Below are 72,089 nucleotides of genomic sequence, written 5' to 3' on the forward strand. Positions count from 1 at the left end.
TCTTTTTTGGACTCCTCAATAACCAAAATGAGCAGATCAAAGGAATACTTATTTTAAATTGAGGTCCATTTTTTACATTTACTCTACATTGTAGCGTCCTATGGTTGGACAGTTCCTGATCCTGAACCCTCTAGGAATTTTTTTTATCTTTGAAATAGTTGGAAAGAATCAAGCCATGGTAAAGAAGTCCAGTTCTTTTTTCTTAAGCTGAAGGAGAACATTGTAGATGTCCTGCACAGATGTGATAGCAACCAGTTCCTGTAAGTCCTCTGTAAACAGAATGGCATCTGCTTCTGATTCAGAAAAGCTGAAAGAGGCCCCTCATTCCAGGGTAATACGTTGATGTAAACCTTCAGCATTTTAAGAAGTCATATTCACAAAAAATGCACACTCTCAGTATCTAGGTAGCTGCAACCACAACCAGAGTGCACACACTGATTACACACACCTAAAGCCACAGGTGTATTCAGTTCAAAACTGAAACAAATGTACTGACAATGAGACCAAACAAAGTTATTATTAATGACTAGGTGCCATGTAAGTTCTAGGGAATTGGTAATCAGATGCCTCTGAAAATGTCCAATCGCTTCTGGTAAAAACAGAAATTCATAATACCGACACTCACATGCTCACAAAGAAGTTACTAAGCCGAGTGCCCTCCAGTCAAAACTGCCCTCAGGCAGTATGTCCAATATCGATTCCAATGGCGGCACTCGGTGATAAATCAAAAATACGCTGTGCAGTTTTGCAATGTTTCAGAGCTTTATTGCCCTTTTGTCAAGCATAAAAGACAAAATGAGACTCACCAGAATTTAAAGGATTCAGGTCCCACCACCACACGGATGCCAGATTCCACATCCGGTTAACCCAATCCAGACTGCGGAAGGTGACATCATCCACATTAAAATATACACTGATACAAACTAAACATACATAATGTGTAATACACACAATATTACACACATGTAACAATGTATATGCCAAACATCAAGGCAAAAGGTATATATAGATACAAAACACCACTTTTGTTGTAGTTATTCAGATAACGAATAAACAACATATACAGTTGTGCTCATAAGTTTACATATCCTAGCAGAATTTGTGATTTTCTGGCCATTTGTCAGAGAATATGAATGATAACTCACAAACTTTTCTTTCACTCATGGTTAGTGGTTGGGTGAAGCCATTTATTGTCAAACAACTGTGTTTACTCTTTTTAAATCATAATGACAACAGAAACTACCCAAATGACCCTGATCAAAAGTTTACATACCCCAGTTCTTAATACCGTGTATTTGTGGTAGTTGTGGATGAGGCTCTTTATTTTCTCAGATGGTAAAGCTGCCCATTCTTCTTGGCAAAAAGCCTCCAGTTCCTGTAAATTCTTTGGCTGTCTTGCATGAACTGCATGTTTGAGATCTCCCCAGAGTGGCTCAATAATATTGAGGTCAGGAGACTGAGATGGCCACTCCAGAACCTTCACTTTATTCTGCTAAGTGGACACTGGCGCTACTGGTAGTGAAAGCGAGTCATCTGTAAATTTGCAGTGCAAAAGGGAAAGGCAAAAATGCAAAACCTCCAATTCAGAAATGGAATTAATTTTTAACCTTTCTGACTGTGACTTAACTATACTGGAGTTATCTGTACTGTCTAAAGCAGGCATTCCCAACCGCGGTCCTCAAGGCACACCAACAGTGCAGGTTTTAGTGATATCCAGGGTTCAGCACAGATGGTTAAATCAAAATAACTGAGGTACTAATTAAGTCACCTGTGTTCAAGCCTGGATATCACTAAAACCAGGACTGTTAGTGTGCCTTGAGGACCGTGGTTGGGAAACACTGGTCTAAAGGGTTGTCATTTGTCCCCACTGTACCGTTTGACTCCATGCAGTGGAAGATTGAACTATATAAACTTAATCAGAGCCTTACACTGAAAGAGTCTTTTGCACATCAAACCCCTAAACTTGTGAAGACAGACATACCGCAAAAATTGCAAGCTTTACAACAAAAATCAACTTTTGATCTCCCAAGCTCCAACCCTTCGATTAAAATGTTCATCAGATTATTAAACAATACCATCAGTAATAATCCTGTGAGGCAGAAACCATCATTATGTTGAGAAGCAAGCCTTAAAGAACTTGGATACTTTTGATGACATCATAATCTGTCAGGTGGATATAGGGGGCTCGATAGCTGTACTTAATCATACAGACTATCGGACTGAGATGGAGCATCAATTGAATGATTCTTCTGTATATCGGAAACTATTGAATGATCCAACTGTTGGTTATAAAAAATGAAATTGATTCTTTGTTATCTGAAGCTTGCACGCAAGGTTTGATATCTGAAGCTTTATGTAAAGCACTTATAGTGGATAACCCTATAAAACCTCTTATGTATTTATTACCCAAGATCCACAAGGATCAATGTAAACCCCCGGGCCGCCCAATTATAGCTGCCCATGGATCCTTATTTCAAACGATCTCCACCTTCTTAGATGCATATATGCAACCATGCGTCTAAGCCAAACCATCTTTTCTGAAGGATGCCAATCATTTATTACAGTCTTTGAGTAAATTATCTGCTTTACCAGAGGTATGCATACTCTGCTCGGTAGATGTATGTAATCTTTATACATGCATCCCATGCGAATTAAGTATGCATGCCACAAAGATCTTATTAACCAATAATTGTAATTATTGTGGGCCTGAATTTAATTTTTTCTTAAACTTATTACAACTTGTTTTGACTCACAATTATTTTATATTATGATGGTCATTTTTATTTACAAGTGTCTGGGGTTGCGATGGGCTCAAATGTGGCCCCATCCTTTGCAAATGCTTTCATGTTCAGTGTGGAACAAGACGTGTTCTTCTCATGTCCATCTATAGCTTCTAAGATTCTAGAGTTTTATTGTTTTATTGATGATTTGCTCATTATCTAGAATGGCACTAAAGCCTCTTGCAGTGAATTGATTGATTCCCACAATGCTACAGTTAGTCCGGTAAAATTCACTTACACTATGGATTTCAATGCAGTAAATTTCTTAGATGTGACTATCACTAACATTGGGGGGAAATTAACTTCTTTGTACACGAAATCTACGGATCGTAATAATTTTTTGTTAGCTTCCAGTGCCCATTCTAAACCCCGTAAAGATGCACTTCCCTATTCCCAATTTCTGAGGGCTCTCAGATTGAGTAGTGATAGGAATGAAGGTATTAAACAGATTGAGATCATGTATGCAAAGTTTGTGGTAAGCGGATATGCTACATCTGTGCTGGATAGATTAAAAATTAAAGCCCTAGCTATTCCCGTACACCAATTAAAAACTTATAGAACTAAAGCAAGGAACAAACAGAGACATATTTGGGTAATAAATTAAATCACATGAGTAGCCGTATTAATAGTGAAGTAAAAAAAACATTGGCCTATAATTAGTTCCGACAAGGATTTGGTTCCCTTTCACAATACAACTATGTCTTGTTACCAAAGAGGTAAGAACCTCAAAGATTATTTGGTAATGAACGATATTTCAGTAATGGGGAAACAAAAGACTACTACCTTTTTGAATAGAAAGAAGAATGGGTGCTTCAGGTGTCCTAACTGCACGACGTGCAGTTATTTACAAACAGGAGCGTTTTTTCATCATCCGTTTTCTGGAGCCAAATAGAATATACGGCACTATTTGACATGTGCGAGTACCTTTGTTGTGTACATCATTACATGTCTTTGTGCTAAAGTATATGTTGGAAAAAACGATTGCCCGGTTAGAACCCGCATGGCACAGCATCGCTATGTGATCAGGAATGTGCTGGCATCAGGCTCTAGTGAACAGCCAGTTGCCAGGCATTTCGTTTTGGCAAAACTTAACCTGTCATCACTCCGCCATCATATCATAGACCCTGTACCACCTCTAGTTCGTACGGGAGATTGGTCTAAATTACTTTTGCGGCTAGAATCCCGGTGGATTGAATGTTTGGACACTCCAGCCCCTCGTGGGTTAAATGAATCATTGGGGCTACATTGTATTTTTTGAGACAAATAGCAGTAATGGTTTGTTAGTTATCTCTGTAGCTGGGATTTTTTGTATTTTTTCTGTATCGTGAGTTCATTACTACACCAAATGTATGGTCTTGATTCAGACACTTTGTGTGATTTAGCTGGTATTAGAATATACAGGTATTTTTTTGTGTAATTTAGTCTCTCTGTTTAACATGGTCTTTTATGGCTGTATGTATATGCTGTTTATTCGTTATCTGAATAACTACAACAAAAGTGTTATTTTGTATCTATATATACCTTTTGCCTTGATGTTTGGCATATATATATATATATACATACATACATATACACATATACTGTATATACACACACACATATATATATATATATATATATATATATGTGTGTGTGTGTATGTATATATATATATATATATATATATATACATACACACACACACATATATATATATATATATATATATATGTGTGTGTGTGTATATATATATATATGTGTATGTATGTATGTATGTATGTATGTATGTATGTATGTATGTATATATATATATATATATATATATATATATATATGTATGTATGTATGTATGTATGTATGTATGTATATATATATATATATATATATATATACCGTTTTTGCCGGCGTATAAGACGACTGGGCGTATAAGACGACCCCCAACATTTCCACTCAAAATATAGAGTTTGTTATATACTCGCCGTATAAGACTACCCCCTTCCACACACCAAATAAAACGTAAAAGAACATCAGATTTGTGACATACTGTATATTATGACCTGATAAGAGATTTGGATAGGGAGTATTTATCAAGGTATGCATAAGAAGGGGGGAGGGGACGAGGAGAAAGTTGTAAAATGTATAAAAGTATACCCCTGTGTGCATTTAGTGTTACCGGTTTCACATGAGTGCCATTAGTATTAGTATTAGTGCCATTACAGTACCTGTCATTGTCACCATTGTACGGCCACAACGCGACTGCAGCGCCTCCGGCCAGTCCCTGCATCTCCCTGTAATTGGCACTAGTGACCCGCCGCGGCCGCACTGGATATCGCGCGATACTGGATGGTGAGTAGAATGAGGTGGGCGGGCATCGGGAGGCCACTATGGGCACCGGGCGAGTATCGGAAGGCCACTATGGCAGCTATGTCTATCCCAACTGAAATGCACCCGGCGTATAAGACGACCCCCCCACTTGGAGGCATGTTTTTCAGGGCAAAAAAGTAGTCTTATACGCCAGCAAATACTGTATATATATATATATATATATATATATATATCAAAAGAAATCAGGTGGCACTCACAGACTTGTAGCTTTGTGAAAAGAAACTTCACTCCGTGAAGATATTTAATGTGAAACAGGTAACGTTTCGGGGACGTATCCCCTTCCTCAGACAGTTCAACAATGCAAACAGTGTATAAATACCATAAAATGACCCCACTTACCCCCACCATCATGACTCCCAGCTGCGTGGACCACGGCGTGTCTCGGCGTCTCCCGGCCCGCACTTACGGCTTCGACGTCACCGCCCGACCGGAAGTGACTCGTTCAGGCTTCGCCGGTCACCATGACAACGCGCTGGGAGCACTGTGAATAAAAACAGAACACGGCACAAATACATTATTATTAAAAACTGACCATGTGTGAAAACTGACACACATCTCAAAAAGCGCTCACTTGGAGCTGGAGTGTGTCAATAAAAGAAAACGTGCATGTAATAATCAAACCTAAAACTTTAAGACATAAACATTAAAATTATTTAGAACCTAATTTACAACACGCAATCTGGCGCAGATGGACATGATATATTACCAACACACCAGTGCAACAAATTCTTAAACTTAGTCAAAATTCACTGGAGGTGGAAGGACATGGATGGCTCTACTTTTGGGAAAACAGTTATTGCTATAAATGAGCGGCTCTCATGTAGGCTCCCCCACTAAATGCAATGATGCTACTAGATCAATATGATTTGACTGCGCAAGGCATTCTCAAACTAGGAGCTAACTCATTGACAGGGACTTCCGTGGGAAAGATTTTTTTGTTGAAAAAATATTTTAAAAAAATCTTTTAAAAAAATGTATATTAATTCGTGAACACCTTTTATCTTTAATGACCTAGAGGAAGTTGATTAATCCTAAGGACTCATTTAACCCTCTAGGAGCTAGGCAATCCAGGCGAAAAATCCACATGGATTCTAGCTGTAACAATTTTTTCCCCCTGTCACCACCTCTTATGGACGCTGGGACGTGATCAATGGCCCTATATCTCAGGCTGGCCAACGTGTGATGCTGTGTGGCAAAATGCCTGGCCACTGGTTGGTCGCTGGTCCCTGCTAATAGGGCTGCCCGAATGGCTGACCTATGTTGGGTTAATCGGACCTTCAATTGGCATTCAGTTTTGCCCACATAATAGAGCCCACAAGGGCACACTATTATGTAGACAACAAATCAAGAAGTACAGGTGAGTGGCCACCTAATTTTCAGTCGTTGGCCCGTGTGTGGGTGAGGGAAGGTCTCGCCAACTAAAAAGAATGAACAAGTCGTGCACCCCAGACATTTGAAACAACCATTTTTCTTGCTTAAAAAATGCCTGGGTGCACTCTTGGCGTCAAAGCCCGTGATATCGGTCTTGACTACTAAGTCCTTCAAGTTCTAACCTCTAGCAAAGCTCGCCATGAGTCTGCTATTTTGGAAACATTTTAAGTCGGGGTCAGTGGTAACCATTTGCCACATATCCCTGACTTGCTTTACCAAAACAGGACTATTGGCATTGTACTCCGTCATCCATGGAATGGTCTCCCTGGGCAGTGTTTTATGGCGCTGCTTGGTGTGTTTCTGAAAATTGCACAGAGCTCTCTCTCGTGCTTTTTTGAGTTCTGGTAATGCATACCCTCTCTCACTGAATTTCAGTATCATCTCCTCAAGTTGAACCTCCCATGTAATTGGGTTGTTGTTATTCCTGCAAACCCTAAGCAATTGAGAATAGGGCAAACTACGGATCATCGCTTTAGGGTGGGAGCTCTCTGCCCGGACCACGGTATTCCGATCCGTGGGTTTTTTATAAAGGGCTGTCTCAACCCGCCCCTCTGTCAGCTGAAGCCGAACATCTAGATAGCAGATGTCAGTTTTACTCGATGCCCAGGTCAATTTAATGGGACTATTAGAGTTATTATGTTTCATAATGATCCCAATTAATTTTTGTATGTCATCATTCCACAGGATCAGGAGGTTGTCGATGTAGCGGAAATATAATAGAATTGTACTTGAGATGCTCACATCTACAAAGAACAAATCCCTCTCCACCTCCCACATGAAACAGTTGGCAAACGATGGGGCCACCGGGGACCCCATCGAGCAGCCCGTTAGTTGTTTGTAAAACTTCCCGTTGAACAAAAAGAAATTATGTGTCAATGTTAAGGTAAGCAACTCAATAAACAAATCAATATCAGGACCCATATAAAGGCCATTGCCCGTGATCAGCCGTCTGACCGCCTCCAACCCAACCTCATGGGGGATGCATGTGTAGAGGCTGGTCACGTCCAACGTCACCATGGTGGTTTCACTAGGGACTAGTCCCAACCCTGCTAATCTCTCTAGCAACATGTTGGTGTCTTTTAAATAAGAAAAAGTGGCTTGAATGCATGGCTGCAAAAACGTGTCAAGAAACACTGCCACTGGCTCGCACAGAGACCCCCGGGCGGAGATGATGGGTCTCCCCGGTGGTCTCTGTGCGTCCTTGTGGATCTTAGGAAGGGTGTAGAATAATGGAACCACTGGCCATTTTGTGGATAGCTTGTCACCAATTACCTGTGATATTAACCCCTCATCAACCGCTCTTTTCAATAGCGTAACAAGCACCTGCTTGAAGACCGGTGTGGGGTCATGGTCAAGCCGACAATATGTCTTACCATCACTAAGTAATCTATCACATTCTGCAACATATGAGGACGTGTCCTGAATAACAACTGAGCCGCCTTTATCGGCGGCCCTAATGATGATGTCAGTCCTCTGTTGTAGGTTTTTAAGTGCTTGTCGTTCATCACTAGACAAATTGTGCTTCACCACTGGTGCTCTAATTCCAGTAGCGCCATCCATTAATCTATGAAAGGTTTTCAGGGTGGCGTTGTTAGACTGTGGGTCGAATCTGGAACGATTCCCCAGTTTGGAGATGCGACTAGGTAGTGCTGGTTCAGTGTTCACCATGGGATGTTTAAAGAAATGTTCTTTAATTTTTAGTGAGCGTGCCAATTTGAACGATTCCACCTTCCATTTAAATGGATCCACAAAGTTGGTGGGAATAAAAGTAAGTCCCTTACTGAGCAGTCGTTGTTCAGAGTCCTGAAGGGTATATGAGGACAGATTGAAGATTAAGTGGCTCTGTTCTTGGGTGGCCTTCCCACTGTTCTGCCTCCTCGTTTGGCCTCCCCGTCTTGTTTTGGTCTTCCCCGGGTGGAGGCCACCGCCCGGGTGTTTGCCACTAAAAGGGTCACGGTGTGTCTAGCTTCAATACCCGTAGCTCCAATTTCATCATTATCGCTTGCAGAGGTGCTCGAGAAGCGGACCCGCTGTGTCTTCTCAGGTTACCGGCACCCCGGCCACGTCCACGGGCCTGATTACCCTGACCGAGCCAGGTGTAGACACGATGTTGAGCATAGTCTGTGACCACCTTCCTGTGTTTTTCTTTTTTGTATTTCACTAAGTTGTTTTTGTATTCATCTAGTTGGGTCTGTAATTTGGATACCCAGTCTGTGGACTTATCAGATGTCATGGTGGTCAGATGTTCTTTTTCAAATGCGCTGATCTTCTCTGTTGTTAATCTTAGCTCCCTCGTGGATTCCTCAATGACCAATAAGATGAGGTCCATGGAGCATTTATTGAGTATTGATATCCAGCGCTTGCAAAAGATCGTATTGTATTGGCCAATCGTTGGTATATTGTGGACCCTAAACCCCCGGGGTATTTGTTTTGCCCGGTAGTAATCAGATAAAGTGCGACTGTGGTAGAGAAAATCCATTTCTCTTTTTTTCAATTTAAACAATTCACGGTACACGTCAGCACAAGAATCCACATAATCTTCAGACAACGCCCTGTCTTTGTGTAAAATTTTCTCAGCATCTATGTCTGAGAAACGGAGAGTCTCATAGTTGTCACATTCTAGTAGGAATGATGTGAAGTCACCTTCACCTTCTGAAGTGGCCATCCTCTGCCTCCGTTAACGTCCAGATGCTGCACCAGACCAGATTTATGTTGTAGGTGTCAATAACGTGCATATCAAGTGCTCCAAGTGAACAGATAAAATCAGTTTAAAACACAGAGGGAAGAGGTCCTGTGGGAGGGTGCCATGGGCTGGGTCGACGAACTTATCCACCGCAGCAGAGCGTGAAACCAAATATTTCCCAAGATTGCCCCGTCACTCCTCCAAATCAGCTGGCTGTGGTGCCCTTCCTTGTGGACCAGCCGGCCCACCAACGTATAGCAAAAGAAATCAGGTGGCACTCACAGACTTGTAGCTTTGTGAAAACAAACTTCACTCCGTGAAGATATTTAATATGAAACAGGTAACGTTTCGGGGACGTATCCCCTTCCTCAGACAGTTCAACAATGCAAACAACAGTGTATAAATACCATAAAATGACCCCACTTACCCCCACCATCATGACTCCCAGCTGCGTGGACCACGGCGTGTCTCGGCGGCTCCCGGCTTCGACGTCACCGCCCGACCGGAAGTGACTCGTTCAGGCTTCGCCGGTTACCATGACAACGCGCTGGGAGCACTGTGAATAAAAACAGAACACGGCACAAATACATTATTATTAAAAACTGACCATGTGTGAAAACTGACACACATCTCAAAAAGCGCTCACTTGGAGCTGGAGTGTGTCAATAAAAGAAAACGTGCATGTAATAATCAAACATAAAACTTTAAGACATAAACATTAAAAATATTTAGAACCTAATTTACAACAGGCAATCTGGCGCGGATGGACATGATATATTACCAACACACCAGTGCAACAAATTCTTAAACTTAGTCAAAATTCACTGGAGGTGGAAGGACATGGATGGCTCTACTTTTGGGAAAACAGTATTTGCTATAAATGAGCGGCTCTCATGTAGGCTCCCCCACTAAATGCAATGATGCTACTATATCAATATGATTTGACTGCGCAAGGCATTCTCAAACTAGGAGCTAACTCACGTGGAGGCCACACACACTACTGAGCCTCATTTTGACTTGTTTTAAGGACATTACATCAAAGTTGGATAAGCCTTTAGTGTGTTTTTCCACTTTAATTTTGAGGGCGACTCCAAATCCATGGGTTAATAAATTTGATTTCCATTGATAATTTTTTGTGTGATTTTGTTGTCAGCACATTCAACTATGTAAAGAACAAAGTTTTTAGAAAGAATTTTTCATTCATTCAGATCTAGGATGTGTTATTTTAGTGTTCCCTATATTTTTTTTGAGCAGTGTGTATATATATATATATATATATATATATATATATATATATATATATATATATTTTTTTTTTATATATTTATATTTTTATATATATACATATATTTTTATATATATTTATTTATTAGTGATGTGCACCGGAAATTTTTCAGGTTTTGGATTCGGACGCGTTTTGGCAAAACCTCCATGAAAATTTTTTGTCGGATTCGGATGTGTTTTGGATTCGGGTGCTTTTAACAAAAAACCCTCAAAAACAGCTTAAATCATAGAATTTGGGGGTCATTTTGATCCCATAGTATTATTATCCTCAATAACCATAATTTCCACTCATTTTCAGTCTATTCTGAACACCTCACACCTCACAATATTATTTTTAGTCCTAAAATTTGCACCGAGGTCGCTGGATGACTAAGCTAAGCGACCCAAGTGGCCGACACAAACATCTGGCCCATCTAGGAGTGGCACTGCAGTGTCAGACAGGATGGCAGATTTAAAAAATAGTCCCCAAACAGCACATGATGCAAAGAAAAAAAAGAGGCGCAATGAGGTAGCTGTGTGACTAAGCTAAGCGAAACAATTGGCCGACACAAACACCTGGCCCATCTAGGAGTGGCACTGCAGTGTCAGGCAGGATGGCCATTCAAAAAATACTCCCCAAAAAGCAGATGGGGGGGTAATTCCAAGTTGATCGCAGCAGGATTTTTGATAGCAACTGGGCAAAACCATGTGCACTGCAGGGGAGGCAGATATAACATGTGCAGAGAGTGTTAGATTTGGGTGTGGTGCGTTCAATCTGCAATCTAATTTGCAGTGTAAAAATAAAGCAGCCAGTATTTACCCTGCACAGAAACAAAATAACCCACCCAAATCTAACTCTTTCTGCACATGTTATATCTGCCTCCCCTGCAGTGCACATGGTTTATCCCAGTTGCTATCCAAAAAAATCCTGCTGCGATCAACTTGGAATTACCCCCATGATGCAAAGAAAAATGAAAGAAAAAAAGGAGGTGCAGGCATCGCAACCGACACAATTGGACTCTCTTTGGGGATTTGTGATTTAGAAGAATGCACAGTTCTTTGCTGTGCTTTTGCCATCTTAACTCTTTAAGTTTTCTAGCAGGAGGATGAGTGCTTCCATCCTCATGTGAATCTGAACCACTAGCCTTGAACATAGGCCAGTCCCTCAGCCGTTCCTTGCCACTCCGTGTCGTAAATGGCACATTGGCAAGTTTACACTTCTCCTCAGACGATTTTGATTTAGATTTTTGGGTCATTTTACTGAGCTTTATTTTTTTTGGATTTTACATGCTCTCTACTATGACATTGGGCATCGGCCTTGGCAGACGACGTTGATAGCATTTCATCGTCTCGGCCATGACTAGTGGCAGCCGCTTCAGCACGAGGTGGAAGTGGATATGGATCTTATCCTATTTTACCCTCCAAATTTTTGTTCTCCATTTTTTCATGTGTGGAATTATATGCCAGTAATATATCAATAGCAATGGCCTACTACTATATATACTGCGCACAACTGAAATGCACCACAGGTATGGATGGATAGTATACTTGACGACACAGAGGTAGGTTGAGCAGTGGACTACTGTACCGTACTGCTATATAGTATATACTGGTGGTCAGCAAACTGCAAAACTGAAATGCACCACAGGTATGGATGGATAGTATACTTGACGACACAGAGGTAGGTAGAGCAGTGGACTACTGTACCGTACTGCTATATAGTATATACTGGTGGTCAGCAAACTGCAAAACTGAAATGCACCACAGGTATGGATGGATAGTATACTTGACGACACAGAGGTAGGTAGAGCAGTGGACTACTGTACCGTACTGCTATATAGTATATACTGGTGGTCAGCAAACTGCAAAACTGAAATGCACCACAGGTATGGATGGATAGTATACTTGACGACACAGAGGTAGGTTGAGCAGTGGACTACTGTACCGTACTGCTATATAGTATATACTGGTGGTCAGCAAACTGCAAAACTGAAATGCACCACAGGTATGGATGGATAGTATACTTGACGACACAGAGGTAGGTAGAGCAGTGGACTACTGTACCGTACTGCTATATAGTATATACTGGTGGTCAGCAAACTGCAAAACTGAAATGCACCACAGGTATGGATGGATAGTATACTTGACGACACAGAGGTAGGTTGAGCAGTGGACTACTGTTCCGTACTGCTATATAGTATATACTGGTGGTCAGCAAACTGCAAAACTGAAATGCACCACAGGTATGGATGGATAGTATACTTGACGACACAGAGGTAGGTTGAGCAGTGGACTACTGTACCGTACTGCTATATAGTATATACTGGTGGTCAGCAAACTGCAAAACTGAAATGCACCACAGGTATGGATGGATAGTATACTTGACGACACAGAGGTAGGTTGAGCAGTGGACTACTGTACCGTACTGCTATATAGTATATACTGGTGGTCAGCAAACTGCAAAACTGAAATGCACCACAGGTATGGATGGATAGTATACTTGACGACACAGAGGTAGGTAGAGCAGTGGACTACTGTACCGTACTGCTATATAGTATATACTGGTGGTCAGCAAACTGCAAAACTGAAATGCACCACAGGTATGGATGGATAGTATACTTGACGACACAGAGGTAGGTTGAGCAGTGGACTACTGTACCGTACTGCTATATAGTATATACTGGTGGTCAGCAAACTGCAAAACTGAAATGCACCACAGGTATGGATGGATAGTATACTTGACGACACAGAGGTAGGTAGAGCAGTGGACTACTGTACCGTACTGCTATATAGTATATACTGGTGGTCAGCAAACTGCAAAACTGAAATGCACCACAGGTATGGATGGATAGTATACTTGACGACACAGAGGTAGGTTGAGCAGTGGACTACTGTTCCGTACTGCTATATAGTATATACTGGTGGTCAGCAAACTGCAAAACTGAAATGCACCACAGGTATGGATGGATAGTGTACTTGACGACACAGAGGTAGGTAGAGCAGTGGACTACTGTACCGTACTGCTATATAGTATATACTGGTGGTCAGCAAACTGCAAAACTGAAATGCACCACAGGTATGGATGGATAGTATACTTGACGACACAGAGGTAGGTAGAGCAGTGGACTACTGTACAGTACTGCTATATAGTATATACTGGTGGTCAGCAAACTGCAAAACTGAAATGCACCACAGGTATGGATGGATAGTATACTTGACGACACAGAGGTAGGTTGAGCAGTGGACTACTGTACCGTACTGCTATATAGTATATACTGGTGGTCAGCAAACTGCAAAACTGAAATGCACCACAGGTATGGATGGATAGTATACTTGACGACACAGAGGTAGGTAGAGCAGTGGACTACTGTACCGTACTGCTATATAGTATATACTGGTGGTCAGCAAACTGCAAAACTGAAATGCACCACAGGTATGGATGGATAGTATACTTGACGACACAGAGGTAGGTAGAGCAGTGGACTACTGTACCGTACTGCTATATAGTATATACTGGTGGTCAGCAAACTGCAAAACTGAAATGCACCACAGGTATGGATGGATAGTATACTTGACGACACAGAGGTAGGTAGAGCAGTGGACTACTGTACCGTACTGCTATATAGTATATACTGGTGGTCAGCAAACTGCAAAACTGAAATGCACCACAGGTATGGATGGATAGTATACTTGACGACACAGAGGTAGGTTGAGCAGTGGACTACTGTACCGTACTGCTATATAGTATATACTGGTGGTCAGCAAACTGCAAAACTGAAATGCACCACAGGTATGGATGGATAGTATACTTGACGACACAGAGGTAGGTAGAGCAGTGGACTACTGTACCGTACTGCTATATAGTATATACTGGTGGTCAGCAAACTGCAAAACTGAAATGCACCACAGGTATGGATGGATAGTATACTTGACGACACAGAGGTAGGTAGAGCAGTGGACTACTGTACCGTACTGCTATATTTTATATACTGGTGGTCAGCAAACTGCAAAACTGAAATGCACCACAGGTATGGATGGATAGTATACTTGACGACACAGAGGTAGGTTGAGCAGTGGACTACTGTACCGTACTGCTATATAGTATATACTGGTGGTCAGCAAACTGCAAAACTGAAATGCACCACAGGTATGGATGGATAGTATACTTGACGACACAGAGGTAGGTAGAGCAGTGGACTACTGTACCGTACTGCTATATAGTATATACTGGTGGTCAGCAAACTGCAAAACTGAAATGCACCACAGGTATGGATGGATAGTATACTTGACGACACAGAGGTAGGTAGAGCAGTGGACTACTGTACCGTACTGCTATATAGTATATACTGGTGGTCAGCAAACTGCAAAACTGAAATGCACCACAGGTATGGATGGATAGTATACTTGACGACACAGAGGTAGGTTGAGCAGTGGACTACTGTACCGTACTGCTATATAGTATATACTGGTGGTCAGCAAACTGCAAAACTGAAATGCACCACAGGTATGGATGGATAGTATACTTGACGACACAGAGGTAGGTAGAGCAGTGGACTACTGTACCGTACTGCTATATAGTATATACTGGTGGTCAGCAAACTGCAAAACTGAAATGCACCACAGGTATGGATGGATAGTATACTTGACGACACAGAGGTAGGTTGAGCAGTGGACTACTGTACCGTACTGCTATATAGTATATACTGGTGGTCAGCAAACTGCAAAACTGAAATGCACCACAGGTATGGATGGATAGTATACTTGACGACACAGAGGTAGGTAGAGCAGGGGACTACTGTACCGTACTGCTATATAGTATATACTGGTGGTCAGCAAACTGCAAAACTGAAATGCACCACAGGTATGGATGGATAGTATACTTGACGACACAGAGGTAGGTAGAGCAGGGGACTACTGTACCGTACTGCTATATAGTATATACTGGTGGTCAGCAAACTGCAAAACTGAAATGCACCACAGGTATGGATGGATAGTATACTTGACGACACAGAGGTAGGTAGAGCAGGGGACTACTGTACCGTACTGCTATATAGTATATACTGGTGGTCAGCAAACTGCAAAACTGAAATGCACCACAGGTATGGATGGATAGTATACTTGACGACACAGAGGTAGGTTGAGCAGTGGACTACTGTACCGTACTGATTATATATATATATATATATATATATATATATATATATATATATATATATATATATATATATATATATATAGTTATACTGGTGGTCAGCAAAATTCTGCACTGTCCTCCAACTATATACTACAATGCAGCACAGATATGGAGCGTTTTTCAGGCAGATAACGTATAATACTGGTGGTCACTGGTCAGCAAAACTCTGCACTGTCCTCCTACTATATAATACTGCTGGTCCCCAGTCCCCACAATAAAGCAATTAGCACACTGAGCACAGATATTTGCAGCACACTGAGCACAGTCAGATATGGAGCGTTTTCCAGGCAGAGAACGTAGATATTAGCACTTGCAGCACACTGAGCACAGATATTTGTAGCACACTGAGCACAGATATTTTCAGCACAATATGCAGCCCACTGAACATAGAAACTGAGAGGATGCCAGCCACGTCCTCTCACGATCATCTCCAATGCACGAGTGAAAAATGGCGGCGACGCGCGGCTCCTTATATAGAATACGAATCTCACGAGAATCCGACCGCGGGATGATGACATTTAAGCGCGCTCGGGTTAACAGAGCAAGGCGGGAGGATCCGAGTCTGCCTCGGACTCGTGTAAAATGGGTGAAGTTCGGGGGGGTTCGGATCCCGAGGATCCGAACCCGCTCGTCACTAATTATATATATATATATATATATATATATATATATAAAACACATTCATACATACACAAACATACAGTATATACATTTTATGAATCCTAGGGCTGAGAGCAGGGGGGCTTGGAGCACAGTGAGGACAGAAGGAGTTGCTGTTTCTGCACAGCCAACAGCTACCCCCAGACATTCTGTTTTGTGAGCAGAGAGCTATATAGCCCCGCAATTGTGGATTTTGCAGAGACTGATACACATCTGTCTCTGTCTCAAAAAAAGAAAATTAAGCTCTTCTGGGTTTTTTCCCAGGTACTCGAAAACCCCCCTGCGTGTGCCACTGCCTGTTGGTGTGTGACCCTAACCCCCCTCCCAACAGCCTAACCCTAACCTCTCCCCACTTGCAGCCTAACCCTAACCTCTCCCCACTTGCAGCCTAACCCTAACCTTTCCTTTCTCACAGCTTAACCCTAACCTCTCAGCGTAGCACCTAAACCTAACCCCCACACACGGCCCTAAACCTAACCCTTCTGCTATACTCACAGTCTGGATGCCAGCTGACGGGATTCTGATGGGTGTTGGGATTCTGATGGGTGTCTGGATTCCAGCATTGGTATTCCAGCTGCCGGGATCCTGACAACCAGCATCTTGACTGGATCTGGTGTAAAGTACCTGTTGTCCTAACTTTTCATCTGGCTGAACCATTATTTGACCTGTACATGTATTACAGTGTTAATGATGTGTGTTTCATGCTTTGATCTCACCTACACAGCTCGATCACTACCAGACGTTGGGAGAGGTATATGTAGGTCCACAACTCCTTTAATCCCTTTCTACCACACATTTCTTCTCTTGTTCTCAGGGGAGTTCTAGCATTTCACTGCTATCCTTACATAGCCATCTTATTTTATTGTACAGGTAGGTATTTTTATGAAAATACCAGAATCTGAGCACAGTTGATATGATGGAACTCACATTTTAACAAAACAAATCAATGTATTCAATTATACAGTATATTGCTTGTATGTTTTTCCATTATTTTTAAAATTTCATGATGTTTCACCAACTGTTTAGCTGGTCATCCTGAAATTTAATCAACCTGCAATTATATATTTGTACGTGGTAAGTTGCTTTAAATATGGTTGTGAATAATTCTCTGATAAATCAAAGCACCATTTTTGTAAAATAAGACCTTACTTTATATGAATAGGTGAATTACTATGGAAAAAAATGTAAATTCTAATTAAAAATTCTGACATGACAACATGTCCGTGATAATAGCAGAACTGAACGGTTCATGAGTTACGGTACATCCAGCACAAGCCGTTCCCATCACACACACAGTTAAACAAGCGTAGCAGAGAGGAACCCGACTGTGCATAAAACAAATATATTACATAGCCTTGACTAATCAACACAGCACATTCCTGCAGTCTTAGTGTTTTGTTCTTCAAAATACATGTTTATTACAAACTTTATTATAAAGTGTTGCAGTAGCTGTCCCAGTGATGTTGATGACTTTAGAATGCCAGTTGAATTTCTGAAAGGTCAGTAAATAATGTTTGCTTCATGTCTATATAGATTGTGTATTGTTTTTTAATTTAGGATTTTACGGTAACATTTTATAGTAAGAGACTCTATCAAACTCATATTGCGTTTGTTACTTTGTTCCTTGTCAGTCTTTAATAGTGAAACTCCAAAACCTAATCATAAAAACCTCAATCCAACAACCCAAACTCAACCTCCCCCCCCCCCCCCACACACACACACACACACACACACACACACACACACACACACACACATGTGAACAACAGGGATCTTCTGCCCATGTTCTTGTAGTCTCTGCTCCTGATCATATACTGTAGTCTAGAGTATGACTGCAGTGCAAACCAGAGGTTCTCATCCCCAACCCTCAAATTTTCCCAACAGGTCATATTGTGAGGATTTCCGTTTGTGGAAGCAGATGGGATAATAATAATATATTAACTCATCTATGCATGAGTGAAGAAGTCACAGAAACTCTTCAGATAGAGAAGCAGGCAGTATCACTTGTGTTTTCTGAACATTACTGGGTAAGTGATATATTGTCATATGTAGCAAGTATGGTTTTCCCAGCTTCTGCATCACTGTATGTTTCTGTATTGTATCGCATATTCTATGTGCCCCGCCTTTTCATACAGCACTGCAGATTATGTTGGTAACATAGTGTAATCCGTAGTGAGGTTTCCCACGCATTGTGTATTGCTGAATATTTCTGTATTTTTATCATGGTACAGTATCATTATTTGTCTTTTTGACACTTTTGCCAGCTGTCCCATTGTGCCTGATCTTGTAAATGGTGTTAATCTGTTTCATACAGTAGGACCATTAAACAAACTTGATATTTACATATACTGTATGAAGTATACCGAAAAAATGTATTATTGATTCTTATCTTGACTTAACTCACCAAGAAAAATGTAATACAATACTACCACCTCACTCCATTACAGATATTTAAAGTCAACTCCCACATAATTAAAATGCTGTCATAACAGGATCTGACAGAAGTAAATTGCCAGTAGGTTAGACTTCTGTAACCTCATTTCCCCTGCCATTTTGTATGACGCTACACAAGCTGCCACTCTCATTCTGACTGGTCAAGAAGCACCTGCCCCTTACCTGCCAGGGAAGTAGTATTGACTGCAGACAAACTAAATTTGGACAGGAAAATGTTTAGGTCATAATGCCGACACAGCTGCAATGTTACTTTAAGCATTTTAAACAGGTTGGCAATATAAATTTAGACTTGATGCTTTACGATCATGTTTAATGTTATACTGCCAGCTGTAATGAATATACGGTACCAGTGGAAATTTATAATTTGACCCATAGATAAATCCAGTGTAGCTGAACCAGGCAGCATGGTTTATTGAGCAAGTGATAGTACAGCCATACTCAGTTATTTTTATTAAGCAGTACTCACTGTTACACTAAAGAGAATGAAGAGCATGAAGCAGAGCTTCAGACAGAACACCAGCCAGTTGCTCTTGGATGCGGTTATGGTGCAGGTGCAGGTAGAGCATTGTTGTTGGTAATAGTGTTACAGGTCTTAGGAGTTAAGGGGAATGTGTCTTTCTCCCACTATGTCACTTATACACAGCAACAAGATGACACTGCACAGTAGTAGTTGTGGCAGTGAAGTTGGTAAGAGAATGAAGCATCATCCCTGGAGGAGTCATTTTGGAAACTGCGTAGCAGCACTCTTCACTTCTAACATCCCATCACGCTACAAGCTTCTCCATGCTAAACAAACTCACAAATAAAGTATCAGTATCATACTTTGTTAAATCTCAAGTGAGCTTTAAGCCCAGTACCCACGGGCCGATGCAGGAGAGATGTGTGCTGAGCGAACCGCTCAGCACACATCTCTCCTGCCGCTCAGCACAGCACGATCTGTGCTGAGCATGCGGGGGGAGACGGGGGGGCCGCTCACTTCACCCAGCGGGTGAAGTTAGCGACCCGCTAGATTGGCCTGCATGCAGGCCAATCTATCAGCAGCGATAGCGATGTGCGGGGCCACGCATCGCTATCGCTGAGGGGGCTACACACGGAGCGATCATGCCGATATTCTAAGCAATCTAGTCAGATTGCTTAGAATATCGCTCCGTGAGTACCCCCCTTTACTCATCCCAACTTTTGTGGCTGTCAATGTTTGATTGTCAATTCCCTTGATTGTGATAAGATCACACTCCTCTAGCCTGTTGTCTATATGGCATCTGGGCTTGGACTGTTACCAGTATCTAATGTTACTTTCCACAGTCTTTCCTGCTTCAGTTGCATTTCCATAGCAAAAGTTCATGCAGTAGAATTTTTCTGCACCTTTTAATTTAATGAACCCCATTATAGCTGTAATCCCTTAATATGTGTTTATTACAGCCTTAATTCTGCAGCTTCTGTGCTTTGAAATGTGATTGCTGTGACACTCTTTAGCTTAAACATACTCTGTGCTGCTGCTGGTGAGCAGAGTATTGTACACACCTATGGTTTATTTGTGTAGACCGGTGACTGTCCTCACTAAGGGTAACAGTGCAGGAATATGGAACAACAGATAAAGTGGGGTAACGTTGTGGGCCTCAGGAGTAAATAGGAGGATGCTTATACTCCACCATGTTGCATATTGGCAAGATGGTGCCGTGCATGCCCAGATGCACTGTCGGCAGCCATATTGGTAAGGGAGTGAAGCATTCCTTAAACACCCATTTTGTTGGAAAACTGCACAGTAGCGCACTCCACCTCAACCATCAACTAACATTACAACCATGCTGGCCTTATGAGAGAGAGAGAGAGAGAAAGAGAGAGACAGTGAGAGACAACTTACAAGGGGAGGGAGTAAAGGAGGGACAGAGGTTAGAGAGATAGACGTGATGCAGGATAGAGATGGGAAGACAGAGGAAAAATAAGTAATAAAGCCCTTATTTTCTTTTTAAGAGACCAAGAAAAACTGGTGTAAAAGTGGAAAATGAGGAAATATGCTTCAAGTCCTATCTCAACCACACAACACATTAAAAATGTATTGTCAATTGTCATCAAATCCACATTTTCAAATAACATGCTGAAGGAATGTACATTTCACCACAGTTTAACTCACCTCTAATACAAACATTAATTAGCAATGCAAAATATCCCATTGAAGTAACAGCAAAGAATGAGAGACTTGTTCTGTGGTTTTCATGTGGCTCTCCTAGGGGGGTTACATTCCATCAATCCTTATTCATGACACACAGATGGTCGTGTTTCAAGGGACCAGCTTCTCATATCTTTTTAAATACATAAACTAATAAGGAAAACTTTACCAAACAACAATCTGGCCCAAATTAATTGCTCATCTTTCTATGCATGAAATGCATTTGCTGTGTTCATAGGAAGAACACACTTCTACATAATTCAATTGGCAGATCACTAAAAATGTGAATGTGAATAATCAATGTGTTTAGTGAAGTCTTCAGTTTATGCTGCAGTGTTAAAGAAATCCAAAGAATGCACTGAATGAAGCTACTAATTGAATATGAATGGGATTGATATTCTGTGCCTTTATAGGTATACACAAAAGTTATAAACACTGATAACTGCAAGGGCTGCCTAAGGCCTTGGCTCACACAAGAAATAGAGGATAATTGCACATGAGCACTCTACATGCTTATGTGTATACTGTATATCTTAGCCTGGAAGTCACAAAAACCCTTATACATAAACTCATAATCTCTTGCCCTGATTACTGCAAACTACTCACCAGTGGCCTACTTATCTCTCACCTTGCACCCCTTCAGCCTAACCTCTATTCTGCTCATGTTTTTGTTTTTTCTGTCTTGTCACTTTACCTTTGCTGTCCTCCCTTTCAGTCTATCCTACTCAGAGTCATAGTCAAACTCCAGTTAAAGCCCTCAACCACTCCTCTCCTTCCTGCATATCCAGCTTAATTCTCATATTCACTGCCTCCTGCCCAGTTTGCTATACCAATGACTGCTGCTTCCTTGCTCAAATCCTCTGGAATGCCCTCTACTGCTCTATAAGACACTTATCCAACCTCAGACCTTTAAATGAACCCTCAAAAGTTATCTTTACACCCAAGACTATTACCCCTCTTCCTAATCCTACATCCTCGGCATTACATAACTGTGCTTTCTTCTCCCACTATGAGATCACAAATAGCCTGTCTAGCAGGACCATCTCTCTCTGTGGTCTGCACCTACTGTATGAGGGGTGTGCAATAATTTTATGCATGTGTAGTGCATAGGTAGACAAAATTTGACTGTATGGTTGTGAACTGTAATCTCTGACTAAAGTTCTTGTGAACTGTCAAGGCACAGAACCATATATAATCAAGACTCCACTTTAAAAAAGTCAGCATCTACATTTCCTTCAAGAACTCATGATAGAGCTCAGCAGAGACCACTGGAGAGTCATGATCTTCTACGACTACAAAGTGGTCTGCGACAGTAGGAGAGATTTGACCGACTGAGCTGCTTTTGAAGATGAAGCACCATCCGAGCCACTGTGCTTGAGTGGTTTGTAGTATTTAAGTGCAGAAGATGGTCCATGGAAGATGAGGAGTACTGTGACCAACCCTGTTTTGCTGCTGCCATGCTGGCCATAATTGTGGTGGATGCCCGGGTGACCGTTAGAGAAGAATATACAGATATGTCCTTGTTCACCCTACCCATAAATGCAGCTAATCTTGGCACATTTGTCAGCGTGTGTGTGGGTGCACTGGTTTTGTGTACCACTCATGCAGCACAGCACTGTTACTGGGGACTGGTACGCCAACCAATGCATGCCACAAGTGCAGGAAGCCATTTCTGTGTGCTGTCCAAGAACTCGTACTTGTGGTGCTCTTTTCCATCATAACAATGCATGTGCCCACAAGTCAAGAAAAGTGGTGGATTTTCTGGCTCATGAACTCATCCATGAGATTTGTCATCTGCCATACAGTCCAGACCTGGCCCCCTGCGACTTCTTCGTGTTACCACAAATCAAGATCCATAGGATTATTTTTGAGTCCCAAAAGCTACAGTGGAAACCTTCATCCATTATGTTTAAGGCATACTTTACCTGCTTCAGACTGGTCCAGTTGCTTCACCAAGTGGTTTGAGCCTATAAACTTTGCATAGACCACTTTACGTGTACTGCAAATATACTTTTTATGCATCTGGAAATTTATTGCACATCTCTCGGAATTATATATGTGAATGATAATTTTTTAAATTCTGGGCCCCTCTTAATTTGCACACTCTGCGCTAATTATAGATAAACCACTGGGTATACTTGTAAAGTTTGGAACTTATCCATAACTGTCCTGTTTGATCACCCGTGTACTATGTAATTTACTACTTAATTTTTCCACTATGGGGGTAATTCAGAGTTGATCGCAGTAGCAAATTTGTTAGCAGTTGGGCAAAACTATGGGGGTCATTCAGAGTTGTTAGCTCGTTATTTTTTTGTTGCAACGGAGTGAATAGTCGCTAATGTGCAATGTCCGCAGTGCGACTGCGCCAAGTAAATTTGCTATGCAGTTAGGAATTTTACTCACGGCATTACGAGGTTTTTTCTTCGTTCTGGTGATCGTAATGTGATTGACAGGAAGTGGGTGTTTCTGGGCGGAAACAGGCCGTTTTATGGGAGTGTGTGAAAAAACGCTACCATTTCAGGAAAAAAAGCGGGAGTGGCTGGAGAAACGGAGGAGTGTCTTGGCGAACGCTGGGTGTGTTTGTGACGTCAAACCAGGAACGACAAGCACTGAACTGATCGCAGATGCCGAGTAAGTCTGGAGCTACTCAGAAACTGCTAAGAAGTGTCTATTCGCAATTCTGCTAATCTTTCATTCGCAATTTTAATATGCTAAGATTCACTCCCAGTAGGCGGCGGCTTAGGGTGTGCAAAGCTGCTAAAAGCAGCTTGCGAGCGAACAACTCGGAATGACCCCCTATGTGCACTGCAGGTGTGGCAGATATAACATTTGCAGAGAGAGTTAGATTTGGGTGGGTTATATTGTTTCTGTGCAGGGTAAATACTGGCTGCTTTATTTTTACACTGCAATTTAGATTTCAGTTTGTACACACCACACCCAAATCTAACTCTCTCTGCACGTTATATCTGCCTCCCCTGCAGTGCACATGGGCCCTCATTCCGAGTTGATAGCTCGCTAGCTACTTTTTGCAGAGCAGCGATCCGATAGTCGCCGCCTCTAAGGGAGTATATTTTTCGCTTTGCAAGTGTGCAAACGCTTGTGCAGCCGAGCGGGACGAAAAAGTTTTTAGCAGCTTCTGAGTAGGTCTGATCTTACTCAGCCTTTGCGATCACTTCAGCCTGTCCGGTTCTGGAATTTTCGTCAGACACCTACCCTGCAAACGCTTGGACACGCCTGCGTTTTCCCTACCACTCCCAGAAAATGGTCAGTTAACAGTAACACCCATAAACGCCCTCTTCCTGTCAATCTCCTTGCAATCGGTTGTGCAAATGGATTCGTCGCTAGAAGCCTTGCACAGCAACGATGCTGCATTGCTGTGCATATGCATGTGCAGTAGTAACCTGATCACTGCGCTGTGAAAATCTGCAGCATGCGATCAACTCGGAATGATCCCCATTGTTTGCCCAACTGCTAACAAATTTGCTGCATGCAATCAACTCTGAATTACGCCCTATTGGGGTCATTCCGAGTTGATCGCTCACTAGCAGTTTTTAGCAGCCATGAAAACGCTATGCCGCTGCCCACTGGGAGTGTATTTTAGCTTAGCAGAAGTGCAAACGGTTGTATCGCAGAGTGCCTGCAAAAATTTGTTGCGTAGTTTCAGAGTAGCTCAAAACCTACTCAGCGCTTGCGAACATTTCAGACTATTCCGTTCCGGATTTGACGTCACATACCCGTCCAGCGTTCTCCCAGCCACACCTGCGTTTTCCCTGGCACGCCTGCGTTTTTCCGAACACTAGCTGAAAACGATCAGTAGCCACCCAGAAACGCCCACTTCATGTCAATCACTCTGCGGCAACCAGTGCGACTGAAATGCATCGCTAGACCCTGTGCAAAGTGCATCGTTCGTTGTGCCTGTATGTCGCGCAAGCTGCTGTTTTTTAGCCTGATCGCTGCGCTGCGATCAAATGCAGCTAGCGATCAACTCAGAATGACCCCCTATGTTTGGTTCTACTAAATCCTTTTGGTGCCTTGAAAATAAGAAAACAATAATAATATGATCCTAGGAAACTCTGCACTTTTACACTAGAGTATAGGTAGGTCAAGACAGACAGGAGCATTCCTGAAAGATTCCAAATACAGAGCTCATGTTGCCAGTTTTGTGCAGAAAAATAGCATTTATACATATACTGAGATATCTAGGTTAATAAACATGGACGTAAAAATGTTGTAAAAGCACCCCTTTATTCCTACAGTAGTAATGCTCCTGCTGTGGTTCAATTCCTTTATGATCACATCTTATCCTAATCCCCAGTGCTTTCAAGTTCCATGGCCAATTATAATATAGTGACCCATTAAAAAATGTACCTCATTGTTAACTGCACAATAAATCCCCATTGTTTGATGGTCTAGCGGAGAAGAGCAGTGAGGAAAGTTTCACTTCATTAACACACTGTTAAGGGTAATGTGCTCCTTCTTTCCACCATTGGGCCTTTAAACAAAAACTGGAAAAAAAAAATTGATTTTTTTTTTTGTATTTCTGACACTTTCTTTCAACTATTTATACAATAGGTATTGGTATGTTCTTCCTTTAAAGACATTCATCTGAAAAATTAAAACAGACAGACATAGTGCAGCAAGTAGAATGAAAAATCATTTCAGGATTTTTTGGTTCCACTCACATAAGTAAGTTTATACACTGCATATCATCCTCAAATGGCATATGGTCCAGATCCAAATGTGCATCACAGTAAACTGGAAACTCAGAAGGATAGTGCAACACAGTTTCATATATTAAAATCTTAAGCAAAAGTTACCGATGCACTGGACTCTGCCTCAGAGACGTGGAAAGAGTAGCTCTTTGAACATTTGGACTTCCAGTGTAATATATCCAATGGGTGATATATGCTTTTTAAAATTGTTTTTATGTGTGAGTGCATTTGTCTCATTAAATGTTATTTTTTTTTTTTTTACTATATAAAAAGGTGTGTTGCACTATATATCTATCCTTCCGAGTTTCCAGTTTACTGTGATCCACATTTGGATCTTGACCATATGCCATTTGAGGACGTTATGCAGTGTATAAACTTACTTATGTGAGTGGAACCAATAAATCCTCAAATTATTTTTCATTCTTCTTGTCGCACTATGTCTGTCTGTTTTAATTTTTCAGATGAATGTCTTTTGTAAAGAAAGAACATACCAATACCTATTGTATAAATAGTTGAAAGAAAGTAAGCTTTGTATACATCATAGTCTGTTTATTTTCCCCTATTGTTACACTTAGGGTCTTGGTGAAGGCTCTTTGATATACACAGGCTGCCACTTAAATATATATGAGCACGGTTTGAACCATTCACATGGTTTCTATTGTATTTTTGATACTGCTGGTGCAATAAGTTGTCTGTTTATTACATAATACAGTATACACCAATGTACACGATAATGTAACAAATCCAATCTCAAACATTTAAAGTAAAAAAAATGAGTTTTATGGTAAGAACTTACCTTTGTTAAAACTCTTTCTGCGAGGTACACTGGGCTCCACAAGTCTGGACAATGGGGGGGGGGGGGGGTGTAGAGTAGGATCTTGATCCGAGGCACAAACAGACTCAAAGCTTTGACTTTTCCCAGAATGCACAGCACCGCCTCCTATATCACCCCACCTCCCAGCACAGGAGCTCAGTTTTTAGTTAACCAGCCCAATGCAGTAGCAGGAAATGAGACAACGGTTAGTAGCCATATACACCACACTCTCACGACAAGAGAAGTGTCAGCGGCTAATGCCATAATCAACCCAAAGAAGCTAAGTGCATCAGGGTGGGCGCCTTGTGGAGCCCAGTGTACCTCGCAGAAAGAGTTTTAACAAAGGTAAGTTCTTACCATAAAACTCGTTTTCTGCTGCGGGGTACACTGGGCTCCACAAGTCTGGACAATGGGGATGTCCTAAAGCAGCTCCTTATGGGAGGGGACGCACTGTAGCAGGCACAAGAACCCGGCGTCCAAAGGAAGCATCCTGGGATGCGGCAGTATTGAAGGCATAGAACCTTATGAACGTGTTCCCGGTGGACCACGTAGCCGCCTTGCACAATTGATCAATGGTCGCACCACGGTGGGCCGCCCAAGAAGGTCCAACAGACCAAGAAGAATGGGCCATAATGTGAGCAGGAGCAGACAGACCAGCCTTCACATAAGCATGTGCAATCACCATTCTAATCCATCTAGCCAGGGTCTGCTTGTGAGCAAGCCAGCCACGTTTGTGAAATCCAAACAAAACAAAGAGAGAATCAGATTTTCAAATAGAAGCAGTTCTCTTCACATAGATACGGAGAGCCCGTACCACATCCAGAGACCGCTCTTTGGGAGACAAATCAGGAGAGACAAAGGCTGGAACTACAATCTCCTGATTAAGGTGGAACGAAGAAACCACCTTAGGTAAATATCCGGGACGAGTCCTAAGAACCGCCCGGTCACGGTGAAAAATCAGATATGGGGGAACTACAAGACAAGGCACCCAGATCCGACACTCTTCTAGCTGAGGCAATAGCCAGCAAGAACACCACCTCAAGCGAAAGCCACTTAAGGTCAGCTGAACCTAGATGTTCAAATGGAGGCTCCTGCAATGCCTCCAAAACCACCGACAAGTCCCAAGGAGCCACAGGCGGGACATAGGGAGGTTGGATATGCAACACACCCTGAGTGAAAGTATGAACATCAGGTAAAGTCACAAATTTTCTCTGAAACCACACCAACAAGGCAGAAATATGAATCTTGAGGGAGGCCAGACGTAGGCCTAAATCTAGGCCCTGCTGCAGAAAAGCCAAAAGTTTGGCTGTACTAAACTTGGAAGAGTCATAATTGTTAGATGCACACCAAACAAAGTATGAATGCCAGACCCTATAGTAAATCCGAGCAGAAGCCGGTTTCCGGGCCCGCAACATAGTTTTAATGACCTCTTCAGAAAAACCCTTAGCCCTCAAGACGGAAGCTTCAAGAGCCACGCCGTCAAAGATAGCCGGGCTAGGTCCTGGTAGACACAAGAGCCCTGAATGAGGAGGTCTGGGCGTTGTGGAAGTAGAAGTGGACGCTCTGACGATAGGCCTTGCAGGTCTGAGAACCAGTGCCGTCTGGGCCACGCCGGAGCTATGAGAAGCAGATTTCCTTTTTCTTGCTTGAATTTCCGAATTACCCTGGGCAGGAGTGACACCGGAGGGAACACGTACGGCAGCCGAAAACCTCCACGGCACCGCCAGCGCATCCACGAATGCTGCTTGAGGATCCCTTGTCCTTGCTCCGAAGACCGGAAACCGTGTGATTGTGTTGAGACTCCATCAGATCCACATCTGGAAGACCCCACCTTTCCACGAGGAGTTGAAATACTTCTGGATGGAGGCCCCATTCGCCGGCATGCATGTCCTGAGGACTGAGAAAGTCCACTTCCCAATTCAGACTCCCAGAATGATTATTGCCGATATTGCCGGTAGATGGCGTTCTGCCCACTGTAGAATCCGTGAGGCTTCCTTCATTGCCAAACGGCTTTGAGTGCCGCCTTGATGATTTATGTAAGCCAATGTGGTGGCATTGTCCGAATGTACTTGAACATGACGGTTCTGAATTAAATGCTGGGCCAGGTTCAACGCATTGAAGACCGCCCGCAACTCCAGAATGCTGACCAAGAGGAGAGAGATTCCTCCTTGGTCCACCGACCCTGTAAGGAGTGCTGCTCCAGCACCGCGCCCCAACCTCTTAGACTGGCATCTGTCGTCAACAGGACCCAGTTGGATATCCAGAAGGGACGGCCCCTGCACAATTGTTGGTCCTGGAACCACCAGAGCAGCGACAGACGAACCTCCGGAGTCAATGAGATCATTTGAGACCTGATACGGTGAGGCAGGCCGTCCCACTTGGCTAGAATCAGCTTCTGGAGGGGGAGAGAATGGAATTGAGCATACTCCACCATGTCGAATGCTGACACCATGAGGCCCAGCACCTGCATCGCCGAATGTATCGACACTTGCGGATGAGAAAGGAAGCAACAAATCCTGTCCTGAAGCTTCAGGACTTTCTCTTGAGATAAGAACAACCTCTGGTTGGGAGTGTCCAACAGCGCTCCCAGATGCACCATGCTCTGAGAAGGGACCAGGGAGGATTTCTTCCAGTTGATGAGCTTGTAGAAACCGGACCGTCATATCCAGATGACACAGGAGAAGATCTCGGGAATTTGCCAGGATTAACAAGTCGTCAGATATGGCACTATCCTGACCCCTTGACGGCGGAGTACCACCGTCACCACCGCCATAATTTTGGTGAAGACTCACGGAGCGGTTGTTAAACCAAAAGGTAACACCCGAAACTGGTAATGGATGTTGCCAATAGCAAACCTCAGGTATTGTTGATGTGACACTACTATAGGAATATGCAGGTAAGCATCCTGTATGTCCAAGGAGACCATGTAGTCCCCAGGTTCCAAGGCCAGAACTATAGAGTGAAGGGTTTCCATACGGAACTTGGAAATCTTCACAAACCTGTTCAATGCCTTGAGGTTGAGAATGGGCCTGGAGGACCCATTCGGTTTTGGGACTAGAAACAGCTGAGAATAGTACCCCCGGCCCCTCTGAGCAAGAGGCACCTGTACTACGACTCCTGTATCCAGGAGGGTCTGTACCACCGAGTGTAGAGTTTTTGCCTTTGTCCGGTCCAAAGGGACGTCTGTCTGGCAAAATTGATGAGGGGGTCGGTTTTTGAAGGCAAAGGCATAACCTCGAGTGACGACTTCCCGTACCCAGGCATCTGAAGTGATCTTCAACCATTCCTGGGTATACCCTAGAAGCCGGCCCCCCACCCTGGGATCCCCCAGAGGGAGGCCCGCCCCAGTCATGCGGCAGGCTTATCGTTCTTGGCAGCTGGCTGATGGGCAGCCCAGGCTCTTTTGGGCTTCGGCTTACCAGGTTTGGAAGTGCGGGTCTGCTTATGGTATGCCTGACCTTTTGCTTTACCTGAAGGACGAAAGGGGCGATAGGACGTACCTTTAGCCTTCGACACAGAAGGAAAGGTATTAGGAAGACAGGCAGTTTTGGCAGTAGCCAAGTCAGCCACTATCTTATTTAAGTCCTCCCCAAACTGAATATCTCCCTTGAAAAGGAGTACCTCCAGGGTTTTTATAGAGTCCAGATCCACAGACCAGGATCTCAGCCACAATATCCGGTGAGCCAGGACTGACGTAGTAGAGGCCTTGGCTGCCAGGATACCGGCATCAGAAGCCGCCTCAATATATCGAGAAGCTGTGACAATATATGACAAGCATTGTCTAGCATGGTCAGAAGAGATTTCAGCTTCTAACTCCAAGGCCCATGCTTCAATAGCCTCAGCAGCCCATGAAGCTGCAATAGTAGGCCTTTGTGCAGCACCCGTGAGGGTGTAATTCGCTTTTAGACAACCTTCCACACGTTTATCCGTATGCTCTTTTAGAGACGTGACGGTAGTGACAGGTAGAGCTGAGGAAACCACCATCCTAGCCACATGTGAGTCCACTGGAGGAGGTGTTTCCCAATTCTAAGACAGCTCTGGCGCGAGGGGATAGCGAGCCAGCATCTTCTTTTGAGGCACAAACTTCGCACCCGGGTTTTTCCAGGGTTCCTGACGTATGTCCACTAGGTGATCAGAATGAGGTAAAACCTGTTTAACCACCTTCTGACGCTTGAACCTATCTGGTTTCTTAGGAGGCACGGATGGCTCAGGATCATCCGTAATCTGCAGAATTACCTTAATAGCCTCCAAAAGGTCAGGAACATCCACATGTGAACTACCCTCCCCATCAGCCATATCCGAGTCAGAACCTGTGGGGTCAGTGTAAGTGCCGTCCTCATCAGACGAGGTGTCAGTGACAGCAGTGGATTGTGAGGAGACGAGCGCTCGCTTAGAGGACGTCTTGGACTTAGGGGAGCGTTGGTCAGACTTTTTAGTAGTCAAGGACTGGTTCAACTTCTTTAATTGAGCAGATAAATCGTCCGCCCACGGCGGGTTAGCTGCAGGGCCCACATACGGTTGTGCCGGCATTGGGGGGTCCCATAGGGGGTGTTAGTTTATGAACTAGCGTATGCAGATGCGTGGAAAAAGCGGCCCACGGTGGGTCAGTTTGTGCCTCCGTTGCCACAGTCCCACTGGGGGGTCAAGGAGCCCCCAGAACCAGAGCCCACAGCTGCTACATTCTCCTCATATGTGCCTGTGGCTTCAGCAACACCAGCAGTGTGTTCCGCCCCAGAACCGTTACCCTCAGAAGAAGACATGATATAACTTGCAGTATGAGGTAACACAGTACAATTATCAGCAGCACAATATCCCAAACCCCTGCGCTGTGTAGTCAGCACTAGTAGAGATAAAGGAGACACATGGGTGACCAAATCACAGAGAAAAATACGTAATACAGTATATCTTTGTGAAAATCCTATATTAGATAACACCTGACGCACCAAGCCCCCTCAGGTTATAGAATATAGGGATAGCAATTAGCAAGTTGAGTGAAAGACACAAGATGGACAACACTCAGCTATCAAATGCACACACAGAAGGTCACAGTTTGTACAATGCAGAGGTTATTACAGACAATAATACTGCACTGGACTAGCTTACACAGCTATATAACAGTAGATATAACAGTACACAGTAAGAACTGGGTGTATATCACAGGGTAATTGTACTATAAAACCCTGACTAAATGCACTCTTTCTTAAATATCACTGACTAAAAAAAGGCAGGTAGAATACTTAAGTGTCATGTAAAGGCACAGCGCTAACAACCAGGCGGCTTTACATAGGAGGATTTGCCCAAGCAGTCCCAGGAACAGTGAGCTGAGGGATAATGGTGCCGCAGACACTGACTGGGAGTGAGGAAAAGACAGATATGCAACTCCAGGGCGGGAACATTTGCGGGAAATGGCGTCCTGGGGCTGGGGGAGGGGCTTCAGGTATAAGCCTTATCCCCCTTGCTGGCAAAACCACCGGGTACTGTGGGCGATATAAGAAGTGGTTTAGAGAGAAAACCTGACCTGCGCCCATGCCCTGGTGATCTAGTGGGATCGCCTGTACCTCCACAGTGTCCACCGCCAGCGAGCGCGGCCCGCCTCCCACTGACCGCGCCGGATCGCAATAAAGACCGGGTCCCGCGAGCGGGACCCACTTACCACCTCCCGAAGCGCAGTAACGCGATCCTGGAGAGCCCCAGCCGTGTGTGTCTAACATGAAGAAAACCGGAGCCTCCGCTGTAGGTACCCGGCAACCAGGGCTCGGGAGTGTACAGCGCCGCTGGGTAGAGCTGGAGCTGCAGCAGTGAATGTCACAAAACATTTACCACCGCTGCTGCCCTTGAAGTCTTCACTTTTTACGTCATAAAAAGCTTTTCTCAGGGTTGCTTGGAGCAGCCCCTCTGTTAAGTGCCTGCTTACTGCAGCACCAACTGACAAACTGAGCTCCTGTGCTGGGAGGCGGGGTGATATAGGAGGCGGTGCTGTGCATTCTGGGAACAGTCAAAGCTTTGAGTCTGTTGGTGCCTCGGATCAAGATCCTACTCTACACCCCCCCTTTGTCCAGACTTGTGGAGCCCAGTGTACCCCGCAGCAGAAAAAAAACCTTAATGTATATTTTAATGTATATATAATATATTTCTTTTTTAAACTGTTTTTTGGTAAACCAGAAGCAAATGAAAACAGTTTTACTTAAAATGTAATGCACTTTAATAAGCATCTACAATATTATTATAAACTCCCTTAATATATTATGCTGCTCCACTGATACAGCGGGTGTAGCATGTTATGCCGGCGCTGGGATCCCGACCATCGGCATGCAAACAGCAGGGTGAGTGCAAAAAAGCCCCTTGGGGGCTTGCTGTGCTCGCAGTTCTGCGCTCACCACGCTGCATGCACGGTGGTGCGCTATGCGCCCCACGCTAATTATTTTCCCTCCAGGGTGTCGTAGAGGGAGAATAGTTGTCGGTATGCTGGCTGTCAGGATTCTGATGTCGGTATGGTAAGCGCCGGGATCCAGACAGCTAGCATATCAAATGCCTCCTGATACAGCATAGTGGGATAACAGCCAAAGAACTTTTCTGGTTTCCTGAAACTGAAAGTTAACTTAGTCTTCAGCTAACAAGTCTGGAGGGCTCTGTGTGTCTAGTTATCTATTAACTTTATTCTCTTCCCACCATCACCTTTACCTTCTCTCATTGTCCTGATGTTTCCAATTACTTAAAAAAAAATTGCTACTATCAAAATAAAAAAAATCTGTAGCTATCCAACACCCCACACCTTTTATTCCTCCATTCCCCAACATACTTTCAGTTCTCTCCTTCCTATTACTAAGAATGCCTCTCTTTCAGAGAACCATTAACCTGTATTCTTGATCCTTTCCATCCAATGCCCCCACACTCTAGGGTAGCTTATTAACTAATCTCCTCAACTTGTCTCTTCATTGTCATTTTCTCCACCATCTTCAAACAATCTCTTCCTTACCTAAGAAATTATCTTTACTGCATACTCTATCCTTCTCTTCAACTTTGATTCAGAACTACTTGAGGCTTGTGTTGAACTCTCTCTATTTTACTCCTTAATGCTCACTCAAATTGATATATTTTATCTTTTGAACTAATAAGCTCCTTCGACTTTCACTATAACCACTATCCAGACAATACCAAAATATACTTCTCCTACAATAACCTCTTCCAGCATAAATGAATGCTTCTATGTCAGTCACATAATGATTTTCCCTCCTCCTTTCACCACATCAAGTCTCCCATATTGGTGACAACATCACACTCTCCCAGTTCCTAATGACTGTTGCTTAGGTGTCATCTTTTACTCCTTCCTCCCTTGTCATTCCACATCAGCTGCAAATCCGTACTCGGATTCCCCAAAACCAGAATCTCATAACATATTCACATTGATCTCATTTACATTATAAATTCTCATAATTAGAACCTTCTCTACCCTTTGTCTCATTTTTTCTATTGATGTCAAATGTTCTTGATCTGGTGTATATTAAAATACCAGCTGTCCGGATCCTGGAAGCCGAAATACCGATGCCGGAATCCTGGCACCAATCAGAACACCAACACCAGAACCCAGAACAGGTCGGGATCCCAATACCAGAATCCGGACAGCCAGGATACTGAAGGAAAGTATAGCTAGAAAGGATATGGATTGGATGTGGGGGAAGTTAGGTTTAGGCTGCAGGGGGGGGGGGGTTTAGACCCCACCGGAGGGGGTTAGGTTTAGGCACTAATGGGGAAAGGTTAGGGTTAGGCTGCAGGATGGGAGGGATTAGGTTTGGGCACTAAGGGGGAGGTTAGGTTTAGGCTGCGGTAAGGAAGGGTTAGGTGGGTGGGGGGGGTAGAATACTTGCATTGCCCTGTCAGGATCTTGATCTTTAGAATGCCGCCGTCATCCCATCCGCCGGGATCGCATATCAACTCCGGTTTTATGCATCTATTTTTCTGTATTAATTGTTATACTGTACTTACTGTCTAGCAGTGAGTGTGGTGCTTCACAAATATATGATGATGAAGAGCATACTATATAGGAGAGATACAATATGAGGCTTTTGCCACGCTGAATGGAAAGAGTGGTGTGTCTAAAAAAAAAAAAAAACCACAGCCAAGAGAAAATATTTGCTGGACTCTCTTCATTTTCAAGCTCTGGAAAAGGACTTTGCTAGTCAGAGGCAGAGCATCGCCAAATGAGAGTCCTGGGGTTGGGATTGCATTGCCAACTGGTGGGATCCCATTGGGCAGCATACCGACCCTCAAATCCCGGCAGCAAAATGTCAACCGGGGGGGGGGTGAGTGCAACAAAGCCCCTTGCTGGCTCACGCTCGCTGCGTAGCACCACGTTGAAGAGACACACATGAGTGGAAATAGATCCTGTGGGTCGGCATTCCGATGGCCGGCATTTTGATAGCTTGTGATTCCAGCATCAGCATGATGTCTGCCATGATCCAGAGCGCCTTCACATGACTGCATCCCGTGTCCTGCGCAGATCAGTTTTGTACCAAACATGGTGAAAGTTTGGTAGGAATGGTAGTCCTATCAATACGGGTGGCACTCGATATACCGGCTGTCGGGATCCCGGCGCTCAGCATACTGGTGCCGGGATACTAATAACTATTTTCCCCCTTGGGGTGTCCATGACTCCCCTGGAGGGAGAATAAATAGTGTGGTGCGTGTAGCATGCCACCGTGCCCACAGCGTGGCGAGCGCAGCAAATCCACAAGGGGCTCTTTTGCGCGTGCCCCGCTGCCGGCATTCCGGCGGTCGGGATCCCGGCACCGGTATGTTGGGCGCTGGGATCCCGAAAGTCGGCCAATCATAGTACACCCATTGAATACATCTCTATGTAAAACACAATGGTGAATGTTTGGTAGGAATGGTAGTCATATCAGATAACGGTGGCACTCAATATACCGGCTGCCGGAATCCCAGAGCTCAGCATACCGGCACCGGGATCCCGACCTCCAGGATACCGACAACTATTCTTCCTCTTGGGATGTTCATGACACCCCTGGAGGGAGAAAAAAAAATAGCGTGGCGCGCATGGTGCGTGTAGCGTGGCGAGTGCAGCGAGCCCCCAAGGAGCTCTTTTGCGCTCACCCAGCTGCCAGCATTCCGGTGGTCGGGATCCCGGTGCCAATATGCTGGGATCCCGAAAGCCGGCCAATCATAGTACACCCATCAAATACATCTCTATGTAAAACAGAATCCATAAATAAAAGTTATTATTTTTCTTTGCTCTTTTGTATCTTTCTAGTCATTATGTGCTTGTGGTGATAGGTTCTGTGATCATATTCTGTCTTTGTACACATTTGATGCCTGGTTTTGTCATTTTTCAAAATCTCAGTCTCTCTCTTGCAAAAAAAGAAATATGTAAAACTACATTTGATGCAAACAAGCTTTATTTTAGATTATATCTGCGGACATCAATAAACTGTATTGTTCTAGAGAGATCTGTTCCACATCACTTGCAAACCACCTTGCTTCTGTTTATCCTTTGGCACCTAACTCTCTGGCTCTGCATGGCTACACTGCTATCCTGAATATTTCAATTTTCCTACAGCTACAGAGTGAGGAGTAGAGAGTCAGACCACATGTAACATGTCAAGAACGCAACTAGTGATGTGTGTGTGTGAGATATATATATATATATATATATATATATATATATATATATATATATATACACACATACATACATACAGGTTGAGTATCCCATATCCAAATATTCCGAAATACGGAATATTCCGAAATACGGACTTTTTTGAGTGAGAGTGAGATAGTGAAACCTTTGTTTTTTGATGACTCAATGTACACAAACTTTGTTTAATACACAAAGTTATTAAAAATATTGGCTAAAATTACCTTCAGGCTGTGTGTATAAGGTGTATATGAAACATAAATGAATTGTGTGAATGTAGACACACTTTGTTTAATGCACGAAGTTATAAAAAATATTGGCTAAAATTACCTTCAGGCTGTGTGTATAAGGTGTATATGTAACATAAATGCATTCTGTGCTTAGATTTAGGCCCCATCACCATGATATCTCATTCATTATGGTATGCAATTATTCCAAAATACGGAAAAATCCCATATCCAAAATACCTCTGGTCCCAAGCATTTTGGATAAGGGAGACTCAACCTGTATTACATACACACACACACACACACACACACACGTAAAGGACTGGCACTCCTAGAATGTTCCAAAGTAAGTAAGGTGCCCACGTGCCAAATATGATGATTTGTACCAAGATAGAAGAACACGGCACTCATAGGACTTAATCACAAGCAGCAAGCTGATTCAGAGATGAGCTGACAGCGCAGCATAATATGTCAACGTTTCATTTAATGCTAAATTTCGTAAAATGTTGATGAAATTTAGCATTAAATGAAACGTTGACATATTATGCTGCGCTGTCAGCTCATCTCTGAATCAGCTTGCTGCTTGTGATTAATAGTGATGAGCGCCGGAAATTTTTCGGGTTTTGTGTTTTGGTTTTGGGTTCGGTTCCACGGCCGTGTTTTGGGTTCGACCGCGTTTTGGCAAAACCTAACCGAATTTTTTTTGTCGAATTCGGGTGTGTTTTGGATTCGGGTGTTTTTTTCCAAAAAACCTAAAAAACAGCTTAAATCATAGAATTTGGGGGTCATTTTGATCCCAAAGTATTATTAACCTCAAAAACCATCATTTCCACTCATTTTCAGTCTATTCTGAATACCTCACACCTCACAATATTATTTTTAGTCCTAAAATTTGCACCGAGGTCGCTGGATGACTAAGCTAAGCGACCCTAGTGGCCGACACAAACACCTGGCCCATCTAGGAGTGGCACTGCAGGGTCACGCAGGATGTCCCTTCCAAAAAACCCTCCCCAAACAGCACATGACACAAAGAAAAAAAGAGGCGCAATGAGGTAGCTGTGTGAGTAAGATAAGCGACCCTAGTGGCCGACACAAACACCGGGCCCATCTAGGAGTGTCACTGCAGTGTCACGCAGGATGTCCCTTCCAAAAAACCCTCCCCAAACAGCACATGACGCAAAGAAAAAAAGAGGCGCAATGAGGTAGCTGTGTGAGTAAGATAAGCGACCCTAGTTGCCGACACAAACACCGGGCCCATCTAGGAGTGTCACTGCAGTGTCACGCAGGATGTCCCTTCCAAAAAACCCTCCCCAAACAGCACATGACGCAAAGAAAAAAAGAGGCGCAATGAGGTAGCTGTGTGAGTAAGATAAGCGACCCTAGTGGCCGACACAAACACCGGGCCCATCTAGGAGTGGCACTGCAGTGTCACGCAGGATGTCCCTTCCAAAAAACCCTCCCCAAACAGCACATGACGCAAAGAAAAAAAGAGGCGCAATGAGGTAGCTGGGTGAGAAAGATAAGCGACCCTAGTGGCCGACACAAACACCGGGCCCATCTAGGAGTGTCACTGCAGTGTCACGCAGGATGTCCCTTCCAAAAAACCCTCCCCAAACAGCACATGACGCAAAGAAAAAAAAAGAGGCGCAATGAGGTAGCTGTGTGAGTAAGATAAGCGACCCTAGTGGCCGACACAAACACCGGGCCCATCTAGGAGTGTCACTGCAGTGTCACGCAGGATGTCCCTTCCAAAAAACCCTCCCCAAACAGCACATGACGCAAAGAAAAATTAAAGAAAAAAGAGGTGCAAGATGGAATTGTCCTTGGGCCCTCCCACCCACCCTTATGTTGTATAAACAGGACATGCACACTTTAACCAACCCATCATTTCAGTGACAGAGTCTGCCACACGACTGTGACTGATATGACGGGTTGGTTTGGACCCCCACCAAAAAAGAAGCAATTAATCTCTCCTTGCACAAACTGGCTCTACAGAGGCAAGATGTCCACCTCATCATCATCCTCCGATATATCACCGTGTACATCCCCCTCCTCACAGATTATCAATTCGTCCCCACTGGAATCCACCATTTCAGCTCCCTGTGTACTTTGTGGAGGCAATTGCTGCTGGTCAATGTCTCCGCGGAGGAATTGATTATAATTCATTTTAATGAACATCATCTTCTCCACATTTTCTGGATGTAACCTCGTACGCCGATTGCTGACAAGGTGAGCGGCGGCACTAAACACTCTTTCGGAGTACACACTTGTGGGAGGGCAACTTAGGTAGAATAAAGCCAGTTTGTGCAAGGGCCTCCAAATTGCCTCTTTTTCCTGCCAGTATAAGTACGGACTGTCTGACGTGCCTACTTGGATGCGGTCACTCATATAATCCTCCACCATTCTTTCAATGGGGAGAGAATCATATGCAGTGCCAGTAGACGACATGTCCGTATCCTTAATCCTTGTCAGGTCCTTCAGTCCGGACCAGATGTCAGCATCAGCAGTCGCTCCAGACTGCCCTGCATCACCGCCAGCGGGTGGGCTCGGAATTCTGAGCCTTTTCCTCGCACCCACAGTTGCGGGAGAATGTGAAGGAGGAGATGTTGACAGGTCGCGTTCCGCTTGACTTGACAATTTTCTCACCAGCAGGTCTTTCAACCCCAGCAGACTTGTGTCTGCCGGAAAGAGAGATCCAAGGTAGGCTTTAAATCTAGGATCGAGCACGGTGGCCAAAATGTAGTGCTCTGATTTCAACAGATTGACCACCCGTGAATCCTTGTTAAGCGAATTAAGGGCTCCATCCACAAGTCCCACATGCCTAGCGGAATCGCTCCGTGTTAGCTCCTCCTTCAATGTCTCCAGCTTCTTCTGCAAAAGCCTGATGAGGGGAATGACCTGACTCAGGCTGGCAGTGTCTGAACTGACTTCACGTGTGGCAAGTTCAAAGGGCATCAGAACCTTGCACAACGTTGAAATCATTCTCCACTGCGCTTGAGACAGGTGCATTCCACCTCCTATATCGTGCTCAATTGTATAGGCTTGAATGGCCTTTTGCTGCTCCTCCAACCTCTGAAGCATATAGAGGGTTGAATTCCACCTCGTTACCACTTCTTGCTTCAGATGATGGCAGGGCAGGTTCAGTAGTTTTTGGTGGTGCTCCAGTCTTCTGTACGTGGTGCCTGTACGCCGAAAGTGTCCCGCAATTCTTCTGGCCACCGACAGCATCTCTTGCACGCCCCTGTCGTTTTTTAAAAAATTCTGCACCACCAAATTCAAGGTATGTGCAAAACATGGGACGTGCTGGAATTTGCCCATATTTAATGCACACACAATATTGCTGGCGTTGTCCGATGCCACAAATCCACAGGAGAGTCCAATTGGGGTAAGCCATTCCGCGATGATCTTCCTCAGTTGCCGTAAGAGGTTTTCAGCTGTGTGCGTATTCTGGAAACCGGTGATACAAAGCGTAGCCTGCCTAGGAAAGAGTTGGCGTTTGCGAGATGCTGCTACTGGTGCCGCCGCTGCTGTTCTTGCGGCGGGAGTCCATACATCTACCCAGTGGGCTGTCACAGTCATATAGTCCTGACCCTGCCCTGCTCCACTTGTCCACATGTCCGTGGTTAAGTGGACATTGGGTACAACTGCATTTTTTAGGACACTGGTGAGTCTTTTTCTGACGTCCGTGTACATTCTCGGTATCGCCTGCCTAGAGAAGTGGAACCTAGATGGTATTTGGTAATGGGGGCACACTACCTCAAGAAATTGTCTAGTTCCCTGTGAACTAACGGCGGATACCGGACGCACGTCTAACACCAACATAGTTGTCAAGGCCTCAGTTATCCGCTTTGCAGCAGGATGACTGCTGTGATATTTCATCTTCCTCGCAAAGGACTGTTGAACAGTCAATTGCTTACTGGAAGTAGTACAAGTGGGCTTACGACTTCCCCTCTGGGATGACCATCGACTCCCAGCAGCAACAACAGCAGCGCCAGCAGCAGTAGGCGTTACACGCAAGGATGCATCGGAGGAATCCCAGGCAGGAGAGGACTCGTCAGAATTGCCAGTGACATGGCCTGCAGGACTATTGGCATTCCTGGGGAAGGAGGAAATTGACACTGAGGGAGTTGGTGGGGTGGTTTGCGTGAGCTTGGTTACAAGAGGAAGGGATTTACTGGTCAGTGGACTGCTTCCGCTGTCGCCCAAAGTTTTTGAACTTGTCACTGACTTATTATGAATGCGCTGCAGGTGACGTATAAGGGAGGATGTTCCGAGGTGGTTAACGTCCTTACCCCTACTTATTACAGCTTGACAAAGGCAACACACGGCTTGACACCTGTTGTCCGCTTTTCTGTTGAAATACCTCCACACTGAAGAGCTGATTTTTTTGGTATTTTCACCAGGCATGTCAACGGCCATATTCCTCCCACGGACAACAGGTGTCTCCCCGGGTGCCTGACTTAAACAAACCACCTCACCATCAGAATCCTCCTGGTCAATTTCCTCCCCAGCGCCAGCAACACCCATATCCTCCTCATCCTGGTGTACTTCAACACTGACATCTTAAATCTGACTATCAGGAACTGGACTGCGGGTGCTCCTTCCAGCACTTGCAGGGGGCGTGCAAATGGTGGAAGGCGCATGCTCTTCACGTCCAGTGTTGGGAAGGTCAGGCATCGCAACCGACACAATTGGACTCTCCTTGTGGATTTGGGATTTCGAAGAACGCACAGTTATTTGCGGTGCTTTTGCCAGCTTGAGTCTTTTCAGTTTTCTAGCGAGAGGCTGAGTGCTTCCATCCTCATGTGAAGCTGAACCACTAGCCATGAACATAGGCCAGGGCCTCAGCCGTTCCTTGCCACTCCGTGTGGTAAATGGCATATTGGCAAGTTTACGCTTCTCCTCCGACAATTTTATTTTAGGTTTTGGAGTCCTTTTTTTACTGATATTTGGTGTTTTGGATTTTACATGCTCTGTACTATGACATTGGGCATCGGCCTTGGCAGACGATGTTGCTGGCATTTCATCGTCTCGGCCATGACTAGTGGCAGCAGCTTCAGCACGAGGTGGAAGTGGATCTTGATCTTTCCCTAATTTTGGAACCTCAACATTTTTGTTCTCCATATTTTAATAGGCACAACTAAAAGGCACCTCAGGTAAACAATGGAGATGGATACTAGTATACAATTATGGATGGACTGCCGACACAGAGGTAGCTACAGCCGTGGACTACCGTACTGTACTGTGTCTGCTGCTAATATAGACTGGTTGATAATGAGATGTAGTATGTATAAAGAAGAAAGAAAAAAAAAAACACGGGTAGGTGGTATACAATTATGGATGGACTGCCGAGTGCCGACACAGAGATAGCTACAGCCGTGGACTACCGTACTGTACTGTGTCTGCTGCTAATATAGACTGGATGATAATGAGATGTAGTATGTATAAAGAAGAAAGAAAAAAAAAACCACGGGTAGGTGGTATACAATTATGGATGGACTGCCGAGTGCCGACACAGAGATAGCTACAGCCGTGGACTACCGTACTGTACTGTGTCTGCTGCTAATATAGACTAGATGATAATGAGATGTAGTATGTATAAAGAAGAAAGAAAAAAAAACCACGGGTAGGTGGTATACAATTATGGATGGACTGCCGAGTGCCGACACAGAGGTAGCTACAGCCGTGGACTACCGTACTGTACTGTGTCTGCTGCTAATATAGACTGGATGATAATGAGATGTAGTATGTATAAAGAAGAAAGAAAAAAAAAACCACGGGTAGGTGGTATACAGTTATGGATGGACTGCCGAGTGCCGACACAGAGGTAGCTACAGCCGTGGACTACCGTACTGTGTCTGCTGCTAGTATAGACTGGATGATAAATAATGATATAAAAAATATATATATATCACTACTGCAGCCGGACAGGTATATATTATATAATGACGGACCTGCTGGACACTGTCTGTCAGCAGAATGAGTTTTTTAATTTTTATAGAATAAAAAAAACACCACACAAGTCACACGACGAGTGTACTTTTTCAGGCAGACATTCAATCACAATATACTATACTGGTGGTCAGTGTGGTCAGGTCACTGGTCACAGTGGTCAGTGGTCAGTCACACTGGCAGTGGCACTCTGGCAGCAAAAGTGTGCACTGTTTAATATGTACTCCTGGCTCCTGCTATAACTGCTCCCCAGTCTCCCCCACAATTAAGCTGTGTGAGCACAGTCAGATATTATACATAGATGATGCAGCACACTGGGCTGAGCACAGATATGGTATGTGAGTGTGACTGAGTCACTGTGTATCGTTTTTTTCAGGCAGAGAACAAGAACAGAACGGATTATTAAATAATAATAAATTATAAAACTGCACTGGTGGTCAGGTCACTGGTCAGTGGTCATCAGTCACTAGTATAACTCCTCCTAAGCTCCAGTAAGTAAATGAAGTGTCTCACTCTCACTCTCCTATCTATTTTAATTTCTAAACGGAGAGGACGCCAGCCACGTCCTCTCCCTATCAATCTCAATGCACGTGTGAAAATGGCCGCGACGCGCGGCTCCTTATATAGAACCCGAGTCTCGCGATAGAGTCCGAGCCTCGCGAGAATCCGACAGCGTGATGATGACGTTCGGGCGCGCTCGGGTTAACCGAGCAAGGCGGGAAGATCCGAGTCGCTCGGACCCGTGTAAAAAAACATGAAGTTCGGGCGGGTTCGGATTCAGAGAAACCGAACCCGCTCATCTCTAGTGATTAAGTCCTATGAGTGCCGTGTTCTTCTATCTTGAGAGATAGATAGATAGATAGAGAGATAGAGAGATAGATAGATATAGAGATATATAGCGCAGCAGCAAGTGGGTGGTACGGCACTCCAAGCGTCTAAATAAATCAAACTCAAACCAACATAGGGAATGACAACGTTTCAGTGCTTTTAATGTAGCACTTTCGTCAGGTCAGCATTTGAGTTTGATTTATTTAGACGCTTGGAGTGCCGTACCACCCACTTGCTGCTGCTGTCGCTTCCTTGTTCAGGCACCCAGCGCACAACCACAAGTAACGGGAGAGCCGGACCACCAGATAATATATATATATATATATATATATATATATATATATATATACACATATATATACATACATACACGGGTCCACGTTTATCTTGGCCTTTAATAGGATTAATTGAGCCAGGTCAGTCAGACTTAATCCCCTGCTGTTTTGACTTAATCCCCTAATGTACAGTGTGCCTAGGCGCAGTATATATATATATATATATATATATATATATATATATATATATATATATATATATATATATATATATATATACACACTTGCTAGAATGTGCTCTGTTACAAAAATCCACCAATGACCGACTCCAGGCTTGTGCAAAAATAACAAATGCCTTTTATTCAGGTAGCACAAAATCAAAGATGTACATAAAACAAAGATCACTGTCTTTAGTATAAACTACTTTACCAGGAAGGTTAGGCCCTGCCTCACTCCCACTTACTTAATAAGGAACCCTCCAAGTCCCTGCATCCTGACACTAGTGCCCAGCCCTCCGGATCCCACTGTTCCTAGCAGGCCTATCACCTGGACAACTAGCTGCCTTCAGGAGCCCTGACTCATGGGAGAGACTCTGCTTTAAACCCAGCACCCAGGTGCTGGCTGATGAAGCAGCTTCTTGGGCTAAAAAGCCTATAAGACCTGGTCTTGGTCAAATGGATGGGAACCTGGTCCATCCACACTTCCCATCCTCCCCCAGGACTCTGTGTGTAGCTTACAGGTGGCAAAGTACCTCTCCTGCCACATACCCTTTTCCTCAGGTTTTCGTGGCTTAGAAAAGCAGCATGTGACATTGGCAAGGTTTCACCTTCACCAATTATTTTGGGCTGACAAATCTTTGGGACATAACTTGGGCCCATACACCTGGGTCCCAAGTTCCTCTCCCCAGTACACGTCTGAGGCCCTTTTAACTGGCCTTGGAATCTATTTCCATTAAAGGTTGATGGCACTGACTCCACTGTGCCACCTTCCCTTTCCCTCCACTTTGGCATAGTGGCCATTTTAATGGACAACTTCCTGTTGCCCACTAAACTTCCCCTTCTCTTCACCTTTACACCTTTAGGGAGGGTTCCCTTATCGGGCTCGGATTTACTGGCTACTGAGGAAGTCGCTTCATTCTTTTCTGGGTGTTTGTGACACCTGACATTAACCAACTCTGGACTGGGGAAGACTTTTAAGTTCACTCTGGGCTTAGTAGTCACCCCGGCCCTCACTGGTCTTGGCCTATATGGACAATTCCACCTTTTATGGCCCAGCTCTTGGCACCGGTAACACCTAGTCTCTGCCCCAACTTTAATTGTTCCGAGGTCATGGTCCAACTTCGCCCCCACCCTTTCCCTCAGAGTGAGGCACTGGTCCAGAGTCTCAGAAGGTCCTTTCATTTGTTGAACTTTTAGTGCTTCTTTCAGTCTTTCCAGCTTTGGTAACATTTCCTTCATTAACGTGACTGCTTCGTCCTCCGATCTCCCATCTTTTTCCCTAGTCACTGTCTCCTGCTGTTCTATGACCAGCACATAACCCATTTTCAGTTTCTTGTCCACGTCTCTTATTCAACTCCGTAGTTTAGGAATCTCCTTCACAACTTCTTTTAGCTGGCTATTACTTAGGGACAGCTTTTGGAACTCTCCCCTTAAGTTTTCCAGCTCTCATGTCTCATATAGAGAACTCTCCCTGGATAGAGCAACCTCAGAAATGGGACTCTGCACCGATTCCTCTGAGACAGGTTCTTGCTGCTTGCTTAGTGTGTCCTTTATGAACTGTCCCAGTTCAGCAATTGGATCTTGAGCCTCTCGTGGTGGATCATGCTGGGGTGCAACAACCTCAAGATCGAAATCTTGCACCTTATCGTCCACATACACGAGTGGAACTCCTTCAGAAGCAGGTTCCCGGATGACTTCGGAAGTAGACTCTTGTACTGCCACTAGCTTAGCCATGACTAGCTCACGTGGGCGAGACACCTCCAAAGGTATGGTCTTTGTCTGTGATTCGTCAGAGAAAGTCTCACATGTGCACTGGATGTCCAGATCCTGGGTTTCCAAGACCTCAACAGAAGCGATCTCCAGCTCAGATAAGACTTCCTGATCTAGGATGGGCTCTTGAGTAGTCATCAAATTGCCATTTGTCCAGGTAGATTCCTGGGGTTCATCATTCTCGCCACAGATTCAGCAGATTAGAGGATTCTTGTCTTGGAGGTGGATGGTCACTTGACATCAAGTAAACCTCTCCCAGCTCCATTACCGCTTCCTCCTCACTCCCTGTCAACTGAGGAGCAGCCGGGCATCCCACATCCTTATCTCGTGTCTCCATAAACACATCTTCTGTGAGCCCCTGTGGCTGCCACGCTCCATCTTGAACAGGTTCTACTGAACTCAGGGCTTTGTTCCACTCTTCACCCAAGCTACAATGACATTCTTTTTCCAAAGAATGAGGTGGTGCTGCTTCGGAGGAACTTCTCACTGCCGTCCTAGGGGTTAACAACGATACACTGCCATCTGATGTGGCTCTCTCTCTTGCTGCTTGAAAAATTCCTGTGGCTAATGGCTGCAACTTCCTCCATGCTCTGGAATGGCAATACCAACTGAATGGACATTAGTGCCTGTAAATGCTCTACCTCTGAGGAAGGGCCCTCATTTCCACTTTCCAGGCAGATGGCCTTACTAGTGGCATAGCAGGGAGCCCTCCGGGTCTTAGGCACTGGCAGCTCTGGCTCAACTTTCCTGTTCCTTCTGGCTGGAACAGGGAATCCAGTATAGCCGGGTTTCAATACAGTATGGTACCATTCTTCCACAGCCTGCACCACCATTGGCATCATTTCCCCCGAAGATGGGATCTCCACTTCGGCTGATAATGTCTCTGACCCAACCTTTGGCATAACGTCTTCAGCAATTGGTGTAGCTACACCTGTCTCTGAACTGAAACTAGGCATAGCCAATGGTTTTAGCTTAGAAACCTCCTCCTGAAGCTCCACCAAGTCTTGCGACAGAGCCTTATTGGCCAGCATCAAACTCCCATATCATGTCTGGTCACAGGAGATTTCCTCTAATCATCCTGGCTATGTACTAAAAAGTTTTCAAATCTGGGTTTAGCCTTTGCCAAGGTTTTCTGCAACTCTGACACCTGGCCTGAGAGTTTGGCAATCTTTTCTCTACTCCTTCCCAATTTGGTCAGAGAGTCAGACAAAAGAGATTCTCTCTCTCTTTCTCCTCCAGCTTTTGCGTTAAGGTGTTCACCTGCTCTTGAAGGAAATCATATTTTTCCTTAAGCTTTTCTAGCTCCTGGTCCTTTAATTGGACATTGTCTTCAAGGTCACTTATCGTGTGACACCAAAAAAAAAAAAAAAGAAGGTTGCATGACAAAATCTTCCCCAAGATATGGATTACTCCCCAATAAGCTCTCCACTTCACTCTCCAACTGTGGGGCCTTTATAGGGTCTGTCAAAGTCGAAAAATATTGCAGTACACACATCACGTACAAACAACACACAGATGGCCTCCGCACGTGTACTTGTTCTGCTGTGCGTGCACATATTCGCAATTTGCGTATGGTCACTCCCGCGTTCGTGTGCATCAGCGCGTGGTATGGGTATTTACAGTAGAGTTTGTGAACGCATGGAGAGCTATCAAAACACATTACATATTCAATCCAAATAGTGCACAAAGTACACATAGTCCCCCTGCACCACATATGAAATTAACAACAGTTTAAATAGTTTCAGAACAAAGGGATTCACGTTTACAGAATAGGAGGGGACAGAACAAGGTCATAAGGTGGTGTTTGGTATCCAGCTGTAGGGTATTTTAAGGGTAACATTACGGTGTTGGTTTGAAGAAGATCGCATGTTCCTGCGGATAGTTATGTGCAGAAGCAGAATATAGATATAAACTGTATTTACTGTACATTATGTATGCGGCGGGAATCCAAAGGAGACCACCCACAAGAGCAGTTGGGAAAGACATTGCCTACCTATTCAAACCGACCTATGACCTCTCCTGTACTGTAAAGGTGCATTCCTGTGTCCAATGGACAAAGGGATTACAGTATCTATTGTATTGCTTTTGGAAGAAGTGTATAAATAGAGCCTGCTTCTGGCCTGGTGAGACACAAGACTCACAAAGTTATCTATTTGATGACCGAGGACCGGGCCGGGAAGCGCAAGCGAATCTACTCAAGTATGTACCATTGAATGTAGCCATTTACTCTGTTATATTGTATTGTATATTTGTATTGTAACCCCCTTTCAGCAATAATCAACTGTGGTGTCGGAACCCAGCGGTTAAATCACAATTGGTGTTGTGTCTTCATTGCCGTGCTAAGGTTAAAAGTGTTTTATCATTGCATTGCATTACTGTAAAGGTTTAAAGTGTATCTCTGGGTGTGTGCGCGCTGTGTGTACTTTGTACCCCCAGCGCGGCGTTTGTACGCTAAGTCCGTACAGTGATACGGGACTCCGTACGCAAACAGTGTACAAAGTACGTAGCGTGTGTACTAGGTTTAGCGGCCGCAGCGGCTCCATGGTAAAGTGTATTCTAACTGTGTATAAGGTATAGCTTTCTTTCCTGTAAGATAATCGACATCAGGTCACATAAGTTCCTGATCTGAGGTGTTAGAGCGGTCACCCCTTTTGTTTTTTTTAGCATGAATTCTCTTGTGGTTACCCATTTGAAGAGACACTTCAGAATATGCTGTATGTCTGAAAATCTTTATTCTTCACCCTGTTACCTTTGAAAACTGTAAGAGAAAGGGAAAATAAAAATTCCTTTTTTTCTTTTTAGCACAGATTAAGCTTTTAGCAAAGCATTGAAATGTAGCATGTACATAGTGGTCACAAAATCTTACACTGGTAGTGCAAATAAACAACTTCTCCCTTCAGGCTCTTAAAACTAGAACTCAGAGATTGCTGGGACACAGTGTCACAAATTTTCTCTATTTAAATAGAACCACATTTATACAAGGTTTCAACTTTGCTTGATTGGTCTTAATGAGCTAATTAACAGGGACACCAGACCAGATTTTGCAGGCACAGGTAAAAATAAGCTTGGAAAAGAAATTCAGTCATAAATTATCAGCTGCTTGCAACCCCTTAGAGCACATCAGCACAGCTACTTTCAATGAATGGTGCAGAGCATATAAGACAGGACAGGCTAGGCAAACTGTTTAACCTCTTTGCTGCCAATGCAAACCTTTGCACCAAAATCAAACACATTCAGTTTAAACAAAACAGATCATCATTTTTACCCCGTGAGGTTGGGATTAACCACTACTCACAACACCCTTGGTCTGGTACGGATGCCCACGAGTTCAACTCGGTCTGAATTTCGTTGGTATGTGTGCCGCTACCTTGCGGCTGTTGGGTCCTCTGCCACGTGTGACACGACTAGCAGAAGGGTCCCTGTTCAGGCACCATTTGTAACAGGAGACTTGCTAGAATGTGCTCTGCTACAAAAATCCACCAACAACCGACTCCAGGCTTGTGCAAAAATAAAAAATACCTTTTATTCAGTAGCTCAAAAACAAAGATATACATAAAACAAAGATCACTGTCTTTAGTATAAACTACCAGGGAGGTTAGGCCCTGCCTCACTCCCACTTACTTAATAAGGAACCCTCCAAGTCCCAGCATCCTGACACTAGTGCCCAGCCCTCCGGATCCCACTGTCCCTAGCAGGCCTATCACCTGGACAACTAGCTGCCTTCAGGAGCCCTGACTCAAGGGAGAGACTCTTCTTTAAACCCAGCTCCCAGGTGCTGGCTGATGAAGCAGCTTCTTGGGCTAAGAAGCCTATAAGACCTGGTCTTGGTCAAATGGATGGGAACCCGGTCCATCCACACTTCCCATCCACCCCCAGGACCCTGTGTGTAGCTTACAGGTGGCAAAGTACCTCTCCTCCCACAATATATATATATATATATATATATATATATTTATATATATATATATATGTATATAGCGCAGTACAATATAATAAAGTCCACAATAGTACTGTTTAGTTCCAAGTTTCATTATATATGTTTCAGTAATATATGAAAATGTGGCTAATAATGTATAAGGCAAATTACTTAAAAAGTGAAAAAAAATTGCACATGCTCTTTTTACTGTATATGATTGTTTTAATACTACTAATGCGATTTATGTTAAATAAATATTTAATATTTTCTTATTTGTGTAATAGAATGGTTTTAACTGATTTATCTTTTAATTAATTTATCAGATTTTTTGTTGTCAGTAATCTATTTTATTTATTTATTAGCAGTTTCTTATATAGCGCAGCATATTCCGTTGCGCTTTACAATTAGAACAACAATTATAGAACAAAACTGGGCAAAGACAGACAGACAGAGGTAGGAAGGCCCTGCTCACAAGCTTAAAATCTATAGGGAAATAGGCATTGATACACAAGGATGGATGCTACCTGTTACATAATGGTTCCCCAGGTTGCTAGGTTCTTAATGGGTTGTATATGATATGATCACCCAGCAATGTTGGAAGACAAAATGTGAGTTTATGTGGACTGTACAGAGGGGATGTAACTTGATAGGGAAGCTGTTAAGGTTATGTGTGTGGGTCTGAAATTTGGTAGGCTTGTCTGAAGAGATGAGTTTTCAGAGAACGTTAAAGGTTTGGAGACTAAAGGAGAGTCTTATTGTGCGTGGGAGTGCATTCCACAGAGTGGGTGAAGCCCGGGTAAAGTCCTGTAATTTTGAGTGGGAACAGGTAATACATGTGGATGAGAGACGCAGATCTTGTGCAGAGCGGAGAGGTCTGGTAGGGAGATATTTTGAGATAAGTGAGGAGATGTATGATGGTGCAGTTTGGTAAATAGCCTTGTATGTAAGTAAAAGTATTTTATATTTGACACGGTAGAATACCGGTAACCAATGGAGGGACTGATTATATTTGTATCTTTTCTTGTAGCAGAAATGAACGTAGGCTGGCCATTTTATTGATATTTTACATGTTGACACTTTTTATTGGATGTACTGATCATACATGTAGCTGAACATATTTTCCTCAGCCCAGCTCCTCAAATTACCCCAAGACAATCCCTGCTGAAATCTCGGGTTATTCCAATTGGGAGTAACAGGGACACAGCAGACATAATATGGCATTTCATTTTGCTGAATATAAATTCTGAAGTTTCAGAAAGAATGTAAAAGCCCAAGTAGCTTCATAGAAGGAGGTCTGTGCTTTTCATGGAAGGCCAAAAGGGAAGCTATACAGTATCCGAGTAGTATATAAAGTTAAACTCAATACCTAACTGAGAATATATCCCTGATGAAGAAGCAGAGGCTGAGAAGGAAGAGGCAATCTAGGAACAATGTACAGCTAGATATAATATAATATAACATCAGAAAGACCTTGTCCTCTTTTGGGTATGGGCTTCGTAATAATATTGGAGGATAGCTCTGGGAGTCGATTGCTTGCAGACAAGAGACTGTTCAACTTTGTGCAAGAGGGAGAGAGGCACTGCCACTGGGAGGATATACTGTATAAAAGATAAAAGATATACTGTATCTATTTGAGGATGATATTCATTTTGATGGCTATAATCCTATCCAGCCACAAAATCCTTCCATAAAACCAGGGCTGGTTGAAGAATAGAAAAAGGGGGACATTTTCATGTTATAACTGGTCATAATGAGATGTCAAAAAAATCACTATATACACTAGTGATGTGCACCGAAAATTTTCCGCGTTTTGTGTTTTGGTTTTGGGTTCGGTTCCGCGGCCGTGTTTTGGATTCGGACGCATTTTGGCAAAGCCTCACCGAAAATTTTTTGTCGGATTCGGGTGTGTTTTGGATTGGGGTGTTTTTTTCAAAAAACCCTAAAAAACTGCTTAAATCATAGAATTTGGGGGTCATTTTGATCCCATAGTATTATTAACCTCAATAACCATAATTTCCACTCATTTCCAGTCTATTCTGAACACCTCACACCTCACAATGGGGGGTCATTCCGAGTTGTTCGCTCGCAAGCTGCTTTTAGCAACTTTGCACACGCTAAGCCGCCGCCTACTGGGAGTGAATCTTAGCTTATCAAAATTGCGAACGAAAGATTAGCAGAATTGCAAATAGACACTTCTTAGCAGTTTCTGAGTAGCTCCAGACTTACTCGGCATCTGCGATCAGTTCAGTCAGTTTCGTTCCAGGTTTGACGTCACAAACACACCTAGCGTTCGCCCAGACACTCCTCCGTTTCTCCAGCCACTCCCGCGTTTTTCCCAGAAACGGTGGCGTTTTTTCGCACACACCCATAAAACGGCCTGTTTCCGCCCAGAAACACCCACTTCCTGTCAATCACATTACGATCACCAGAACGAAGAAAAAACCTTGTAATGCCGTGAGTAAAATACCTAACTGCATAGCAAATTTACTTGGCGCAGTCGCACTGCAGGCATTGCGCATGCGCATTAGCGACTAATCGCTCCGTTGCGAGAAAAAAATACTGAGCGAACAACTCGGAATGACCCCCAATATTATTTTTAGTCCTAAAATTTGCACCGAGGTCGCTGGATGGCTAAGCTAAGCGACACAAGTGGCCGACACAAACACCTGGCCCATCTAGGAGTGGCACTGCAGTGTCAGGCAGGATGGCCCTTCAAAAAAATAGTCCCCAAACAGCACATGATGCAAAGAAAAAAAGAGGCGCACCAAGGTGGCTGTGTGACTAAGCTAAGCGACACAAGTGGCCAACACAAACACCTGGCCCATCTAGGAGTGGCACTGCAGTGTCAATCAAGACAGGATGGCCCTTCCAAAAAATTGTCCCCAAACAGCACATGATGCAAAGAAAAAAAGAGGCGCACCAAAGTCGCTGTGTGACTAAGCTAAGCGACACAAGTGGCCGACACAAACACCTGGCCCATCTAGGAGTGGCACTGCAGTGTCAATCAAGACAGGATGGCCCTTCCAAAAAATTGTTCCCAAACAGCACATGATGCAAAGAAAAAAAGAGGCGCACCAAGGTCGCTGTGTGACTAAGCTAAGCGACGCAAGTGGCCGACACAAACACCTGGCCCATCTAGGAGTGGCACTGCAGTGTCAGGCAGGATGGCCCTTCAAAAAAATAGTCCCCAAACAGCACATGATGCAAAGAAAAAAAGAGGCGCACCATGGTCGCTGTGTGACTAAGCTAAGCAACACAAGTGGCCGACAAACACCTGGCCCATCTAGGAGTGGCACTGCAGTGTCAGACAGGATGGCCCTTCAAAAAAATAGTCCCCAAACAGCACATGATGCAAAGAAAAAAAGAGGCGCACCAAGGTGGCTGTGTGACTAAGCTAAGCGACACAAGTGGCCGACACAAACACCTGGCCCATCTAGGAGTGGCACTGCAGTGTCAGGCAGGATGGCCCTTCAAAAAAATAGTCCCCAAACAGCACATGATGCAAAGAAAAAAAGAGGTGCACCAAGATGGCTGTGTGACTAAGCTAAGCGACACAAGTGGCCGACACAAACACCTGGCCCATCTAGGAGTGGCACTGCAGTGTCAGGCAGGATGGCCCTTCAAAAAAATTGTCCCCAAACAGCACATGATGCAAAGAAAAATGAAAGAAAAAAGAGGTGCAAGATGGAATTGTCCTTGGGCCCTCCCACCCACCCTTATGTTGTATAAACAGGACATGCACACTGTAACAAACCCATCATTTCAGTGACAGGGTCTGCCACACGACTGTGATTGAAATGACTGGTTGGTTTGGGCCCCCACCAAAAAAGAAGCAATCAATCTCTTCTTGCACAAACTGGCTCTACAGAGGCAAGATGTCCACCTCATCATCATCCTCCGATTCCTCACCCCTTTCACTGTGTACATCCCCCTCCTCACAGATTATTAATTCGTCCCCACTGGAATCCACCATCTCAGGTCCCTGTGTACTTTCTGGAGGCAATTGCTGCTGGTGAATGTCTCCACGGAGGAATTGATTATAATTCATTTTAATGAACATCATCTTCTCCACATTTTCTGGAAGTAACCTCGTACGCCGATTGCTGACAAGGTGAGCGGCTGCACTAAACACTCTTTCGGAGTACACACTGGAGGGATGGAAACTTAGGTAGAATAAAGCCAGTTTCTGCAAGGGCCTCCAAATTGCCTCTTTTTCCTGCCAGTATATGTACGGACTGTCTGACGTGCCTACTTGAATGCGGTCACTCATATAATCCTCCACCATTCTTTCAATGGTGAGAGAATCATATGCAGTGACAGTAGACGACATGTCAGTAATCGTTGCCAGGTCCTTCAGTCCGGACCAGATGTCAGCACTCGCTCCAGACTGCCCTGCATCACCGCAAGCGGGTGGGCTCGGAATTCTTAGCCTTTTCCTCGCACCCCCAGTTGCGGGAGAATGTGAAGGAGGAGATGGTGACAGGTCACGTTCCGCTTGACTTGACAATTTTCTCACCAGCAGGTCTTTGAACCTCTGCAGACTTGTGTCTGCCGGAAAGAGAGATACAACGTAGGTTTTAAATCTAGGATCGAGCACGGTGGCCAAAATGTAGTGCTCTGATTTCAACAGATTGACCACCCGTGAATCCTGGTTAAGCGAATTAAGGGCTCCATCCACAAGTCCAACATGCCTAGCGGAATCGCTGTTTTAGCTCCTCCTTCAATGTCTCCAGCTTCTTCTGCAAAAGCCTGATGAGGGGAATGACCTGACTCAGGCTGGCAGTGTCTGAACTGACTTCACGTGTGGCAAGTTCAAAGGGTTGCAGAATCTTGCACCACGTTGAAATCATTCTCCACTGCGCTTGAGTCAGGTACATTCCACCTCCTTTGCCTATATCGCGGCCAGATGTATAGGCTTGAATGGCCTTTTGCTGCTCCTTCATCCTCTGAAGCATATAGAGGGTTGAATTCCACCTCGTTACCACCTCTTGCTTCAGATGATGGCAGGGCAGGTTCAGGAATGTTTGGTGGTGCTCCAGTCTTCTGTACGCGGTGCATGAATGCCGAAAGTGTCCCGCAATTCTTCGGGCCACTGACAGCATCTCTTGCACGCCCCTGTCGTTTTTCAAATAATTCTTCACCACCAAATTCAAGGTATGTGCAAAACATGGGACGTGATGGAATTTGCCCAGATGTAATGCACGCACAATATTGCTGGCGTTGTCCGATGTCACAAATCCACAGGAGAGTCCAATTGGGGTAAGCCATTCTGCGATGATCTTCCTCAGTTGCCGTAAGAGGTTTTCAGCTGTGTGCCTATTCTGAAAAGCGGTGATACAAAGCGAAGCCTGCCTAGGAACAAGTTGGCGTTTGCGAGATGCTGCTACTGGTGCCGCCGCTGCTGTTCTTGCTGCGGGAGGCAATACATCTACCCAGTGGGCTGTCACAGTCATATAGTCCTGAGTCTGCCCTGCTCCACTTGTCCACATGTCCGTGGTTAAGTGGACATTGGGTACAACTGCATTTTTTAGGACACTGGTGAGACTTTTTCTGAGGTCTGTGTACATTTTCGGTATCGCCTGTCTAGAGAAATGGAACCTAGATGGTATTTGGTACTGGGGACACAGTACCTCAATCAAATCTCTAGTTGGCTCTGAATTAACGATGGATACCGGAACCACGTTTCTCACCGCCCAGGCTGCCAAGGCCTCAGTTATCCGCTTTGCAGCAGGATGACTGCTGTGATATTTCATCTTCCTCGCAAAGGACTGTTGGACAGTCAATTGCTTACTGGAAGTAGTACAAGTGGTCTTCCGACTTCCCCTCTGGGATGACGATCGACTCCCAGCAGCAACAACAGCAGCGCCAGCAGCAGTAGGCGTTACACTCAAGGATGCATCGGAGGAATCCCAGGCAGGAGAGGACTCGTCAGACTTGACAGTGACATGGCCTGCAGGACTATTGGCTTTCCTGGGTAAGGAGGAAATTGACACTGAGGGAGTTGGTGGTGTGGTTTGCAGGAGCTTGGTTACAAGAGGAAGGGATTTAGAGGTCAGTGGACTGCTTCCGCTGTCACCCAAAGTTTTTGATCTTGTCACTGACTTATGATGAATGTGCTGCAGGTGACGTATAAGGGAGGATGTTCCGAGGTGGTTAACGTCCTTACCCCTACTTATTACAGCTTGACAAAGGCAACACATGGCTTGACACCTGTTGTCCGCATTTGTGTTGAAATAATTCCACACCGAAGAGCTGATTTTTTTTGTATTTTGACCAGGCATGTCAATGGCCATATTCCTCCCACGGACAACAGGTGTCTCCCCGGGTGCCTGACTTAAACAAACCACCTCACCATCAGAATCCTCCTTGTCAATTTCCTTCCCAGCGCCAGCAACACCCATATCCTCATCCTGGTGTACTTCAACACTGACATCTTCAATTTGACTATCAGGAACTGGACTGCGGGTGCTCCTTCCAGCACTTGCAGGGGGCGTGCAAATGGTGGAAGGCGCAAGCTCTTCCCGTCCAGTGTTGGGAAGGTCAGGCATCGCAACCGACACAATTGGACTCTCCTTGGGGATTTGTGATTTTGAAGAATGCACAGTTCTTTGCTGTGCTTTTGCCAGCTTAAGCCTTTTCTTCTTTCTAGCGAGAGGATGAGTGCTTCCATCCTCATTTGAAGCTGCACCACTAGCCATGAACATAGGCCAGGGCCTCAGCCGTTCCTTGCCACTCTGTGTCCTAAATGGCATATTGGCAAGTTTACGCTTCTCCTCAGACGCTTTAAATTTTGATTTTTGGGTCATTTTACTGAACTTTTGTGTTTTGGATTTTACATGCTCTCTACTATGACATTGGGCATCGGCCTTGGCAGACGACGTTGATGGCATTTCATCGTCTCGGCCATGACTAGTGGCAGCAGCTTCAGCAGGAGGTGGAAGTGGATCTTAATCTTTCCCTTTAACCTCCACATTTTTGTTCTTCATTTTTTAATGTGTGGAATTATATGCCAGTATCAATAGCAATTGCCTACTACTATATTTACTGCGCAGAACTAAAATGCACCACAGGTATACAATGTAGATGGATAGTATACTTAATGGATGACGAGTGACGACACAGAGGTAGGTACACAGCAGTGGCCTACCGTACTGCTATATATAGTATACTGGTGGACACTGTCAGCAAACTGCAAAACTGTCTAAAATGCACCACAGGTATAGAATGTAGATGGATAGTATACTTAATGGATGACGAGTGACGACGCAGAGGTAGGTACACAGCTGTGGCCTACCGTACTGCTACATATAGTATACTGGTGGACACTGTCAGCAAACTGCTAAACTAGTCTATAAAAATGCACCACAGGTATACAATGTAGATGGATAATATACTTAATGGATGACGAGTGACGACACAGAGGTAGGTACAGCAGTGGCCTACCTTACTGCTATATATAGTATACTGGTGGACACTGTCAGCAAACTGCTAAACTAGTCTAAAAAAATGCACCACAGGTATAGAATGTAGATGGATAGTATACTTAATGGATGACGAGTGACGACACAGAGGTAGGTACACAGCAGTGGCCTACTGTACTGCTATTTATAGTATACTGGTGGACACTGTCTGCAAACTGCAAAACTAAAATGCACCACAGGTATAGAATGTAGATGGATAGTATACTTAATGGATGACGAGTGACGACACAGAGGTAGGTACACAGCAGTTGCCTACCGTACTGCTATATATAGTATACTGGTGGACACTGCAGCAAACTGCAAAACTAAAATGCACCACAGGTATAGAATGTAGATGGATAGTATACTTAATGGATGACGAGTGACGACACAGAGGTAGGTACACAGCAGTGGCCTACCGTACTGCTATATATAGTATACTGGTGGACACTGTCAGCAAACTGCAAAACTGTCTAAAATGCACCACAGGTATAGAATGTAGATGGATAGTATACTTAATGGATGACGAGTGACGACACAGAGGTAGGTACAGCAGTGGCCTACCGTACTGCTATAAGTATATATATAGTATACTGGTGGACACTGTCAGCAAACTGCAAAACTGTCTAAAATGCACCACAGGTATAGAATGTAGATGGATAGTATACTTAATGGATGACGAGTGACGACACAGAGGTAGGTACAGCAGTGGCCTACCGTACTGCTATATATAGTATACTGGTGGACACTGTCAGCAAACTGCTAAACTAGTCTAAAATGCACCACAGGTATACAATGTAGATGGATAGTATACTTAATGGATGACGAGTGACGACACAGAGGTAGGTACAGCAGTGCACTCTGCACTGTACTACTCCTATATAATATTAATTATAATGGTGGTCCCCAGTCCCCACAATAAAGCAGCACACTGTGAGCACAGATATGGAGTGTTTTTCAGGCAGACTTTACCCTTTTTACACGGGTCCGAGCCACACTAGGATTCTCCCGTATGGCTCGGCTAACCCGAGCGTGCCCGAACGTCATCATCCCGCTGTCGGATTCTCGCGAGATTCGTATTCTATATAAGCAGCCGCGCATCGCCGCCATTTTCACTCGTGCATTGGAGATGATAGGGAGAGGACGTGGCTGGCGTCCTCTCCGTTTATTGTAGAAGACAGTTGATTCTTGTTTGTTTTTTATTGCTTAATTGTGGGGAGGATTGGGGAGCAGCTGTTAGGAGTACAGTGCAGAGTTTTGCTGATAAGTGACCACCAGTTTTTTTATCCGTTCTCTGCCTGAAAAAAACGCTCCATACCATATCTGTGCTCAGTGTGCTGCATGATATATCTGTGCTGAGTGCTCACACTGCTTAATAGTGGGGACTGGGGAGCAGCTATAGCAGGAGTACAGTGCAGAGTTTTGCTGACAGTGACCACCAGTATACGTTTGTCTGCCTGATAAACACTCCTGTGGTGTCTTCTTTTCTTTATACTATAAACGCAGTCTGCTAACAGTGTCCACCAGGTCCATTATACTGTATATAGCAGTACGGTAGGCCACTGCTGTACCTACCTTTGTGTCATCACTCGTCGTCCATAAGTATACTAAGTATCCATCCATCTACATTGTATACCTGTGGTGTCTTTTGTTTTTATACTATAAACGCAGTCTGCTGACAGTGTCCACCAGGTCCATTATACTGTACATAGCAGTACGGTAGGCCACTGCTGTACCTACCTCTGTGTCGTCACTCATCGTCCATAAGTATACTAAGTATCCATCCATCTACATTGTATACCTGTGGTGTCTTTTTTTTTATACTATAAACACAGTCTGCTGACAGTGTCCACCAGGTCCATTATACTGTATATAGCAGTATGGTAGGCCACTGCTGTACCTACCTCTGTGTCGTCACTCGTCGTCCATAAGTATATTATCCATCCATCTACATTGTATACCTGTGGTGTCTTTTTTTTATACTATAAACGCAGTCTGCTGACAGTGTCCACCAGGTCCATTATACTGTATATAGCAGTACGGTAGGCCACTGCTGTACCTACCACTGTGTCATCACTCGACGTCCATAAGTATACTAAAATATCCATCCATCTACATTGTATACCTGTGGTGTCTTTTTTTTATACTATAAACACAGTCTGCTGACAGTGTCCACCAGGTCCATTATACTGTATATAGCAGTACGGTAGACCACTGCTGTACCTACCTCTGTGTCGTCACTCGTCGTCCATAAGTATACTAAGTATCCATGCATCTACATTGTATACCTGTGGTGTCTTTTTTTCTTTATACTATAAATGCAGTCTGCTGACAGTGTCCACCAGGTCCATTATACTGTATATAGCAGTACGGTAGGCCACTGCTGTACCTACCTCTGTGTCGTCACTCGTCGTCCATAAGTATACTAAGTATCCATCCATCTACATTGTATACCTATGGTGTCTTTTTTTTATACTATAAACGCAGTCTGCTGACAGTGTCCACCAGGTCCATTATACTGTATATAGCAGTACGGTAGGCCACTGCTGTACCTACCTCTTTGTCGTCACTCGTCGTCCATAAGTATACTAAGTATCCGTCCATCTACATTGTATACCTGAGGTGTCTTTTTTTTTATACTATAAACGCAGTCTGCTGACAGTGTCCACCTGGTCCATTATACTGTATATAGCAGTACGGTAGGCCACTGCTGTACCTACCTCTGTGTCGTCACTTGTCGTCCATAAGTATACTATCCATCCATCTACATTGTTTACCTGTGGTGTCTTTTTTTTTAATACTATAAACGCAGTCTGCTGACAGTGTCCACCAGGTCCATTTAACAGTATATAGCAGTACGGTAGGCCACTGCTGTACCTACCTCTATGTCGTCACTCGTCGTCCATAAGTATACTATCCATCCATCTACATTGTATACCTGTGGTGTCTTTTTTTTTATACTATAAATGCAGTCTGCTGACAGTGTCCACCAGGTCCATTATACTGTATATAGCAGTACGGTAGGCCACTGCTGAACCTACCTCTGTGTCGTCACTCGTCGTCCATAAGTATACTAAGTATCCATCCATCTACATTGTATACCCATGGTGTCTTTTTTTTATACTCTAAACGCAGTCTGCTGACAGTGTCCACCAGGTCCATTATACTGTATATAGCAGTACGGTAGGCAACTGCTGTAACTACCTCTTTGTCGTCACTCGTCGTCCATAAGTATACTAAGTATCCGTCCATCTACATTGTATACCTGTGGTGTCTTTTTTTTTTATACTATAAACACAGTCTGCTGACAGTGTCCACCAGGTCCATTTTACTGTATATAGCAGTACGGTAGGCCACTGCTGTACCTACCTCTGTGTCGTCACTCGTCGTCCATAAGTATACTATCCATCCATCTACATTGTTTACCTGTGGTGTCTTTTTTTTTAATACTATAAACGCAGTCTGCTGACAGTGTCCACCAGGTCCATTTTACTGTATATAGCAGTACGGTAGGCCACTGCTGTACCTACTTCTATGTCGTCACTCGTCGTCCATAAGTATACTATCCATCCATCTACATTGTATACCTGTGGTGTCTTTTTTTTTATACTATAAACGCAGTCTGCTGACAGTGTCCACCAGGTCCATTATACTGTATATAGCAGTACGGTAGGCCACTGCTGTACCTACCTGTGTGTCGTCACTCGTCGTCCATAAGTATACTAAGTATCCATCCATCTACATTGTATACCTATGGTGTCTTTTTTTTATACTATAAACGCAGTCTGCTGACAGTGTCCACCAGGTCCATTATACTGTATATAGCAGTACGGTAGGCCACTGCTGTACCTACCTCTTTGTCGTCACTAGTCGTCCATAAGTATACTAAGTATCCATGCATCTACATTGTATACCTGTGGTGTCTTTTTTTTTATACTATAAATGCAGTCTGCTGACAGTGTCCACCAGGTCCATTATACTGTATATAGCAGTACGGTAGGCCACTGCTGTACCTACCTCTGTGTCATCACTCGTCGTACATAAGTGTACTATCCATCCATCTACATTGTATACCTGTGGTGTCTTTTTTTCTTTATACTATAAACGCAGTCTGCTGACAGTGTCCACCAGGTCCATTATACTGTATATAGCAGTACGGTAGGCCACTGCTGTACCTACCTCTGTGTCGTCACTCGTCGTCCATAAGTATACTAAGTATCCATCCATCTACATTGTATACCTAGTGTGTATTTTTTTTATACTATAAACGCAGTCTGCTGACAGTGTCCACCAGGTCCATTATACTGTATATAGCAGTACGGTAGGCCACTGCTGTACCTACCTCTTTGTCGTCACTCGTCGTCCATAAGTATACTAAGTATCCGTCCATCTACATTGTATACCTGTGGTGTCTTTTTTTTTTATACTATAAACGCAGTCTGCTGACAGTGTCCACCAGGTCCATTATACTGTATATAGCAGTACGGTAGGCCACTGCTGTACCTACCTCTGTGTCGTCACTCGTCGTCCATAAGTATACTATCCATCCATCTACATTGTTTACCTGTGGTGTCTTTTTTTTTAATACTATAAACGCAGTCTGCTGACAGTGTCCACCAGGTCCATTTTACTGTATATAGCAGTACGGTAGGCCACTGCTGTACCTACCTCTATGTCGTCACTCGTCGTCCATAAGTATACTATCCATCCATCTACATTGTATACCTGTGGTGTCTTTTTTTTTATACTATATACGCAGTCTGCTGACAGTGTCCACCAGGTCCATTATACTGTATATAGCAGTACGGTAGGCCACTACTGTACCTACCTCTTTGTCGTCACTCGTCGTCCATAAGTATACTAAGTATCCGTCCATCTACATTGTATACCTGTGGTGTCTTTTTTTTATACTATAAACACAGTCTGCTGACAGTGTCCACCAGGTCCATTATACTGTATATAGCAGTACGGTAGGCCACTGCTGTACCTACCTCTGTGTCGTCACTCGTCATCCATAAGTATACTATCCATCCATCTACATTGTTTACCTGTGGTGTCTTTTTTTTAATACTATAAACGCAGTCTGCTGACAGTGTCCACCAGGTCCATTGTACTGTATATAGCAGTACGGTAGGCCACTGCTGTACCTACTTCTATGTCGTCACTCGTCGTCCATAAGTATACTAAGTATCCATGCATCTACATTGTATACCTGTGGTGTCTTTTTTTTTATACTATAAATGCAGTCTGCTGACAGTGTCCACCAGGTCCATTATACTGTATATAGCAGTACGGTAGGCCACTGCTGTACCTACCTCTGTGTCGTCACTCGTCGTACATAAGTGTACTATCCATCCATCTACATTGTATACCTGTGGTGTCTTTTTTTCTTTATACTATAAACGCAGTCTGCTGACAGTGTCCACCAGGTCCATTATACTGTATATAGCAGTACGGTAGGCCACTGCTGTACCTACCTCTGTGTCGTCACTCGTCGTCCATAAGTATACTAAGTATCCATCCATCTACATTGTATACCTATGGTGTCTTTTTTTTATACTATAAACGCAGTCTGCTGACAGTGTCCACCAGGTCCATTATACTGTATATAGCAGTACGGTAGGCCACTGCTGTACCTACCTCTTTGTCGTCACTCGTCGTCCATAAGTATACTAAGTATCCGTCCATCTACATTGTATACCTGTGGTGTCTTTTTTTTTTATACTATAAACGCAGTCTGCTGACAGTGTCCACCAGGTCCATTATACTGTATATAGCAGTACGGTAGGCCACTGCTGTACCTACCTCTGTGTCGTCACTCGTCGTCCATAAGTATACTATCCATCCATCTACATTGTTTACCTGTGGTGTCTTTTTTTTAATACTATAAACGCAGTCTGCTGACAGTGTCCACCAGGTCCATTTTACTGTATATAGCAGTACGGTAGGCCACTGCTGTACCTACCTCTATGTCGTCACTCGTCGTCCATAAGTATACTATCCATCCATCTACATTGTATACCTGTGGTGTCTTTTTTTTATACTATATACGCAGTCTGCTGACAGTGTCCACCAGGTCCATTATACTGTATATAGCAGTACGGTAGGCCACTGCTGTACCTACCTCTGTGTCGTCACTCGTCATCCATAAGTATACTAAGTATCCATCCATCTACATTGTATACCTATGGTGTCTTTTTTTTATACTATAAACGCAGTCTGCTGACAGTGTCCACCAGGTCCATTATACTGTATATAGCAGTACGGTAGGCCACTGCTGTACCTACCTCTTTGTCGTCACTCGTCGTCCATAAGTATACTAAGTATCCGTCCATCTACATTGTATACCTGTGGTGTCTTTTTTTTTTTTTTATACTATAAACACAGTCTGCTGACAGTGTCCACCAGGTCCATTATACTATATATATAGCAGTACGGTAGGCCACTGCTGTACCTACCTCTGTGTCGTCACTCGTCGTCCATAAGTATACTATACATCCATCTACATTGTTTACCTGTGGTGTCTTTTTTTTTAATACTATAAACGCAGTCTGCTGACAGTGTCCACCAGGTCCATTTTACTGTATATAGCAGTACGGTAGGCCACTGCTGTACCTACTTCTATGTCGTCACTCGTCGTCCATAAGTATACTATCCATCCATCTACATTGTATACCTGTGGTGTCTTTTTTTTTATACTATAAACGCAGTCTGCTGACAGTGTCCACCAGGTCCATTATACTGTATATAGCAGTACGGTAGGCCACTGCTGTACCTACCTCTATGTCGTCACTCATCGTCCATAAGTATACTATCCATCCATCTACATTGTATACCTGTGGTGTCTTTTTTTTTATACTATAAACGCAGTCTGCTGACAGTGTCCACCAGGTCCATTATACTGTATATAGCAGTACGGTAGGCCACTGCTGTACCTACCTCTGTGTCATCACTTGTCGTCCATAAGTATACTAAGTATCCATCCATCTACATTGTATACCTATGGTGTCTTTTTTTTATACTATAAACGCAGTCTGCTGACAGTGTCCACCAGGTCCATTATACTGTATATAGCAGTACGGTAGGCCACTGCTGTACCTACCTCTGTGTCGTCACTCGTCGTCCATAAGTATACTATCAATCCATCTACATTGTTTACCTGTGGTGTCTTTTTTTTTAATACTATAAACGCAGTCTGCTGACAGTGTCCACCAGGTCCATTTTACTGTATATAGCAGTACGGTAGGCCACTGCTGTACCTACCTCTATGTCGTCACTCGTCGTCCATAAGTATACTATCCATCCATCTACATTGTATACCTGTGGTGTCTATTTTTTTTATACTATAAACGCAGTCTGCTGACAGTGTCCACCAGGTCCATTATACTGTATATAGCAGTACGGTAGGCCACTGCTGTACCTACCTCTGTGTCATCACTCATCGTCCATAAGTATACTATCCAACCATCTACATTGTATACCTATGGTGCCTTTTAGTTGTGCGCATTAAAATATGGAGCACAAAAATGTGGAGGTTAAAAAAATAAGGAAAGATCAAGATCCACTTCCACCTCGTGCTGAAGCTGCTGCCACTAGTCATGGCCGAGACGATGAAATGCCATCAACGTCGTCTGCCGAGGCCGATGCCCAATCTCATAGTAGAGAGCATGTAAAATCCAAAACACAAAAGATCAGTAAAATAACCCAAAAATCAAAATTAAAAGCGTCTGAGGAGAAGCGTAAACTTGCCAATATGCCATTAAGGACACGGAGTGGCAAGGAACGGCTGAGGCCCTGGCCTATGTTCATGGCTAGTGGTTCAGCTTCACATGAGGATGGAAGCACTCATCCTCTCGCTAAAAAAAAGAAAAAATTTAAGCTGGCAAAAGCACAGCAAAGAACTGTGCGTTCTTCGAAATCACAAATCCCCAAGGAGAGTCCAATTGTGTCGGTTGCGATGCCTGACCTTCCCAACACTGGACGGGAAGAGCTTGCGCCTTCCACCATTTGCACGCCCCCTGCAAGTGCTGGAAGGAGCACCCGCAGTCCAGTTCCTGATAGTCAAATTGAAGATGTCAGTGTTGAAGTACACCAGGATGAGGATATGGGTGTTGCTGGCGCTGGGGAGGAAATTGACAAGGAGGATTCTGATGCTGAGGTGGTTTGTTTAAGTCAGGCACCCGGGGAGAGGAATATGGCCGTTGTCCGTGGGAGGAATATGGCCATTGACATGCCTGGTCAAAATACAAAAAAAATCAGCCCTTCGGCGTGGAATTATTTCAACACAAATGCGGACAACAGGTGTCAAGCCGTGTGTTGCCTTTGTCAAGCTGTAATAAGTATGGGTAAGGACGTTAACCACCTCGGAACATCCTCCCTTATACGTCACCTGCAGCGCATTCATCATAAGTCAGTGACAAGTTCAAAAACTTTGGGTAATAGCGGAAGCAGTCCACTGACCAGTAAATCCCTTCCTCTTGTAACCAAGCTCCTGCAAACCACACCACCAACTCCCTCAGTGTCAATTTCCTCCTTACCAAGGAAAGCCAATAGTCCTGCAGGCCATGTCACTGGCAAGTCTGACGAGTCATCTCCTGCCTGGGATTCCTCCGATGCATCCTTGAGTGTAACGCCTACTGCTGCTGGCGCTGCTGTTGTTGCTGCTGGGAGTCGATCGTCATCCCAGAGGGGAAGTCGGAAGACCACTTGTACTACTTCCAGTAAGCAATTGACTGTCCAACAGTCCTTTGCGAGGAAGATGAAATATCACAGCAGTCATCCTGCTGCAAAGCGGATAACTGAGGCCTTGGCAGCCTGGGCGGTGAGAAACATGGTTCCGGTATCCATCGTTAATTCAGAGCTAACTATAGACTTGATTGAGGTACTGTGTCCCCGGTACCAAATACCATCTAGGTTCCATTTCCCTTGGCAGGTGATACCGAAAATGTACACAGACCTCAGAAAAAGACTCACCAGTGTCCTAAAAAATGCAGTTGTACCCAATGTCCACTTAACCACGGACATGTGGACAAATGGAGCAGGGCAGACTCAGGACTATATGACTGTGACAGCCCACTGGGTAGATGTATTGCCTCCCGCTGCAAGAACAGCAGCAGCGGCACCAGTAGCAGCATCTCTCAAACGCCAACTCGTTCCTAGGCAGGCTACGCTTTGTATCACCGCTTTCCAGAATACTCACACAGCTGAAAACCTCTTACGGCAACTGAGGAAGATCATCGCAGAATGGCTTACCCCAATTGGACTCTCCTGGGGATTTGTGACATCGGACAACGCCAGCAATATTGTGCGTGCATTACATCTGGGCAAATTCCAGCACGTCCCATGTTTTGCACATACCTTGAATTTGGTTTTGCAGAATTATTTAAAAAACGACAGGGGCGTGCAAGAGATGCTGTCGGTGGCCCGAAGAATTGCGGGCCACTTTCGGCGTTCAGGCACCGCGTACAGAAGACTGGAGCACCACCAAAAATACCTGAACCTACCCTGCCATCATCTGAAGCAAGAGGTGGTAACGAGGTGGAATTCAACCCTCTATATGCTTCAGAGGATGGAGGAGCAGCAAAAGGCCATTCAAGCCTATACATCTGGCCATGATAAAGGCAAAGGAGGTGGAATGCACCTGTCTCAAGCGCAGTGGAGAATGATTTCAACGTTGTGCAAGGTTCTGCAACCCTTTGAACTTGCCACACGTGAAGTCAGTTCAGACACTGCCAGCCTGAGTCATGTCATTCCCCTCATCAGGCTTTTGCAGAAGAAGCTGGAGACATTGAAGGAGGAGCTAAAACAGAGCAATTCCGCTAGGCATGTGGGACTTGTGGATGGAGCCCTTCATTCGCTTAACCAGGATTCACGGGTGGTCAATCTGTTGAAATCAGAGCACTACATTTTGGCCACCGTGCTCGATCCTAGATTTAAAACCTACGTTGTATCTCTCTTTCCGGCAGACACAAGTCTGCAGGGGTTCAAAGACCTGCTGGTGAGAAAATTGTCAAGTCAAGCGGAACGTGACCCGTCAACAGCTCCTCCTTCACATTCTCCTGCAACTGGGAGTGCGAGGAAAAGGCTAAGAATTCCGAGCCCACCCGCTGGCGGTGATGCAGGGCAGTCTAGAGCGAGTGCTGACATCTGGTCCGGACTGAAGGACCTGCCAACGATTACTGACATGTCGACTACTGTCAATGCATATGATTCTCTCACTATTGAAAGAATGGTGGAGGATTATATGAGTGACCGCATCCAAGTAGGCACGTCAGACAGTCCGTACGTATACTGGCAGGAAAAAGAGGCAATTTGGTGGCCCTTGCAGAAACTGGCTTTATTCTACCTAAGTTGCCCTCACTCCAGTGTGTACTCCGAAAGAGTGTTTAGTGCAGCCGCTCACCTTGTCAGCAATCGGCGTACGAGGTTACTTCCAGAAAATGTGGAGAAGATGATGTTCATTAAAATGAATTATAATCAATTCCTCCGTGGAGACATTCACCAGCAGCAATTGCCTCCAGAAAGTACACGGGGACCTGAGATGGTGGATTCCAGTGGGGACGAATTAATAATCTGTGAGGAGGGGGATGTACACAGTGAAAGGGGTAATTAATCAGACGATGAGGAGGAGGTGGACATCTTGCCTCTGTAGAGCCAGTTTGTGCAAGGAGAGATTGATTGCTTCTTTTTTGTGGGGGCCCAAACCAACCAGTCATTTCAGTCACAGTCGTGTGGCAGACCCTGTCACTGAAATGATGGGTTTGTTAAAGTGTGCATGTCCTGTTTATGCAACATAAGGGCGGGTGAGAGGGCCCAAGGACAATTCCATCTTGCACCTCTTTTTTCTTTCATTTTTCTTTGCATCATGTGCTGTTTGGGAGTATTTTTTTGAAGGGCCATCCTGCGTGACACTGCAGTGCCACTCCTAGATGGGCCAGGTGTTTGTGTCGGCCACTAGGGTCGCTTAGCTTAGTCACACAGCTACCTCATTTCGCCTCTTTTTTTCTTTGCGTCATGTGCTGTTTGGGGAGTATTTTTTTGAAGGGCCATCCTGCGTGACACTGCAGTGCCACTCCTAGATGGGCCAGGTGTTTGTGTCGGCCACTAGGGTCGCTTAGCTTAGTCACACAGCTACCTCATTGCGCCTCTTTTTTTCTTTGCATCATGTGCTGTTTGTGGACAATTTTTTTGAAGGGCCATCCTGTCTGACACTGCAGTGCCACTCCTAGATGGGCCAGGTGTAGTTGTCGGCCACTTGGGTCGCTTAGCTTAGCCATCCAGCGACCTCGGTGCAAATTTTAGGACTAAAAATAATATTGTGAGATGTGAGGTGTTCAGAATAGACTGAAAATGAGTGGAAATTATGGTTATTGAGGTTAATAATACTATGGGATCAAAATGACCCCCAAATTCTATGATTTAAGCAGTTTTTTAGGGTTTTTTGAAAAAAACACTCGAATCCAGAACACACCCGAATCCGACAAAAAAAATTCGGTGAGGTTTTGCCAAAACGCGTCCGAACCCAAAACACGGCCGCGGAACCGAACCCAAAACCAAAACACAAAACCCGAAAAATTTCCGGTGCACATCACTAGAGATTCGTATCCTATATAAGGAGCCGCGCGTCATCGTCATTTTCATATGTGCATTGGAGATGATAGGGAGAGGACGTGCAGCGTCCTCTCAGTTGTGTTCAGTGTGCTACAAATATCTGTGCTCAGTGTGCTGCAAGTATCTGTGCTCAGTGTGGTTGCAAATATCTGTGCTGAGTGTGCTGAAAATATCTACGTTCTCTGCCTGAAAAACGCTCCATATCTGTGCTGCATTGTAGTATAGGAGGACAGGACAGTGCAGAATTTTGCTGACCAGTGACCAACAGTATAGCAGTCTGGTACAGTAGGCTACTGCTCTACCTACCTCTTTGTCGTCAAGTATACTATCCATACATCCCTGTGGTGCATTTTAGTTGTTGTGCGCAGTAGTAGGAGGACAGTGCAAAATTTTGCTAACCACCAGTATATAATATATAGCAGTACGGTACAGTAGGCCACTGCTCTACCTACCTCTGTGTCGTCAAGTATACTATCCATCCATCCCTTTGGTGCATTTAAGTGGTGCGGTGTATATATAGTAGGAGGGCAGTGCATAATTTTGCTGACCACCAGTATATAATATATAGCAGTACGGTACAGTAGGCCACTGCTCTACCTACCTCTGTGTCGTCAAGTATACTATCCATCCCTGTGGTGCATTTAAGTGGTGCGGTGTACATATAGAAGGAGGACAGTGCATAATTTTGCTGACCGCCAGTATATAATATATAGCAGTACGGTACAGTAGGCCACTGCTCTACCTACCTCTGTGTCGTCAAGTATACTTTCCATCCATCCCTGTGGTGCATTTAAGCGGTGCGGTGTATATATAGTAGGAGGGCAGAGCATCATTTTGCTGACCGCCAGTATATAATATATAGCAGTACGGTACAGTAGGCAACTGCTCTACCTACCTCTGTGTCGTCAAGTATACTATCCATCCATACCTGTGGTGCATTTTAGTTGTCGTGCGCAGTATATATAGTAGTAGGCCATTGCTATTGATATATTACTGGCATATAATTCCACACATTAAAAAATGGAGAACAAAAATGTGGAGGGTAAAATAGGGAAAGATCAAGATCCACTTCCACCTCGTGCTGAAGCTGCTGCCACTAGTATGGCCGAGACGATGAAATGCCATCAACGTCGTCTGCCAAGGCCGATGCTCAATGTCATAGTAGAGAGCATGTAAAATACAAAATACAAAATTTCAGTAAAATGACCCACAAATCAAAATTAAAAGACTCTGATGAGAAGCGTAAACTTGCCAATATGCCATTTACGACACAGAGTGGCAAGGAACGGCTGAGGCCCTGTACTATGTTCATGGCTAGTGGTTCAGCTTCAAATGAGGATGGAAGCACTCATCTTCCTGCTAGAAAACTTAAAAGAGTTAAGATGGCAAAAGCACAGCAAAGAACTGTGCGTTCTTCTAAATCACAAATCCCCAAGGAGAGTCCAATTGTGTCGGTTGCGATGCCTGACCTTCCCAACACTGGACGGGAAGAGGTGGCGCCTTCCACCATTTGCACGCCCCCTGCAAGTGGTGGAAGTAGCACCCACAGTCCAGTTCCTGATAGTCAAATTGAAGATGTCACTGTTGAAGTACACCAGGATGAGGATATGGGTGTTGCTGGCGCTGGGGAGGAAATTGACAAGGAGGATTCTGATGGTGAGGTGGTTTGTTTAAGTCAGGCACCCGGGGAGACACCTGCTGTGTGTGGGACGAATATGGCCATTGACATGCCTGGTCAAATTACCAAAAAAATCACCTCTTCGGTGTGGAATTATTTCAACAGAAATGTGGACAACTGGTGTCAAGCCATGTGTTGCCTTTGTCAAGCTGTAATTAGTAGGGGTAAGGACGTTAACCACCTAGGAACATCCTCCCTTATACGTCACCTGGAGCGCATTCATCACAAGTCATTGACAAGTTCAAAAACTTTGGGTGACAGCGGAAGCAGTCCACTGCCAACTAAATCCCTTCCTTTTGTAACCAAGCTCCTGCAAACCACACCACCAACTCCCTCAGTGTCAATTTCCTACTTACACAGGAAAGCCAATAGTCCTGCAGGCCATGTCACTGTCAAGTCTGACGAGTCCTCTCCTGCCTGGGATTCCTCCGATGCATCCTTGAGTGTAACGCCTACTGCTGCTGGTGCTGCTGTTGTTGCTGCTGGGAGTTGATCGTCATCCCAGAGGGGAAGTCGGAAGACCACTTGTACTACTTCCAGTAAGCAATTGACTGTCCAACAGTCCTTTGCAAGGAAGATGAAATATCACAGCAGTCATCCTGCTGCAAAACGTATAACTCAGGCCTTGGCAGCCTGGGTGGTGAAAAACGTGTTTCCAGTATCCACCGTTAATTCACAGGGAACTAGAGAATTGCTTGTGGTACTGTGTCCCCGGTACCAGATACCATCTAGGTTCCACTTCTCTAGGCAGGCGATACCGAAAATGTACACAGACGTCAGAAAAAGAGTTACCAGTGTCCTAAAAAATGCAGATGTACCCCATGTCCACTTAACCACGGACATGTGGACAAGTGGAGCAGGGCAGACTCAGGACTATATGACTGTGACAGCCCACTGGGTAGATGTATTGCCTCCCACAGCAAGAACAGCAGCGGCGGCACCAGTAGCAGCATCTTGCAAACACCAACTCGTTCCTAGGCAGGCTACGCTTTGTATCACCGCTTTCCAGAAGAGGCACACAGCTGACAACCTCTTACGGAAACTGAGGAACATCATCGCAGAATGGCTTACCCCAATTGGACTCCCCTGGGGATTTGTGACATTAGACAACGCCACTAATATTGTGCGTGCATTACATCTGGGCAAATTCCAGCACATCCCATGTTTTGCACATACATTGAATTTGGTGGTGCAGAATTATTTGAAAAATGACAGGGGCGTGCAAGAGATGCTGTCTGTGGCCCGAAGAATTGCGGGCCACTTTCGGCATTCAACCACCGCGTGCCGAAGACTGGAGCACCAGCAAACACTCCTGAACCTGCCCTGCCATCATCTGAAGCAAGAGGTGGTAACGAGGTGGAATTCAACCCTCTATATGCTTCAGAGGATGGAGGAGCAGCAAAAGGCCATTCAAGCCTATACAGCTACCTACGATATAGGCAAAGGAGGGGGAATGCACCTGACTCAAGCGCAGTGGAGAATGATTTCAACGTTGTGCAAGGTTCTGCAACCCTTTGAACTTGCCACACGTGAAGTCAGTTCAGACACTGCCAGCCTGAGTCAGGTCATTCCCCTCATCAGGATTTTGCAGAAGAAGCTGGAGAGATTGAAGGAGGAGCTAATACAGATCGATTCCGCTAGGCATGTGGGACTTGTGGATGGAGCCCTTCATTCGCTTAACCAGGATTCACGGGTTGTCAATCTGTTGAAATCAGAGCACTACATTTTGGCCACCGTGCTCGATCCTAGATTTAAAACCTATGTTGTATCTCTCTTTCCGGCAGACACAAGTCTACAGAGGTTCAAAGACCCGCTGGTGAGAAAATTGTCAAGTCAAGCGGAACGTGACCCGTCTACAGCTCCTCCTTCACATTCTCCCGCAACTGGGGCTGTGAGGAAAAGGCTAAGAATTCCGAGCCCACACGCTGGCGGTGATGCAGTGCAGTCTGGAGCGAGTGCTGACATCTGGTCCGGACTGAAGGAC

This window comes from Pseudophryne corroboree, chromosome 7, assembly GCF_028390025.1.
Source record: "Pseudophryne corroboree isolate aPseCor3 chromosome 7, aPseCor3.hap2, whole genome shotgun sequence".
In the NCBI taxonomy this organism is placed as follows: domain Eukaryota; kingdom Metazoa; phylum Chordata; class Amphibia; order Anura; family Myobatrachidae; genus Pseudophryne; species Pseudophryne corroboree.